Below are 72,089 nucleotides of genomic sequence, written 5' to 3' on the forward strand. Positions count from 1 at the left end.
AATTGCATCGCAATCTGGGTACCAGGTTTCTGGCTACAAACAACAAAAAAAGCTCTTAGCTCAGCTACAGCAGGCAGCAAAACCTTTGCTCTAGCTTTAGCCATGATGTCTGTGATGGCCTACTCTAACAGCTGCTTTTAATTTAGTTTAAAAGAAGCTATTTGGCAACGATATAAGTTTGCACCTTCAAAGCAGACAGATTTAAAAAGCCGATGTCCTGTAATATATAACCATTTTGGAGTCTCACTGTTTTAATGCAGTGATGACAACAGGATTCACAGCTTTTTAAAACAGTAGGCATCTGTACATAGAAGAACAAAATAGAGTGTTTTCATTTGGTTTAATTACCATTTTATAGTAAGCAACCCTCTTTCTCTACGGTTAAAGGCATTGGGTTCATTACTGCAAATTTAATGCAGCAAGAATTTACAATTGCTCGACTTGACTGATCTCATCTATAACCAGAAAAGGGCAGCTGAATAAGAAGCAAAGCATGAGTTAAACCAAAGAAAACATTATCTTGTACTGGATTACCTTCTCATGTTGGGCGTGGAAGTGGTTGCAGAAGCAAAAAAAAGAGAGAGAAAGGGTATGGGAAAGCAAGGACCCGGGCACACACTGCATATTTGGCAGTCACTTAACACTAAGCCACTCAAAAAAGAGTGATGCTACCAGGCAGACATCCAGTGCCTTTTTTCTTCTTTTACTAAATAGCTTGATAGAGATTTGTGCATCTCCTGTGCATACCCTCCACCAGATGCAGGCACACTATTTGCACACGGGCATGGGCAGAGTGTTGGTACTACAGCCTCGTGTGCACGAAAACTGAGAATGTGTGCACACACATCTGACAGTAGGAATTCACCAAGTGGAAGACTTGCATACTTATTTCGGCACAAAGAGTTTCAACCCACTTTACCAGTAGCTGTGGCAGGACACACCCACTCTTAGAAGCTGAAGATATTTAACACAGTAAAATCTAAAGATACAAGTTTTAGTCAAATAAAGGTGCAGACAAGCAACAGAAGGCACCTACATATGCAGCACTCCTCTATCTACAAATATAATTCACGCTTCTCATCCTTCATACACTAATATGGGTCAGAGACCACATGGCAGCATATTTTATTAAAAGTAATGTGCAAATAAGATGCATGATACCTGCAAACAGCATGGAGTTTCCATTTGTAAAAAGGTACAAGTAACAGTACAAAATTAGCATGATTACTACCCATTTCAATAAAATGAAGTCTGACATAGAAATACATATGCTGTATTATTTACACCATTAATTTACAAAAGATATTATTTGCATAAAACAAAGCTATAAAATAATTAGAAATATAGTATTTTTATAAGGAAGTGTTCCCTGTATAAAAACGTAGAGCATTTTACCAATTATGCTTTATTTGAATAAAAATGCGTTTATTTGTTCTGAATTCATAGCATCACGTGGTTTCTTTCTTCCCTTCTTCCTTATTCCCTTTTTAAATAAAATTCCACACTGAGGTAGTAGTATGTCAAAGTATTTCTTTGGTTCCAGAAATCAATGGCAGGTTCAAAAGGAGCTATGTATCCATATCACAGGATTGGAAAGCTGAAGTCCTAAAGTTTTCAAAGGACTGTTTGTAAGTATAAATGCTATCTTCTCCTCTAGAAATTGTCCTTTCCTTTCCATCTTCGTCTGCCTCTGCATCGAAGTCCAGTGAGGCATGAGGATTATTATGGGAGATTTTTGGCTGGCAATTTGCTAGCTGTCTACAACTTGAAAGAGAGTCCAGCTGAGGCCTCCATAAAGGCTTTCCAAATGTTCCTGAAAGACAGTAAATGAGTAAGTAAGTACAGAAATACTGATGCTAACAGTTTTGTGTCTCACTAAAGGCTGCACATTAGAATGCAAGCCAAGGATCGACACAAACACAAGTTCACCGAAGTAAGGTTTTACTTCACTGTTATTTTACCCCTTGAAAGAAAACATCCGTGTGATCACAAGCATAAGGCAAGATTCCGCCGAGACATTAAAAACATTTCCAAAGTAAATGTATAGCCACACACAACTTCATTACTTTTGTTTTCATGGCTACTCCCATGCCCATTTTTCTTTGGGTAGGGTGGTGAGTGGGGAGGTGGGCACACAGGCCAAACTGCAAACATATCACAAGACAACTTTCTAATGCAAAAGTTGGAACAGTCTCCCTGTTTCATTCTTGAGTGAACGAATGGCATCTGATATCTGTCATGCAGTTCAGCAAAAATGAAAAAACAAACCCAAAAAACCCCCCCAAAAACCCCCAGCATGTATAGGGTTATATAACATTCTCCCACTGTGCAATCTGAATGCTAAAACAATCTTTTTCTGGCTAGCATCTCCCATTAATAATAAAGGTCCTGCCAGCCAAATTCTCCATTCACACCTGTTCATCTCCTTGCCCACAACTGGCTAGGACAGACGTAGCCCAAAGAGAATTTGGCATTTCAGTTGAACCTTTATTAATAATTATCTCGATTCACTAGTCAGAAAGTAATTAGCATGCCTGTCACTCTTCACCATTGAGAAGGTGTTCACATCAACACCTCTGCAAGAAGGGCCTTCTCTTTTTTTCACTGAAGAAAGATACAGCCGTTGAAAAATCGTAATGTCTTGTAACTGACACTCAAAAGACTTACTTTCTGAAGACATTATGTCACAAGGTGATTTTGAAGAACTCTGGTTTTATTAATAATTTAACACTACAATCATTACTAAATTTTGCACCCAAAAAGCTATACTTCTAGTTTTGCCTAGTTGCTAGAAGCAACCTCTCTAATCTGAGAGGTTACTAAAAATGGATTTGAACAAGGTCTGTATTTGCATCAATGATTTACAGAGCAATTTTGCTCCTAACACAACATGAAAGGATGTGCCTCACAGCACCAAAGCTACAAATGAACTCTGTCTTAAAAAAAAAAAATCCAAGCTGTGAACTTTCTGTCTCATGCATCAACAGTGATGCTAATGCCAGCTGTCTTCTTCACTGTGATTGTAGAAGCAAAAGATAGGCTGAATGTGAAGACAATGCTGAAGAAATGAATCCACAACTTAAGACAAGAAATCTATCAAGACTTCTTCCACAGCCACCACCTCCAAAACCTAACCGTAGTCTCTTTACTCAAAGAGTGCTAACGATTATGAAGCGTCCAAAGCAATGATGATGCAACTTGGGTGGGGTAGTAGCTCAGAGAACTGACAAAAAAGTAGCTCTGCATAGACTTTTAGGGCAGAAAGGGGAATATAAGCAACCTCAAGGTTGCATTAACTCCTGGGTATACCCACATACAGTAGAACTACTTTCTGCAGGAGACATGTGGCAAAGCCCTATCTGCACAGTCCCACCACAGCAATAGTGGCAGGCAGCCAGGAAGCCATGTGTAGTCCCAGGGCCTCTGCCAGATGTCATGGCATCTGCAATGTTTTACAATCTAAACATCTGGCTTTCGAAGGGGGAAAACTTCAGAGCTTGTACCTCCCTCCCCACCCCCTGAGAACAAAGAGCCCAGTGATACACATTCCCCCAGGTCCCCTTGCAGAGCCAGCAGACCCAGGCCTTGATCAACCATGCTGACACACCAGCTGGGAGACAATCCACAGTACCAGGGCTGCACTTGGTGCTCAGATAGCACCGGGGTGAAAGCAGTACGTTGGTTTGTATGTGTTTTAAACCAACCAACCAAACCAACCCCCAAAATTTAGGGAGCTTCAAAGGTAAAGCAACACCTTCCTCTCTCCCCCACCTTTCCCTGCAATCTGGATTAAAATTGGAACCCTGAATTAAGCTTCAGGAACTCTTCTGTCATTGACACCATGAGATGAGAAGAGAAGAGAAGAGAAAGGAGGGGTAGAGAGGGCATTTTTCCACAGTGCCTTACTTTGAAGGGTAAATAGTTCTGGCTCACTGTGTTTTACAATATATCCTCATACACTGGAGTTCATGCCTCCCCACCTGCCCTGAGCCCTCCTGCGACCTTGCACACCTTTTGCCTGTCAGGCAAAAATTCTGGTATGCCTGAAGTTTGTTAGGGCACATTTAACTAAGTATTCTAACATTTATGGAAGTCTGCCAGCTATATTAAGTTAAAAGATAAGAATCACAACACTGATGAGATTTTTATGTAAGCATGAGCTACTGAGATCTCCGAGTGATCTAAATATGCTCATTACTTTTCTGTTCCTGTACTTCAAACATTTGGGGCATTGTATCTAATGCTCCTTAGAAGTCAGGTTTCCTGAGAAGCAGAAGAGGGCTCACAGTTACTCCCGGAGGTGAAGCACCTCATTGGACTACCACATTTGATCTGAGGGCTCCTTTGATGTATGTCAGTCCTGATTCTGACCAAGCCCCAAGCTGCTCCCTTTATAACACAGGATAGGGCTCAACCCCTGGCTAACTCCCGGTAGGACCCAGAAGGCACCCTGAGTTCTGGGGATCCAACTGTCCTCATGCACTGCAGTGGAGAGAGAGCGAGCCTACATGTACGGTTCAGTTGTGACAGCCTTAAAAAGTAGATACTGCAGTGTTGCAAGTTACCCAGGAAGGAAGAGCGGGGAAGAAAAGACGACAGCAAGAACACAAGCAAAATGTCAAGGACAACTCTCAAACTGCCTTTCCTCAACTACTTCCCGTCTCTCCTCATCTCCTTTCTCAAGTATTTGTATTCCACATGCTGTATTATCTCAGTAAATTCATGGACACCCGCAAAAAGAAGCCCATGAAAAACTGCGCAAAATTATTTCTTTCACAATACTGTCTATATGAGCACCTAAACACTACTACAAAAATATCTATTGTAGGAGTGGGAAAGAAAAAGGTGAGAAATCAGTTTTGCTTAGTGTTGCAAGTAGGAAACAAGACAGCAAGGATACCAGCAGCTTGAATAAAAAAAATTAGGTAGAACATACCCATGAAAGTGCTGTTACTGATAATAGATGAAGGTTCCAAACTTCTGTTTAAATCAAATGTGTCTGAGTTCAAACTTTTGCTTTTTAGTCCAGTTCCTTCATTTTGAGTACAAATGGAGTTAATCAATTTGCTACTTGCAGCCTGCACCCCAATAATGCCAACACACTGGTCAAAGGGATCTTCCAGTGGAGGTGAGTATTGGTAACATTCCTTTTTCTTTAAATATCCAGACTCATAAGGGTCCAGGGATGTTGTTCTTTGGTCAGGGCTGCAACCTAAAGAAAATGAAAAATTGTTTTTATACAGATTCATAATAGCACAAGATTTTTAGGACTAAAATTCCCTGCCCCCCCAACTTACTTGCACTGTATGCTTCAAAGGCCTCAGAGCCATATGTGTTTCCTTTTAAATACAAAGTCCCTGAAGTCCCCAAATAGTGGCATAGAAACGGATCTGCAACACCCTCCAAGTCTGTTTCACTGCCGTTATCTAGATGGCAAATGCCTTAAAAATAAAATCAACTTGTTAGCATATGTTCTTTTTTTAAGCTTCAGCTTATAGTTTCTTCATTAAGTTTTGTTCTTTTAAGAACCCCATCTGTTCAACTACATTTCGTAGTGTATTTATTGCTTAAGTTTAACCTAACCTTTTGATGAGAACTCTAATTCTAGCAAGTGTTCAATTAATTAGCTTGACAGAGAATGGGTCACACTTTGCATCTTTATACAATCCCTGGATAACAGAACAAACCCAGTCACAGGGTTCAGAACCAGGGACTTCCTTAAAGCAATGGAAGCCAGGCTCGTGCTGTCACGCAGCCACATTTCGGAGCACAGAGTGCTAATGAGAAAGTCCTGGGTAGAAGAATCTGAGGGAGTCACTGGCTGCTCAAATGGCTATACCGACTTTCAGCTCAATGGTTCCTGAAAGCTGTGGACATGGTCTATGGTTCTTGCTCCACAAAGAGGCTGCTCCCCTCACTACCTTACAACTGCACAACTATGTCACCACTGCTCCAACCACAGCTGCCCCAGCTCCTGACTGTTTCTCAACCCCCAACCCCTTCCCAGCTAGGTGCTTCTTCCTCCCTAACGCAGGTACGTTCCGTATTCTCAGGGGCCACATGTGTAAATATTAAGTGCTGCAGCTTTTCACTTGCAGTCACCTTAAATCCTTTATTGACTATAATGACTTTCCTAACACCAAAGTTTAATCAGTTATATTATACTAAAGTTACACTGGTATTACCACCCATCCCTAGACTCCACTAAAAGCATCCTTTTCAAGCTATAACAGAGGTAGACGTGCTGTTGTAATTCCTTTTGGACACTCCTGTTTTGGAAGCGTGATCATCAGTTTAGATTAACCCTTGAAACTAGATAAAAACTTCATGATTTAAGCAAAGTCATAACACCATTTGGATGAACAGAACCATGTCTCTTTACTGTTATTTCTATTACTTAGAAAGACAATAGCCAAACTGCAGCTACTCAAGCAACATAAATCTGCTTAACATTTTACACCTACCACTACTGTCCCTCTGCTGCAAGAAATACCCTCCCATGGAAGACATGAGGAACTGATGATGACTGCCATTTTCAGACGAACCATATCCATCCTGCCTTTCAGCCAGTGTCCCCTGGGATGACAGGTAACTTGGAATGTCTGCAGGCAAATTTGTTTCATCTGTAGGGAAGCAAAACACACACACAAAAGCCATCAGCACACTTCAGAGTTTGTAGAAGCATTTTTAAACTTGTCAGCAAAGTGCTGAAGGTAACAAGCAATTCACTCTTCTGACTGGGTCAAAGCACACAAATATTCCTACAATAAACTCACTGCAAAGTAACCACAAGCATTTTTTTCCCTCTCCAACGCAAACCGTCAGTTTACACACCTGTGTTTGTGATGCTGCAATCTTCATTTCTCCTTCTGGTGTGGTAGATGATGACCACCCATACCAAGGAAGTGCCCACCACACAGCAAACCACAGCTATGATCACAATGCCAACTGTGGCCCATCCATCATCATCAAGTGAAGGGGCAATGTTTTGAGGAGAATCACAGGTGGGAGTAGGAATTACATTAAGGCGGATGTTGCCTCGTTCTGTTCCAAGTGTATTAGACATTTCACAAGTGTATTTCCCAGCATCTTCTACATCTGTATCCACAATAATTAGTAACTGATTGCCTGCAGCAAAGAAATGTCTTTCTGTTACCACGAGAGGGCTGTCATCCTTAGTCCAGTTCAGTCGGGGTGGAGGGCTACCACCAGCAATACACTGCAAGACTGCAGTTTCACCTTTTGTTACAGTTCGATCCAGCAAAGGCCGCAAAAACGATGGCGTTTCTGAAAAGCAAGCATAAGCCTTATATTCTAAACGACCTTGCAAGAACGGGAACGTGTCCCTTTCCTTCACAGCTCAAGAGGAAAAGCTAAATTAAATGCATCAGTAAGGCCTAATGAAGCTTACTCTCATTCTCAGAAAAAACACATTCAAGGAATATGAATTTATAGCCTACAGGTTACTTGTCAATTGATCAGACCTAGACACCTGATTACCTTAGAAGGTTAAAATGCCAGATCATACATGCTCAAGATTGCAGAGAACTAGATTAAAAATGGTTAACAAGACATCAGGAAATTCAAAGTTAAACAAAATGTCCTGTCTCTAAATAAAAATAACAGCCCCCTTTTTCCCCCCCTGCCTATCAGACACTGTGTACACACTGAGAAACATAACTAACTTTTACTATTTTGCATAATAATGATTAAGTGCTGGAGTACATATTTCTAATCTCTAACTATGTGTCAACACAAATTATTTCAAAGTATTTTTTTTTCTATACAGCACTTTAATAACAATGCTATTTTTACATCAGCTGATGATTTTAAAAGTGCTCAGCAATACTTCTGTTCAAGGACATTATGCCATCAAGGCCTGCCAATGTCTTACCTAGTACCGTTAATGTTGCGTTAGCTGAAATGCTTCCAGCTGTGTTTTGAGCTGTACAGCTATAAACGCCTGTGTCCTCAATCTTTACATCAACAATGAAGAACACGTCATCTTCAGGCATGACATGCATGCGCCGTTTGCGCGCTGCAGGAAAATCTGTTCCACCATCTTTCTGCCAAGCAATCTGTGGGACAGGATGCCCAACTGCAGCACACTCCAAACGTGCCATTGCCCCAGCACGAATGGTTAAGTCCATGGGGATCTTTGTAAACGAAGGCAGCACTAAAGAAAAGTTAGTGACACCAAAATGAGTAAATGAAACACACTTTTCCTTTTTTGCACAGCATGTTCGTAACAACCTTCTTGGGCCTAAAAATGCGGGAGAGGCATACAACCTAAATTTATCAGTAGCCAGGAAAAAGAATGGGAAGGAACTGTGAAGTATGTGAGACCACCTAGATCAAAATCTCATTTCTGCTAACAGCCTCCTACATGACCTTTCCGTAGTACCTTGAAACAGAGTATACTTACCTCCTGTGAAGAAAAGATTAATTTTTCCCATCTTATTACATAGATTTTGCCAAATTTACTATGAATTTGGCCTGTTATTTGTTTTTTCCTATACTATGGTTCAGTACAATGGGCCAAATGTAAAACTGAATGGTGATCTTGGAACTAGACACACTTTAAGAAATACTCTCAGATTATTAAGGGATCTTCTAAAAGACACAGATGATGAGAATGGAAAAAACTGTGTTTACACATCTTGATTAAAATCATTCTACTTCAAGTCCACAAGCAAAAACTAACATACTTACTGTTTACTGTAAGCTTGGCTTTGACAGAGTAGGATGAACCAAAATGATTTGAAATAACACACTGGTATTTCCCTTCATTACTGAATTCAATATTGCGCAGTCGAAGGATGGTAGTGTACTCCATCACTTCACCACCCTGTGCCCGGAGGTGTGCATAATTCTCCATTTCAGCATCTTGCAGTAGTTCATTGTCTTTCTTCCATGCAAAAGTCATTGGGGAATCACTGCTGCTGGCTGCTGAACATACAAAACTCAGATTGGAGCCTTTGATTGCTGACTGAGTTTCTGGCTGGACAGTGATCTGTGGTTTAGGAAAATCATCTGCACAGAAGGGAGAAAAAGAAAAACTAACACAGAGGAAGAGAAAAAAAAATATATATGTGTGACCTGAGGACTCTTTTTAGAAAGAGTTTTTAAGCCTTGTTTTACAGGTTTGAGAGAAGAGTCAGGTAAGTATTTATAAAATGGATACACAATGCTTTCATTTGAAATTTCACCAGCCTTAGGGCATTTAAAGATGCCACATTATGAGTTTATTGTGCCGAGTCATATCTTATTGAAGAGAAAGCACATTTAAAAGCAGACTGTGTGTACAGTTTGTTCAACAGCAGCACTAAAGAGGAGAAAACTACCCCCTGACATCCATAAGAACTATTCTGAATGTCAGTCATGAAGCCTACCCTTCGTCTTTGCAACACCTCAGGCTGCTCTGAGTTTTTCTGTATTGAAAGCATAGTTCTTCTGCCACCAGAAACTGCAAGTTAAAGTCAAGGGTTTTCCCCAAACTCACAAAAAACAATCATGTACAAAAGTCATTGATCCAGTGATTTGCGGCTGTGTGGTCAACCTTACAAACACAGCAGTGCTGAAAATCCCTTAAGCAGGGCAGCACCCAAGAATTTCAAGTGATTAGTTTCTGGAGGTCCCTTTACTATTGGCAAGTTACCTTCAAAGTGCCATTTTGTGAGTTTACAGAATTAGCTGCCTTCTGAACTATTTATTCTGTCAACTGCATGTACATTGCGTGTACAAAAGGAGCGAGCAATTAAACGCTTGGTCTCCCAAAAGCAAAAGCCTTGGCGTATTCCCAACTTTCAAGATGTCTCCAACCTCCTGACAAAGACACAAGCCCAAATTTCATAGGCGTTGCAGGAAAAGCCCTGGGGCCCAACTACTCCTTACTGCAGACCCTGCCTGCACTGCAGAGAATCAGGTTTTACCCAGGCCCTTTGCTTCCTTACGTCTCATCTGTTTGGGTACAACATACTAGGGTCAAAGCATAGTTCCCCTGAAGAACCTCCACGCTGCATGTTACAACAGAAAATGAGATGTGCGGATAGCCTTGAGCTGCCTGCAGAACACCTGCAAGTCTGGAGCTGTGCTCCAGCAGCAGGGCAGCATGGATCCCCCGATCTGGGACCCTAAACATGGGCCTTAAGAACCTCCCAGGCCATTTGGTTTTCAGGCTTCATACCCATGCCTTAAGTCCCCCATGACAAACTATACCATTTGCAAATTGAGTTGATAGTTATCCCTGTGCAAAGTCAGTGAAAGTAAGTAAAACATTGTAAATTCTTAAATTAGCCTTGTGAAAGGACAGGAGAACATACTTCATTCTGGTTTAGTTGTACTATCAATGGAATAATAGAATATTTAAAAATCTTAATTATTTGTCAGGAAGGGGGGATGAAAAGGTCACTCGAATAAGCAGATACTACAGAATACAGAAGAACACACTAGGATAAGGCTGGCAGTGTGTTTTGTCAGAACAGAGTAATTTGAGAGTGTATTTAAATACAGGTATCACAGAAACCCCCCCACACTTATTACAGATACATATAGACGCATATACACACTGCCACACATACTTTCTCTGAGAAATATATTTCTCAATTTTATAGAAGCCACTTGACTACTGTGTAACAGAAAAAAAAGCTATTCATCACCTAGATGGTACTCTTTTAGCATCATTATGTTGACTTGATGTCATTAATACAGGTCAAAAAAGCATAGACTCTTATTTTTCTTCTACAGTTACCTTTAGTACAGAGATGTTTCATGATTTGTTTCAGCTCGAAAGACATGATCTTAAAAAGCGCAAATTACACAGATTTTGTGGTTTTTTTAGTTTCACACATGCTTTCCTTCAACAAAATTAGGATGACTCCCTCCTATCACCTAGGTGTTTTCAAAAATGTAACTTGGCATGATTTGGAGGATTTATACATGCATATAAATTATACATAATAGATTATATATTTTAGTTGTAGGCAGGTTTTAACACAGTCCTCTTGAAAATTCTATAGAAGCAAAGGTGGCCATTGTAAAGTTATACGGCAAGGTGTGTACACCGAAATGTCTAGTGATGGCACACTTTCCACTTGTTGATTGTATTAAGGGATTCTAGTTAATCGTCCATGACAACTACTTTATGTATTAAATGTAACAACTTACTCTTAGTACATCCCTTTTTGCTAATACATCTTAAAGGTTTTGAAATTAGTTTATTAAAAATGGGATTCAGCAGCTAAAAGAAAGATTGCGATCCCACGTGATTTAACAAGTAAGAGATACACATTTAAATCCCGCCATTTAATTTCTTGCCACAATAAGTTTCTCAAAAATAAGGATGTCTACTTCAAATATACGCCATTAACTACTAAGTAACCTGTAATTTCCTGTACTATGTAAATTTCTCCTTTCCAGTAGTAATTAGATTATGCACCATCTAGTCATTATTTAACATTAGTATATTAAACATTTGACTGCTAATAGGAAGGAAGAAAACAACATTTTTGTACACTACTTTATATTCTGTGCCTGCTTTCCCACTGAAAAAAGGGTATGAGTTGTAACAGTAAAAATTAAGCTGTCATATTTGCTATGAGAGGAAAGTTAGAGAAGACAAATATGGTTATGTTTTGTCACTAAAGAATAAAAAGTTTGAATTTTCTTTAGTAAGAAAAATAACATGTATACAACAAAAATATATGAAACCCAGTTAGCTTTTAATTTCTTGATATTTTCAAAGTTCTCAATGTATCAGAGTACTTAAACACACATCTTTACTCTGAATGCTTAGATGCACTTTGCTTTAAATAGAGAACACAACAAATAGGTGATAATGAATGTTACTAAACAAACACAGAGAAATTTCACTTTTAAGGGGGATGCTATCACCTCAAATCCTCAAGTCTTAAAGCAAAAATATTTTACTTGCATTTAGTATCTGGTGTACTGAAATACAAAATATGAGTAGCCTAACTGTGGTAATCAGATGTTTTAAAATACAGTTTACCTACAGGCAATAACTTACATGGTTCAAATAATTTTTGAAGTAGACAACACAGACACATAGAAAAGGTCAGAGCTGAGGCCAGTATGGCTATTTTACCCTCAAATTTTCTCAGCTCTGGAATAACCCCAAGACTGATGAAGTATGAAAATAATTTACAAATAATCAAAACCAAAAATTGCATCTTAAGTTTGCCAAAATACATCTCACTTAAAATGATAGATATCTAAAGAATACCCATCTTTAAATCTAGAGGCATATACGTTTACCACCACAAACTATTGAGCCTTCCCTTGCACGCTATGCTATGTACTACGTAAGCAAGCTGTACATGAAATACAAGTCAGAAAACTGTCACTCCCCAACGTATACAAACCCACAAGCTTTGAGCATCTACATTACAGTTTGGGAACAGAGTAGCAAATGGTAACAAATATTAAATCCTCTCCGTTTTATTAGAGAAATCAAAACATATCAAAGAACCACGACAAAAATCAATGCATTCAGCAAGATTTGTTCTATGGAATGAGGAACAGAGACTATACTCACCACAGACAAACCCATCTAGGCTGACAGCAAAAATACTTCTCCCTTTTAGCAGCTGAGGATGGGCACAACTGGCATTTACAAAGCTCTGAAAGTTGTTCTCTGACATCCACTGTGGTAGCCATTTTAACTGGCAGTCACACAACAGACTTGACGTGTTTAAGTGCCTAGAGAAAAAGCAATTGCATTTAAAGTCTGTTGACTTAGTTTTTTTCTGTTTGTAATACACATCTATATGAGCGCACATCCACAAGAAAACTAAATTTTTAGGCTAAATATATATATCATGAGAGAAAGACAGCAGTATTATTTAGCTCAGAGCTGGTGACACCATTCTCCTGATTCCTCCACTCTACAAAGCAGACATGTTATTCTGAGCTCCTAGCTTCTGCTACAAATATGAGTCCAGGCAGTCAGGCATGTTTGTAGTGTCTTGGGTACAAAACTACAGTCAGCAGCAGGACGTACAGAACGGGCATATAGGAAAACAGTCCAGAAGGGAGGCGCTCTGCAAGCTAACATCAAAAAATTCTGAGACAATTTTATTCCCTCATTTCCATTTCAGTCAGAATTTATCTTGAGAAAGATATTTAAAAAGGAGAGTAGGGAGACAAAGAATAGTCAAGTGTTGAAAATAACAACTCCAGAACTGTTATCAGCTTACCTAACCTATGCGAATAGCTACATTCACAGAGGGAAAAAAGAGTAAGGAAGCAAAGGGATATTCTGTGAAGCATCTAGAATCAGGAGTTGGAAGTAAGAAAAGTTCTCAGTTTTGGCTGAAAACTCAGATCACCCTTAAAAAAAAAATTAAAAAACACAGTCAGTAATAGAATTCCTCTCTTCACATCCTACCTGTTCTTGGAGGAAAAGCAAAACTAATTTATGGATCCAGGGAGAGAAAGAGCTTTAACGATAAATGAAGGCATACCAATTCTTGTTTTTTTCTTGAAGAAAAGGAAGAATGACTCTGTGCTCTTTTTTCACACTAACACTGCATGGATAAAACCTAGCGATGCCAGCTCACCAGCTGACACCGAGATGAAACAGGTCATCCTTCACTAAAGTTCTAGGGGGCATTCTTGTTCATCTTAGGAGGCAGAGAAACCACAGCATTTTTTTGCTATCCTGATGCAGTAGGTATCTGTCATATTATTTTCAGATTTACTCTCTAGGAGCCTCAGAATAAAATTATGAGATGGGAACTTATACTAAATAACCTTACTTCTGGGAAAGTACTTTCTACCATCTGTCTACATCTTCCTCAGACACAATGGATGTCTACCAAGTGTTTCAAAGAAAAGTACAGGAAAAAAAAAACAACCAACAAATCTTGAATAGTTATTTCATTGAAGAGTTCAGTCTGGTATCTTGTAGCATCTTACACCTCCTGGAGCTGTGTTAGCCTGTCATTCTGTCACATTTGATCACTCTTCAAATCATCTGCATCAATTGTCAGCACTGTGCTCCCACCACTTCTCTTGTTCCAAATCTAGAAATTGCCCTGCAGCTGGTCGAGTTGAGTTCAGCAAACTAATAAAGCAACACAACCAGATCCAACTCAAGGAAGAGGAAAGGCAGAAAACCCTTGGCTATGGGTAGAAGTATGGCTGCTGCTTTCTAGAGCAGCTCTAGCTACACTAGGATATGTGCAACATCAAACTGAACATTGTCTAGATATAATAAAGAAATATTTTACAGTGTGAACAATCATACACTGGAACAACCTCCCCAGAGATCTGGTGGAGACCCCAGCACTGGAGGTTTTCAAGACACGACTAGACAGTGTGCTAGATAATCTCATCTAGGCTCCCTTTTCCACAAAAGGTTGGACCAGACGACCTTCTGAGGTCCCTTCCAACCTGGGCTGATTTATGATTCTATGAAATACACAAGGTTCCTCATTACTTTCTCTATGGCACCCAACATGGAGTAATACCATAAGATGAAGTAGAGAGCAAGCTGCTAGGCTGATACTTGATAGGAGTCTGAACAACACAAATTAAAAGCTCCAGAGAAACTCCAGGAATTTTCTACTCATGAGAGCAGCATCTGTTTTTTATTCTTCAGTTTGCTGACAGATTATCCACAGAGCAGCTCAAGACAACAGATCTGACTAGAGAAGGCTGATATGAATAGAAGGGACATAATATACACCCAAGAGGAAGAATTAGCTGTGCTCAAAACACAAGGAACAGTGACAGCGTTCTTCTGCATTGATCAACAGAAAAAGAGGGTAAGTGGACAAACACTCCCCCCCAAACTCACTAGAAGAATACATTCTTCCCAGTGACCGCTTCATGACTTCTCTGAAGACCTGCCCCTTTGCTACAACAGGGCAGAAGGACCCAATTACAAGCACTGACAACGAGGTCTTTACAAGAGAATTACAGCACTGCATTTCACTGGTCCAGTAAGCTTTAGCTCAGTGATAGCGCTGCTGATCTTACAGCACATTACATCAAAGTCTCCCTTACTTAATACCTATTAGGGATCAGCCAATTTAAAATAAGGACTCTAGACAACAAATGTAGCAGAAAATGAATGTCTCCTATCCTACAGTATCTCACTTAAATACAGTCATAACACCACAAATAAAAAAGACAGAACACTGACATACCCTTTTTACATGACTTCAGAGAGATTACAGTAGGAGTTTATCACTGCATCAGGCAACATCTTACAAGGCTTTATTTATATATTTCTATGGATACATATATTTAATAGAGGTGATGTCTTTAGATAGAAACTTACAATTCTTTGAGTTTCTTCATTTGTGAAAATGCATTTCCTTGAACTGACATAATTGCATTGTTACTTAGATCTCTAGGGAAAAAGAAGAAAAACAACATTAGAGAAGGAAAGAGTAATTTATTAAACTGAATGTATTTAAGACTCAAGGAATAGTTTGCTACCTTAGTGATATAAAAGGATCCCCTAGCTCAAAAACTAAAGAGACAGGATTACGGAGTTTTATAGCATGCTTAATAAGTAACACTTTCTGCATTAATTCCAAAATTCAGATTCAGCATAACTCCAAAAGAAAAGATCCTTTTAAAGATCACAGTAGCAACCAGGGTAAGTGTGTTTCATTCAAAGTCCTAAGTAAAGCCTGTTAGTCTACTTGTATTTCCATTAATATCAAAATTCATTTTTTCCAATGCTGGGTTAAATGTGAATTTCTACTACTCACAGGTGTTCAAGTGCATCCAAACCAGAAAATGCTTTCTTTGTAATGGATCTAATCCTGTTTCCTTGGAGTATCCTGAAAAACATAAGTACATGATGCAAAAAAGATGCAATGAAATGGAAGCATTTTTTGAGCTGAACAATTGCATTTTTAGCAATTATTTCTAAACTGTGATTAATATTCACCATTCAACCTTAACTAATGCAGAATGCAGCCAAATGTCTCACCTCTAAAAGACACCTGTATATTCTCCTTGAGTAAACATCTAGATTTTACAATGATTTTAGAAGATGTTTAACGTGTACAGTTCAGTGATATGGATTATTCTAAATGTATACACATAAGCATCTTTTTATTTCATAGACATGCATTTGAAAGTGTCAATGTAATGAAGCCACTTCCACTGGATGCTGTGTTACTTTATCAAAGACTATTCCAGCCACTATGCCTTTGTTGCATAATGCACTTGTTACTTCCTATTATGGAAACCCTCATTCTCTGAGAAATGTTTCCATAAATAGTAGTAATATTTAAAATATTTCATATTAGTTTGACTTGAAAAATCCGGAATTTCTTTTATAAAAAGGGAACATTTTATAGAGAACAAAATGGTAAGGGAGGGAAAAAAAAAATCATCTCAGTTATGGAAAATATAACATCATTAAGTGTTGGTCTTGTCACTTGAAGCACACATAATGTAAGCTAATTTTTTTAAGGAATAATGAGATACAAATATTGCTGCAATACTCACAGATTCCTAAGTTTATCTAGGCCAGAGAAGGCACCATTCATGTCTTCAATAGTCCATGATATTTCATTGTTTTTCAGATCCCTGTTTAAGGGGGAGGGGGAAATAAAACCACAAGAGCTATTAAAAGGAACAAGGTACATACTTCTTCAAGAGCATGTATTATTTAAAACAATTTCTGAAATAGCTTTCTGGTAGGTTGTTTTTTGTTTATTCGGGGTTGTTTTTTTTTGTTTGGTTCATCTTTTTAAGAGAAGCTTTTCCTGATTAGCTATTTAATTTCAATTTTTACTGAGAAACTTTGAAGACTATCAGTACTGTTTCCAGTGATAATTAAAAAGATCACAAACCCAACGATTTTAAGAATCATCAGAAAAGAAACCCACATTCCCCTGCAAGGGCATTCAGATACAGAACTATCATAAGAGAAGGAGCATCACAGGAAGGGAAAGGATCAATTGTTATCCCTTTGAAACAAAATACACTCATGCCTTTTTAAGTTCATAGTATTAACACACAGAGATTTATTAATAAGTTAATCACTTTTACATCCTACAACATCCACAACACTATCTTAATTATCTGTGAAGCATAAAGAGATTAGGGATTTGTGAAAAGAATGGTGTGCCAGCAAAAGATCAACAGGGTAGGACTAGAGGAGAAAAGAAAAAAAATCTAGGAGGAAAAGCCTAACACTTAATTCCTAGAGACCTCGCAAGCCTCTGACTTCCTCTCTTTATGATCTGTATCTCTCTGTATACTTAAAAAACATAGCGTACACCCATCTGAACTGCATCTTTGATAGATGCCCAAAGTATATGTGAGCAAACCCCAAAAGTAAAACATCAGTACCCTTTCCAAAGTCTAGAGGGAAAGGCAACCATTTAATTCATCTGGCTAACAGATGGGTCAATGGTATGCAACTGGAAGATTTTACTGAAGCTGAATATATTTAGATTAGTTTACTTCTTTCTTCCCCTGCCATTAAAAAATGATATTTCAAGAAATGCTCAGATGCTTAAAGCAATTGCTCAGTCACGACAAGCATCAGCATCCATAGTAACACACAGTTTTTGAGCTTTGTCTCCTTATTTCTGCCATGAGGGAAAAAGTTGATTCAGTTAAGATGATCAACTATGATCCAGACCCCTAAAGCTGTGGGTAGCAGTGCTGCTTGCTGCCTTTGAATGGAGACATGCCTTTCCCATAATGCTGCTACTGGAAGTTCATATCATAATTACTACCACCCATTACACACAACCTTAAGGAAAGAGGATGTCCTCCTTCTCCCAACTATTCTGAAAAAAAAAATTTCTACTCGAAGAAAAACATATGCTGATGTAGAAAAGTTAACAAAAGGCTCTTGGATATTTCCAATGGAAAAAAAAACCAACAACAATAAAGAAAATAAATCTATCAACAACGAGGGTTTTTCTTAAGGTTTTTAACCTTAAAAAATGAGTTTGTCAAACTTACAAAGTCTGTAGACTGGAAAGTCCCCGGAAGGCACAATCGGCAATGTAATTCACTTTGTTGTTTCCAATGTACAGTCCAACCAGCACGCTTAAACCAACGAAGCTTGAATCATCTAACCTTGTTAAGTGATTGAACGTCAAATCTCTGCATAATCAAGGAAAAAATGTACTTGAATGTTTGTGCTGCAGTACTTGTTACCCAGTTCAACCCAGGTGAATTTTCAGGGGGAAGAAATTTTTTTCCCTTATAACTATCACAAAACCTACTGCGCCATTTTTGATCACACAGCTTGTGTATCATTTCTGGTAATTCACAGATTACTGTAACGTGCATTTCTTTCATTTGAAATTGACTGTGTTACAGTTTTAGTACAACTGCCACAGTGAAATGAAGAAATCACGGTTGTCTTCAACTTCTTCAATAAAATACAACTGTCTCACATACGAAAAAGTTGTTGTCACCTTGGAAACTTTGTTATGAAAAATTCACAGATCAGTCGTAAGAAGCTCATGCTTTGGCATGTACCCAGCTTTCAAAACTGTGATAGAATAAAAGCTACTCACAGTTCACTGAGCTTTTGGCAAAATTCCCAGGCATCAGGACTGATCCTGCTGATGGCATTTTGGCTGAGATGGAGTTGCTGCAGCATCAGCAAGCCATAAAGCCATCCTTTGGTTACCTCTGTTAAGTTGTTATGGTCCAGCTGCCTACAAACACACACAAACACATACAAACAGATAAAAGACATAAGGTTCAGAAACTCAGGGGCATGTGTGCTTTGCCACAGGTCCACATTTGACTTCATGATACTGGAAGCCTCCATTTACACTTAAGAGTTGTATGCATACACTCAGAATGTTTTTCAAAACACATCAGAACAACTTAGTTAATAAAAAAAACTTTAAATTTTACCAAGCAATTCCATTAATTTTGTGCAATTCTCCTTAACATGTTATCAGCAGAATCTATCAGCAGAAAGTTGATACTTACAAGACTTCTATGTTGGTTAATCCCCAGAAAGCACCATCCATGAGCCTAGTAACCCCGTTTCTCTGCAGTTTTAATGATTTCAAAGCTGGAAGTCCTTGGAAAGTAAGCCCATCTATTTTTTTAATTTTGTTGCGATTCAGTTCCCTGCATCAATAAAATTTACAGTTACAGCAGAGTAAGTTTACCTCCATGCCAACAAACTGTCTTCCTTCTCTGGGAACAAACCTTATTTAAATGCTTTTGTTGCATATAAAACAACAGAGACAAGACGTAATAAAAATCAAAGATTTTACTGCAATACATTATGTTTAACCACGCTAATACTGTTCTGCCTTTCTCACACTGTGGACAAGTACGTGGTTCCTTGATTTTCAGATCTTGCAGACCTACAATGTCATGGTTAGTCCTGTTTGCAAATTCAAAAATGAAAGCAAGTTCCTAGTGTTTATCCAGCAGCAGAGATGCTAAGCTTAACTTGTAATTGCACTTAATAATAAGTCAGAAAGAAAAAGTTAAAATTTTTAGTTGTGGTAACTAGGCAAAATTAAATATCCTGGGTGATACCTCTTTCTTAATCTGGCATCAAGCATTCATTACCCATTCCTCCCTCATTCACCACAACCAGTTACAAATCAGTCCCTTCCTCTTTCTCAGGTGGCATCACCCTTCTGCCACTACACTACTGCCCCTCTGCATATCCCGGAAGGGAGTTTATGAGGCATAAGTAGCTGGAGGGCAAGCTGCAGTAACAGTAGTACTCAGTATTTTCTATTTTCCTGCTCTCCACAACACTTTCTGGGGTTTGGTCCTTTTTAACTCCAAACCCAACACCAACCCCAAGCAGCTTTCTGACTTTCTAAGCTACATGAAAAAAGGGAAGTCTAGCCTCACACAGGCACAAAGAACAATGTTAACTACTTTTATAACAGTGAATTTTAAAGCAGCTATCTTTTGCTAAATTAACAGTTATATTTATTAGCAACAATTAATATGTAGTATAAAGAGACAAGATTAGACAATATTAAGGAAAGGCCCTCATACAACGAGTGATCATCTGCCCTTTCAAGAAGATCTCAGATCTATCCACCTGCATCCTACCAAACCAAGAATCCAAAACTCACCTCTTCATAGGAAGTCTGATGTGAACCCTACCTGATAACAGATACCCACCCAACAGAGAACCCTACTCCTCTTCCTGTGTTTAAATGTGCATAAGCAGCAAAGAACATTCAGTAAGAACAGCCTTCAGTTTTTCGCCACTCCTCTGAACACCTCTTTCAGGTGATAACACAAATTTTTTATTTTCATCGCAGATTAGCTACCTAATATAACTAGGTCAACCTACCAATTAAATTGTGAACAAGTAGAACTTTTTTAGGCAAGAGTATCACCGACTTCCAAAATTTCAGTTGAATCTAAGGATCAGAAAGTCTACTAAGGTTGTTAACAAATCCTGAGCTTTGCAGGACTGTTCTCACACTCTTCTACTGAGGCTTGAGTCAAACTTTTCTTTAATTTTTGTAACAGAAAAGACACAGTCACTGTCTCCAGATGTGTCAAGCATCCTAACACTTTACTGTTCTTATGACCTTTCACTTCCAAGGTTAACCTAAGAGAGTTAACTCTTGGCTAGCTATTACGGAAAATGGTTATTCAGGATTTGACAAACTGCAGTCCTAGCTCATCCTTTTCCTGCATTCTACATTTTTTTGTTTTAAAAAGGTATTTCCTCTTCCATATTAAAGAACTTTATTATTTATTAGTTAAAACATTTCTAGACAGCGTCGTATCAGTGAAGCTGATGGTGGTCTATTTACTCATGCATATTTCTTATTGTCATACCTTCTGAAATCAAATTAATTCCCTTCATTTCATCAAGAAAGCACAAAATAAATAAAAGACTGCTGTAGTGAACTATGTAAGTTTACTTCACTTAATATTATTCCAATGCTTTCTTACAGAAATACTGCTAGTACTCCTTCTCCAGCCTTTTCTTTTTTTTCTTTTAATAAAGAAACACAATTTTAAACACAACGACTATTCACATTTCACCAATATAAGACTAGTTTTGTTCAGTACAAAGCTGCAGTTAGTAAGGGTTGTAGTAATATGTTTTCTGTGTCTGTCTGTCTCTGCCTCTGGTTAAATTAAAGGCTAAAGTTCAAGCACTGCCAGTGCTTTGGAAAACCTGAAAACAATTAGTCAATTGTAGGTTGCACTTACAGGTGCTGCAGATGGGAGAGTTTAAACATCTTTTGAGGGATTGCTGAAATTTTGTTCCTGTTCAGTTTCAATATTTGAAGTGTGGTCGACAAATTGTCAAAGGTACCAGGCTCCATGGAGGTTATTCGGTTACTGTTAATGTACCTGTTGAAACAATGTCTAGAAGGTTAAATTTACAGTTATTTAATAAATTCTTAATACCAAGTAGTGAAACACAAAGCTCTTGCACTGCCTACCCCTTGATAAATGGAATTTCATTTATCATATTAATTAGAGTTCTTGACAGCTCAGTCTATGGTCAAATGGTATTTCACCACCAACATTTTGATCTACGCTGCAGGAGGGTATTATTGGCAGAACATAGCATGCTGCAACCCCATTACTTTATTCTCACTCAGTATAGCTCTGGCATTGCAGTACTACTGCATAAGGATTAAGATAGATTCAGAAAAGTCCACCAAATTCCATGTAATTTGAGACTAGCCCAACTATGAGGAACTGAAGTTCATTTTGTTACATAATTATTTATCTCAAGAGAGACATCTATTTATTTCATCTCAAGATAGTGACCTTCACTTTTTATGAACTAAAACATCTCATGGCAAAAACTCATGTATTCAAGTTAGCAGCTTATGTTAAAATCAACAGGTGAAAGTACAAATAAGTACTTAATGCTTGTCTAAGTGAAGGAAGATTTAGTACCTTAACAAACAGCTGCCAACCTAAGTTTTCCAACAAGTTTTTTGAAAGTAACCTGAAAGAAAAAAGAAAAGTAATACTAAGTTTTACTTACAGATACTTGAGCTGTAATGATGGAAATGATGATATTTTTAGCTCTGATATGTTGTTGTTACTCAAGTCCAAAGTTTCTAGACTCTGAAACGGCTTCAGATGTTCAGACAAGATGTTGGCAATCTTGTTACTGGTCCTGAAATTTAAGGACAGTAGTCAAAAGACTGTCATTTCCAGAGTAAACACTTGTTAACTACATATGACTCTGACGAAAGTTACTTCTTAATTCCCCCACTTGAAAATAATTTCTAGTTAAAGAAAACCAATAAAGAAACCATGTTCCCTAGACATAACATTCATTTCTAGCCATCCCAAATCTGAAATTGGAATGCCCTTAATAAATGTGTTCATCAACATTTCGTAAAACATACTCCCATCAAATAAGATGAAAAAAATTGCATTATAATCCAATTACTGCAATTCATGGCTTTTAGAACAAGATGTAAAACTCTATGATCATCTATTTCTGAACGGTAGAAAAATCTAGTAGCTGCATTGAACATTATGTGACAGTATTGTAATGAAACCAGATTAGAGTTGTTTTCTGTTTTTACCAAATTAACATCATAGTAGCTAGACATTTTGTTTTGGGTTTTTTTGACAACTCCTACAGCATGAAAATCAGACTGAATTCCCATAAAACCAGAGCTAGATTAGAAGAGATGGATGACAGCACGCCCCCTCAGAAAGACATTCTATAATTTTGCAGTTAGATCTAGTATTTAATCTATAGGGTTTTTTCTAGTGAGTTTGCAAAGAATAAAATTTGTGCTTATTACAGAGGTTCTGGATTTCATGTCTGGTCAAACTTCAGCTAAGCATCACACCCAGTTCTACAACAAAAATTCTGCAATTGTTTAAAGACATGAGTATCCTAGTCTATTATAAGCAACACCCCTTCTTTCACCTCCAGTGAAATGTACTTCTTCCAGCGATCATATTTCGTGTTCATACCCAGCAACCTACCAGTTTTTCCATCCCAACTGCACAGCACACAGAATCATACACGCACATCAGCAACATTAATAGGGTTATTGGTTTGGGGCTAACGGTACACAGGGGAAAACAGATCACGACCAATTAAAGGAACGTAACCCGAATTGTTACCTTGGGAAGTTCAAGTCAGTTCTGGCTGTGGTACATTCTGTACCTAGCATGATGAATGATCAAAATTCAGGAGCTCTCCCAAGCTCCTAGACATTGCAGGCAAAGGCAATTTCAGTAAAACTATCAACAAGAAGGTTGATTCTGGAAGGTGTTTGCCTTTGTTGGAAATACTTGCTCTGGATCAAATAGTAAGCCACACTTTTAGGATAACATGGACAACCCTCACATATTCAAGGAGTGTGGGGGGATTACTGCTCAAAACAAAAAACTCCTGCCTCAAAAACTAAACCAGAAGTTAGATTACTGGGCCTTCTGACCACATGTGGGAATGGGTAAGTGATCTTGCAGCCCCTCCAATGCTGTGCTTGTATCGTGTTTCATTCCCCGGGCTGTCTGGTAGAGGTACACTGCATTTTTTTAACTCTTAGCTGAAAGTATTTACAATAAATGGAAACAAATTACTTTAATCAAAAACAACAACAAACACCACCGCCATGTGTCAGTTCCACTGGCCAAACAACACTGCGAGTTAGATAACAGGTCATAGAGCCTTGCCTTTATGCATTAGTTTGTTTATAAGGTAATTACTAACAAGGTATTAAAACTGCCAATTACTTGAGTGACGAATAAAATTTTCCTTGCAGTAAGAGTGTGCTCCAGCAGAAGCCAGCAATTTCCTGAACTGCACGCCTCCTAAATTGCAGTGTGAAAGTGTTCAGTTATAGAGACGGCTTGCACAGTGCTGCCTTTGTGTCAGCACTGCTCCGTAAAACAGAAATTCCTCACAACTGGCAGGATAATAGCCCCTGTATTATAAAGTTTAGTTGGACCTAATGGAACCGAGTAAAACTCTTATACAGCCTTCAGATTAGCCCTTAAACTAACTGGCAAATTACCCGACACAGACCAGATTACAAGAAAAACAAACAAACAAAAAATCCAGCTTGTTTGTTCCAGGGAATGTTTTCCTTTTTGGAGATGATAAGGTCATATTGTGGGGAGAAAGTAACTTCTTTTGTTCACTGAAACAGAGCTATACATGAAAGTCCTAGTCTATCTTACAATAAAAATCACACCAGCCCTCAATGCACCTTCCTGCTTATTCATATTTGTAGAAGCTACTCACATGCAAAATATCTAAATGGTTCAGCCCTTATTGCCCCACCCTCCTAGTCCAGTTTTCTCTTATTTAAGTGCCATAATTCACACCTGGAAGGAGATTATCCAGTGCTGAACATTTCCAAATAGTTCTAATTTAAAGCCCAACTCTAGTTAAAATGAGAAAGTTCAATTCAAATTTGATCTTTCTTCACAATCCTCACTTAAGGAAATAAATAAAAATAATGTATCAGCTTCCTCATAACTGCCAAATCACCATCAAAATTATCAAGAAGAATGTGTTTGAAAATGCAAGCCTATCTAATTGTCAAGGCAGAACCAAACAGTATCCTCTGGGTCAGCACAATGACATACAAGTTTGTTCACGGTGGGGGAAAAAACAAAACAAAACAAAACCCCCACCTTCCCAGCAAAGTGCTGTTATTACTGTGCTCAGATGAAAGGAGCTGCACACACTGCATTGGTTTCATTTCACAGACCCTCAAGGGGAGGTCAGAGCAACCAGAGATCCCTTGCAACAAAAGAACCAGCACATTAAGTTCTCACAGAAGGAGACCTGCGGCAATCTCATTACAATTTCTTCATGTGTAAGGAACAGCAACACACTGCAGCTTCCTCACAACTTCTCCTGTTACAGCTAAAGCAGCAGGAGCACCGAGGAACACAGATAAAAGTACACCAAAAGTACCTGCATGAATTTAAACATGCCTTTTGCAATTTGAATGCCTATACCCTGACTTGCAGAAAAAAACCCCAAGAACCAAAGAGTGCATGCAGACTGATTTAATTATTTTTACATAAGCCTGTTTAAATACCAGCTTATGATAGAATATCAGTTTTCCATTACAGGTATGAGAAACCTTAGCTTTCCATCTCAGCATTCATGACTAACCACACCACTAGGCCAAAACATCTGTAACAGCCCTATCAATCACGATCTCAAGATTCATTCTATATAAACAACAGCTACAACATATCTGACATACTGACTTGTACTTTCCTTGGCTCTGGGGAAATGTAAAGCAGGACAGCAACTTCCGTATCAATTTTGTTAAGGATCTAGCTAACACCATTTAGACATAATAGTTCTTATGTGCTGAAAAAAACAAATTTTGAAGATCTGAGATAGTATGACTAAGTATCTCTTGATAAAGACTGTCAATATGTAATGTTTTCTACCTAAGAGAAATACCTATGCAAGCTTCATTACTCTGATCCTGTAACACGGAAGCCCCAACCCAGAAACAGATTAAGACCTAAAGTCCTATCTTTTGTTTCTATTCAAAATCTCAGGACTAAAAAAATACTCTCGCACTTCCTTCTCCAGCATAACTCTCTGCCAGGTAGATCTTGAACTGCTGTGTTTTGAGAAATCTCTTAGTCTTGTCTTACACCATGATCCTGACAAGGAGCATGTGTAGGAGTCTGGAAGTGGAGCAATCTGGTAAAAACCAAGCTGCTCAGAAAAACAATTTTGAAGAGCTGTGTCTGTGCAGCCTGTTCTCCAAAGCTGTTCGATGTAAAATAACTGTTTTAACATCTGCGTGATTCTGGACTAAGACAGTATCTCCTGTCCCTCAGTTAAGCCCTGAGAGGCAGAATATATTGAATTTGCCTCAAAGAGGCAAATGAAATCATAGTAGAGTCTCTTGCTAGAGACTAAGAGCATATGTAAAGAGAAAAAAGCACCCTGCTAGGTCTAGATACACCTTTCTGAGTAGTGCTGAAGCCAAGACACTGGGGTTCATAGACATTTGGTTTGACCCTCTTGTGTTTACAAGGCTTCCAAATTAGAGCTGGCTTGGAGGCAGCCATGTCAGAGCACAGGCGTGGTGCTCCTAACAGAGCACTTACCAGATGACTTTTTTCACATTTCCTCAAATCATTGTGGTTGCTTCACCTATTCTCCCTCCACTCACCTACTGATGTCATATGAGTCCTGCCATATCATCTATTGCTTCTTGCACTCACCCTCCTGCCTTCCCAAACTCCTTCGGACTTTTGGAGCTCTTGTAAGAAACAATGATGTCAAAACACTGAGTGGAAGAAAATTCAAGCAAAACCAAAAAAAAAAACTGTATTAAAGATGAAAGATCAAGACTCTAATAAAATTCCTCAGAAAGTGCTGGAAGACTCATGTTTTGTCACTTTTAGGATAAGGCTGGACAACTTTAAGAAGCACATACCAGAAGTGAGTCTCAGTAACTCCTACAAGAAGAAAGAGAAAAAAGATCTTTTTTTTTTCTTTCTATTTCTATTTATTTTACTACTAACATTAGCCAGACTGTAATGAACAATTACGTCATTTAAAATGTTGTAGTTATTGTTTCAAGCTCAACACTACCCTTACAAAAAATCCCGATATGAATGGGACTATGCACTTTCTCACTGTTGAGACATCCAACTGCACTGAAATAAGAACCTCAGTTTTTTTGAATCTTTGCAACTGTTAGATACAGAAATATTTCAAGTGAAACTGTTTCTCTCCAAGATGAAGATGCCAAAAATAGAGCCAGGATTCTGGCTCACTTCCAGTCCTACTGGTAGGTCTACAAGTCTGATGCCTCCTTCACACCCAGGCTTCTCATGTTCCTTGTGGCAAGCAATTGCTCTTTCTTTTGAAGGTCTCTTTCATTCCATGATCCATGTCTGTCATTGCTCTTTCAAGTCAGATGTCAGCAAGTCTCTGCTCTTATTTTTGTGCTTTTTGTGGTATACAGGCATAAAGTAGAAAATGAAAACTCAGTATCTGTAGGCTACTGATGCATTGTTCAAAACTTAAGACCAAAGGTTTATTGATTCCTAAACCAAACATAAACTGGGAAAAGGAGAAGAGAAAGAGGCAGAATGAAACAACTCTGAGATCAGAGATGTTTTCATCATCAAAAAGAAGACAGAGGCAAATCCAAACTTCCAAAACATGATACTACCATAGCAATTCTCTCCTGATTCCAGTCATAGTACCAATATGTAATTAATTAAACTTTCTTTCCAAACTCTCTTCTTGATACCCTGGAGTCTGTTTCCCATTACACTTTCTGGCCTTTCCAAAATAATCACGTTACTTACCACGTGATAGCCAAATGAATGTGTAAGTTCACTGCTTTAACGAAGGCAAACAAAAGCAATGCAGGCATAGCTATTCCAGCATGAGCTGACAACAGGAATAATAACCCGTTGCAGACTTGGTTCACTCTGTGACTGTTAATGCTAAAATATTGGACAATTATAAGTATGACCTAGATTAAACCCAGCATAATGCCCTCCAATATTATAAATCATATTTCTTATCTGAAGGATGGACTCGTTAAGTAGAAATAGCTATCCTTTATTATTACACAGCCAACCCTCCCTTTTGGAGGGTGCAGACCTGTGCAGTGCAGTGCACACTTCAGACTGCACACACCTCTACATCTACTCCTAATCTCAACTCTTAGTACAAGTCAAGCAATGTTCTCCTGTCCACTTCTATTTCACTCAAGGCACTGAGTCATTATATTTCACTGCCTCTATTGCAATAAACACCTACCACTTCTCTAAGATATAACCCCAATACTTATGCCTGACCTCTTAACTTCATTCTGACTTGCCTCATTCTCTGTACTGTATACCCTACAACTTGGCACTTCCTCCTTGGTAAAATTTCCTACCATTCTTCCCTTTTGTCACACAGGAACAGTGTTCTCCATTTTTCTGATCCATTACTATTTTTTTTAATTCATCTTTTTCTTTAACACTGTTGATCAGAAAATCAGGACATATTTTTCCACTGCAAATAGCGCATAAGATTTGCATTCTTTTCCATTCTCATTGCAAAAGCATTCGTCTAGGCTCTCACTACTTTATATTTTTGCTACAACCAGCTCTGGGTTTCTACATACTTCTTCTCTTTCCCATCATTCAGCCTAAATTGTTGCCATAAAAATCTAGTTTCCATGTCTGCAACTCTGACTAAGACAGGTTCCTTTTCAAATTCTTTCATTTACTTCCTCTTAGTCTCCACACCAAATGTCAAAGACTGCAAGAACTAATTCCAGTAAGTTGCTTCGCTTTAGTTTTTTGCTTGCAACTTCAGCCCAAGTCACACATGGTTTACCACCACTCTCATTTTTGGGACTTTCTCCAAGTAGCCTTATGCCTGAAGCCCAGTCTGGCATTCCTCTATCCTTTCTTTCAATCCTTCTTCAAAACAAACTCTTCCAGGCAGCATCCAAATCTTAATCCTTCCCATAATAAAGTGGTAGCTGAAGAGATGACAAGGATGTAAAATATTTGACCAACATTTCCTTAATATTGGGAGCCAGACTTCAGTTTAGTATGCTAGCTTTATAAACACACAATACCACTTTCTCTGGCAAGCATAGAAGGGAAAGGCATCCACTCCTACTGAATGTAAGCTTTCATTTTCAGGAGTTGCGTCTAAACTTCTTTCTTGTTACTGTAGCTTTCTAAATGTGAACTGAGACAGCGTTCTCCTGGATTTTACAAACAGCTTCCGCTCACAGCCTACTGTGAGATGACAAACAGGTAGATTTCTCACACCTACCCCTACTGCAAACAATCCTGCAAACAAGGATTAAGAAAAAAAACTTCTATCTTTACAGAAAGCCCTTCTCATGAGTCTTCCTCATTAAGATACTGCCACACAGTGCAAACTGTAACTCTTATTTCCACACTGCTAGCTGGGGCAAATGCATAATCTGTTTTTCATGCTTGCTTCAATTAATTAAATTTTAATTCTCAAGATGACTATCTGAAGCATAATCTGGGATGCCCATTATGACAAAACACACTTAAATATACTTTTCCACATTTTAAAAAGAAATGGACATGCTACTACAAGAGAATGCCTTCTCAATAGTGTAAGGGATTAATCACCACTTTTCTTCAGTAACTGTATTTATGCATAAAGTTAGATAGGCATTTAAGCTGTATGTCGATTAATCAAAGCCAGGATGTGACAGTGCACATTTAAATTTTGGAAGAGTATCTTTCTGGCAACAGAGGTTGTTTTTATCAGAAGTTCCACGTACTAAAGGTTTGTCTCGCATCGGAGTTAGCTCTGTCTCCACTGCCTGATAGCACAGTGCTTGACCAACCTCAAGAAACACTTTGTAACCAGGCCTTCCATCAATGAGACTTTATTCAGATTAGAACAAAGCATGCTGTCCACTGAAGAAATTTTACTGATGACTGAAAACAGGATTAATGAGCAACTAAGCAAGGTAACAGGAAGGAGCTAATATAGTAAGACACAAAGCTAAACCGGAGCTCTTCTAATAATTTTAAAATTTCAGAACTTATCTATGAAGCCTAGTATACACTAAAACTTGCAGATCTTCTCCAATAAATTAGTGCTTATTTCTCTACTTGACACAAAACTGATCCACCTATCTAGAAACAACGAAAAATAATCTGTTTATTCTCCCAGAACTGCAGAATCTTCCAACATAAAATTACCACAAATGTTTAAAGCAATTCTACATTCATTTAACTGTTTTTACAAGCACTTCAGGAATGTAAATTAGGAAACATGTAACATATTTTAGTTCTAGGAATAGATGAATACAGTATTACTGTGTATGGTATCTGTATGTTATAGATTTCTGGCAATCAGTTGTTAAATCCAGTATCCTCCCAAAAAGTTTAAGTTATGTTGTCAAGCACAATAGGTGTGTGACCTGGCTTCCTGGCTAGAGCCACTGTGCTGACTGGAGAGCTGGCAGTTTCCAGCAAATGGCTGAACTTGCCTCTTTATGCCTTGATAAACTGCTCTCTTCCCGCCTTTTCTCACAGAAGACAGGAAAAAGGGTTGAGTGGCTGAGCAAAAAGAACAACCTGCAACATCAATTTCAAATAATTTACTTAGATGGTCAAATAAGCTGAGAGAGACAATCATAAAATCTTTGGGTTGGAAGAGACTTTTAAAGGTCATCTAGTCCAACCCCCCTGCAATGAGCAGGGACTTCTTCAACTACAGCAGGTTGCTCAGAGCCCCGTCCAATGTGACCTGGAATGTTTCCAGGGACGAGGCATCTACCACCTCTCCGGGCAACCTGTGCCAGTGTTTCACTACCGTCACTGTGAAAAATTTCTTCCTTATATCTAGTCTGAATCTACCCTCTTTTAGTTGAAAATCATTACCCCTTGTCCTGTCGGAACAGGCCCTGCTAAAAAGTCTGTCCCCATCTTTCCTATAAGCCCCCTCCTTTAGGTACTGGAAGGCTGCAAGAAGGTCTCCCCGAAGCCTTCTCTTCTCCAGGCTGAACAACCCCAACTCTCTCAGCCTGTCCTCATAGGAGAGGTGTTCCATCCCTCTGATCATTTTGGTGGCCCCTGTCTGGACCTGCTCCAGCTGAGTCTTTCCTGTGCTGAGGGCTCCAGAGCTGGATGCAGGACGCCAGGTGGGGTCTCAGCTGTGACCTGCTGGCCACACTTCTTCAGATGCAGCCCAGGACATGGTTAGTCTTCTGGGCTGTGAGCACACATTGCTGGCTCATGTCCAGCTTTTCATCCCCCAGTACCCACACGTCCTTCTCGGTAAGGCTGCTCTCAATCCCTTCATCCCCCAGCCTGTATTGATACCAGGGGTTGCCCCAACCCAGGTGCAGGACCCTGCACTTGGCCTTGTTGAACCTCATGAGGTTCACACAGGCCCATTCCTCGAGCAAGTAACATCACCATAAGACAGGCATGCCCAAGTACATTGGCTAGATGTTTCAAAAGGAACCTAACTTTAGACATCTAAAAATTAGTTTCAAATAGATATCTAGATGGGCTTCAGTAGGAAAATCATCTGAACTATCTCAGGGAAGACAAATCGCTTCAAAAAGAGCCTTTTCTTGTGCGTTCATCCTGAAGAGGATCTACAGTTAGCAACTCATGCTTACAATGTCAAACTTTCAAGAATTTAGGGTAGGGAAGATGAATCCTACTCTTTGCTCTGTCTGGAACATATTGTAACCGTTAGTGTCAGCAAGCTATCACAATTTCACGACCTAAGGCCTCCTGACCAGATTTAGCACAAAGTACCACCTATTTAATTCACAGCGGTTTGCAGATTCCCAGGAGGCTCAGAAGGTTTCCTATGCTACATATGACAGGATACATACTCATCACATGAACAAAATCATAGATGCATCTCCAGCCATGTAATGAGAGTGCACCTGCATGTACTTGTATACAACTTCACACAGACATAAGGTCTTCCCTGGGTGGTAGGGGGTGTGTGCCTGCCTGATACTTTTCTCTCCCATGGTGTTCAAACTCTCAACTGGCATCCATAAAAACTAAATGTTGGCACCATTGTTTCACGTTATAGACAGACCATGACCATGAGATTGGGAACATCTACTGCTCTGAGTATGTTTACCCTGCATAATTCAACAGTATGTAAATATCTAAGCTAAATAAATATCAATTAGATAGCTAGAAATGAGGTAGCTCCAGAAATGGAAACTACACTAACATGATAATCCACCCATGCTTGTTTATACTGCTCAAAGAACTCAGACATACAGTGCTGTATGGAGATACCTGCACTATTACTCTCTTTAGACACACCAGCAGTGTAATTTCCTTTGCAGGGCAAGAAAATTCTTGCAGAACAGGTGAAATTCTAAAGCTCCACAGCTGAGACACAAGTACTAAGAAGTGAAAAAAAATTCTTGCAAGAAGAGAGTTTCTTCAACAATGAAGATTTTGGCAAGAATGGAGGGCACCACTTACAAAGCATTCCTTGAAGACTCCTTGGAAAAAACAACTGGCTTTTCAAGTGACAGTAATGAACCAACGTATATGTGTCTCATAAGACATGTAATCAAATCAAGTTTCAGAAGACTAGCACCCTCTTTTCTGCTATTATTTGAAAGTCAGAACAAAGACTCAACAAGGAAACAGTGGTTTGTTTTGGAAAGGTTCCACAAGCTCCTTTCATATAAGTTTAAAATCCTGAAGAAAGTCATCAGATGTTTCGATTACAGTTATTCTTTGAAGAGTGGTTCTAAAAATTATGTTCTAATTGTTCCATATGTGTTCTGTTCGCATGACTTAGATATATTAACTCAGTTTAATTCAAGCCCTCCAAATAACATCCAGCACAGAAAAAATAAGTGAAAATATTTTTTTACTTCTAAACAAAAGTATCATTAGATTGAATATTTGTCCATCTACGATACCATTATATTATATATATATTTATGCCAGACAATTGCTGTATGTTTTTACAGTCTTCTTTATTTATATTCTTTTCCGTAAAATGAGATTTAACATCTCCACATAAATAACTTCCAACCTGTAAGAAAAGGAAGCTCAGGGGAGACCATATTGCTCTCTGCAAGTACCTGAAAGGAGGTTGTAGCGAGGTGAGTGTTAGTCTCTTCTCCCAAGTAAGAAGTGACAGGACAACAGAAAACAGCCTCAAGTTGCCCCAGGGGAGGTTTAGATTGGATATTAGGAAAAATTTCCTCATTGAAGGGGTTACCAAGCACTGGAACAGGCTGCCCAAGGAAGTGGTGGAGTCACCATCCCTGGAGGCATCTAAAAGACATGTAGATGTGGTGCTTAGGGACATGGTTTAAGTGGTGGACTCGGCAGCATTTAAGTTAACGGTTGGACTTCATGATCTTAAAGGTCTTTTCCAACCTAAATGAATCTATTCTATGTTTTAAAGAGAAACCTTTGTAAAAGAAACATGAAGCTTTATTTTTTTAACAATGCAATACCACTCTCTAATTCTATGTTCTATATCTATTTTGATACAGAACAATGTCTCAACTATTATACAATGACATTCATAAGTTAATGTAAAACCTTTAAATTACTCAATGAATTATTTCTACCATATTAATCTCAAGGAATCGCTGCTGTGGTCATAGAATAGATATTAAATCTCATCTGGAACACACATTCAGTCATCTCCCATCACCACACAGAAGTAATGGAAATTAGAATGAGAACAAGCTAGCACCCAACCAGACCAACTTAAACCAGACTGGTAGTATGATAACAGCTTTTAGAAATATTCTTTTTTTTTTTTTCCCTCCTGTTAAGTGTCAGCATATATACTGCAGAGCACAGATCTAACAAAGGTTTTTCCACGTTTGACCACCTGAGTAAATGAACCAAGCTAGTGACCTAAGGATATGGAACAATGAATCCAGCAGGGACTGATTTTCATTTATTCTCCCAAAGGAGTACAAAAATCTTTGCACAGCTGCAGAAGGATGATTTTATTTTCATCTAAACTATTTAAGTTTCCCTGAGAAGAACTAGAGGAGATGCTAAAACAAATTTTCAACTTTGTATTCATCAGAAGTAAGGCAGGAGGATATAAACCACTTTATTATGTTAGTATTTCCAACCCTGTGGTAAAAAAAAAACCTTAGCAAGGTGGTAAAAAAAAAAATCCTTTAGATCAATTAGATGCTTAAACTACAGAATGCTACGCCAGTGTAAAAACAATGTCAGCACTAATGCAAAATAGAAGATGTGCTTAAATTCAACAGTTATTTGTCAGACAGCATCTGCTTTTTCTTTCATTCTTTTCTGATTCTGATCTGTAAGAAACCACATCAGTATCAAATGTCACTTAGTTCTTATTCAAACAGAGCAGTCCAGACACAGCGGCTGCACCAGCTGACTTAGCTGACCTGGGCCTAGAGTAAAAACAAACCCCTATAAATCACCAGATGTAAGCAATTGAACAGTGATCAATTTAATTAACTGAACAGCTTTCCAAAGTTTACTGTATTGTTTTAACCCTTCAGGCTTCTTCAAGAAAGGTAACTTGCAATTTGTATTCAAGGGCAGGATTTGGCCAGAGGGCTACACATTACTAGCTTTAGACACTTTAGATTCCCATTGATAAAACCCAAATCCCACACATGAAAAGTGTGTCTTTTCTTTTTTCCAATTAATACTATGATAGCAACTATTTTTGTTAACAGTTCCTTCAACAATTTAAAGAAATTAGATCACAGAAAAAAAAAAAATCAAACTGATTTCAGGTGAAAACCTCAGGAATAAAATTTCCCTTAAAATCAACTGTTTTGGTTATCTGCCTTTTACAACTTTATACTCACATTACCAATGACCCACCAACTAACCCACTAATTTCTTTCAAACAAAACAATGAACACAGACATAATCGTGTCACAATCGTGTGTATTAACTGCATCCGTAAAAAAATCATGCCACACATTAAAATAGGCTCAAAAAGATGTTTTAAAGATACTGGCAAAACATGTTCTAACCCAGATACTTGTCCTGAAGCTGCGTCTCAAGGGTATTTCCCCATGTTGCCCACTGAAATTAATGGAATTCTGCCATGATTTAACACAAGTGGGATTTCAGCCAAGATGCATAATGATAGAGTATAATTCTTGTTTTAAAGTCTGCATTGTACAAGTTTGTATAACGTTTACTAATGTTTGTACAGTGCCTAGCACAACAGGGCTGAGGCTTCTGGGCACTACCACAACATAAATTAATTCTAATGCAGTCTTTGTATCTGAGGGAAGCATAAAAAGTACAAGGATTAAGCTCAATTATACACATTTTAAACAACCTGCTAAATAATACGGCATAATCAACTTCCTAACCACAAGCTGCTCTATTTCCAATTATTTCACTTTAATCTCTGTAATGCACATATTTCCATGAACCCTGTAGAGTTAGTTCTACTGACTAGGGACAAGAGTAAGATTTACTTACAAAGACAGAAGAGTTATATTTGCAGAGACTGGTCCCAAATTTGGAATGATCTCCAGTTCATTGTTGTTCAACTTCCTATTAATATTAGAAAAGGGAGAGTCAGCCTTTATGTTAATCAGAAGTACATACATTGGACTTGCTAAACTGATAAACAATGTCACTCCAAAAATTCAAAACTAATTCCAGTTTCACTTAATATAAAACATCAGAACAGCAAACATCTTAGTTGTTCAACCAATTATTGCTAGAGAAATAACTATACAGTTAGCATACACAAACACTGGTTGCGTTTTTTTGTGAATTAAGACAAATTAACTTACACTTCCTGAAGACTATGAAGGTTATCCAAGAGACTGGTCTTGATTGAAGATAATTTGTTGTGACTTAAGTCCCTATGAGGTTACAAAAATAAACAGCCTGTCAGATTTGCTATAAAATATCAGGCAAAGCAATATAATTTCAATCAAAATAGTGTTATCATTTGCTTTTAAGTATGTAAAAAAAATTTCTTTTATATTAGGAAAATTAGAATAGAAACTCATTTGAGTATACCAGATACAAATAAATGTACCTTGATCACTGCCACAGAGTCAAAGAATTTCCTATACCTCTGAACAATTCAGAACTATTCATTATGATGTGTGTAAGACCCATGAAAAACCTCTTAAGATTTTGACTCTCATACACCACCAACAACCCCTCTCCCCCATCCCTTCACAACAGAAGATCTGGCTAAAGCAAACTCTTGGTTACAAGGAAAATTCATAAACCAATACTTCTCTAAAGCAACGCACAGATTGTAAGCACACAATGAGAACTGCCTATAAGTCTCAATCCTATTTCCACGCTCTCATACAATTCAGGACTCCATTCTTACATAACCAAATTCAATGGGGATCTTAAAAAAATCAGTATCAGAAGCAAACAGACATAGAAAGGCCTAATTCTATTCTGAGTTTTAAGATGTCTCTATTAATTCAGACACAGTCACATTAATTCCACACTTAATCGCGTTTCAAGAAGTAGCTCAAGCACTTAGCTTGTGCCGCGCTACACAGCTTGTGACACTATACTGAAGATCCCAAAAACATATTGCTGCAATTCATAAGAAATCTTGTTAGCGTCTTTGCAGTGTTTGCTACAAAGCAAGCCAGGGTACTAAGAATGCAACGCATTTTCTTGATCACTGTCAAGACATTATTTTCCCTACAGACACCATGCATCTTCACCATATATCCTCTCAATCATTTGACAATACCATAAAATAGAGTCCTAAGAAACTTTTGCTGTACCCTCGGAAGTACTGGAAACATCACAGAAGTAAAGGAATGGCTATACAATAGAAGACAGAGCTAATTACAGCTAATTACAGAAACTCAAACTTGCACATCTACACAGATCTGCCAAGTGGTACAGATTCACAGCTGGTCTTGCTAGCCCTGTTGAAGACCTCCCCCTTCTCAGTCACTGATCCACCTTCCTGCTCCCATACTACAGTGTGTCCCTACCTCACCTGCACCAATTCAGCCATTTGCAAAGAGCTCACTGGATGTTACAACACCGAGTTTATCCAAGCCAACAAACAAAAACTGCACTATTTTTAAGGAGTTCTTAAACTCCCTCCAGGGAGAGCTTGCAATACAGACGTATAAAGAATTGCATCAGCACACTTCAGCAGCGAGCTGCTGCAGCATCAGGCAAAGGCAAAGAAATTTCTCACACTTCATGACACTTTTCCCCGTGCTAGTTAAGCACTGAAGAGTCATCCAACATGTCTGGGGTCCTCATGAAGCCACGCGGGCATGAAGTGTTATTTCACGCTGAATCTATGAGGAAGCTCTGGGATGCCTTACCTTTCCTACATAACATGACTCAGTACAGTCACCTGCACTGAGCATGCCAAACACAGGCCTGTCTACGCTCCACCTACAGTTCTGGAAGTGAAGAAACCTGATCATCAGCATATCCTTGCTGCACACAGATCAGAACTGGCTTAAATCAAGCCAGGTTCAGGGTCTGTGCTAGGTGTTCTGCTCTGTGACTAAAGCCTGAACAACTGCAGATCCAGAGAACTGGGTTCTTCTGCACCCACTATTGCATACCCTTGGACACAGGTGTAATGCTGCAACCCAGCCAGGCAGAAACCTAGGTTTCTCCAACAGCAGACAGGGGTGGTAAAACCATGTTTTAGACTCCCCCAACTATTCGGTGCTTTACGCAGTATTTGTTCAGTATTGCCAGGACAATTCCATCATCCCTTTCCTCCCCTGGACTCAGCAGTTAGAACAATAATAATAAAAATCAAACATTAAAAATCATCCCCAGCACGTACGGGCGTGACGAGGGGTACCACCAGCACTCGGTTATGAGGTGTGCTCTGCGCCAGCCAACTGGATCAGGCCCAGCAGGCTGCGGAGCTGCGGCACCGGCGCCTGGCTCGCCGCCACGGGCAGGGAGGAGATACGCGCTCCGTTTCCCAAGCAGGGCTGCACAGCAGCGTGCACAGGGCAGACCCACAGGTGCGAAAGGCATTTTCCAGCACAAAAAAAGGGGAATGAGGGCTGGGGGGAGACACCTAGAGAAGGGGAACACTCTCTACCACCTTCAGGTGGCCATGGCAGGGATGTTTTCTGAGACTCAGCTCTGGACTCAAGCACCTAATATATATCTGCACCTTCATCCAGGTGTCTAAACCCCTACAGGTCTTCCTCTTAAAGATGGCAAACCAATACGGTGTTAACATTTTTAAAAAACCCACAAATGTTAGTTTCATCATTATGATTTTGAGTTCTCCTGAAAATGAGGTTAACCACACTTGAGTTAGAGGACTGCATCTTTCACTGCTTAAAAATCTAGTGCAAACATTCATCTGGCCATAGACTGGAGAAAAATCCCTTTGTTTAACATCTGAAGACATCAGTTGCATAGATTTGAAAATCTCATACCGCATTCCTAAATGTAAATACTGAAAAACATATGCTGTTACAAAGATCTAGACGAGACTCTAACTTGATCCTTTAAAGCAGACAGAGCAGAGACAATTTTTACCCTTAAACTTAATTCAGTATTTGGCTTTAGTCTGTAGGGATTATAAGAACTATGCAAATAAACAGCCAAAATTCAGTGAAGTTATGGCTGTTAGTGCCCAGTATGTTACTGGTCTTCATGCTTCAGACAAGACTTAGGAATCAGTAATTATTTCAACAAAGAGCTTTCAACATTAGTGCTAAAAACCTGCATTTCTTCATTTCATCTAAAAAACCTGCAAAAGCTTTATTTAAAACATGTTCGCCTAAAGGACCTACCAGACAGTAACAGACGTGAGTAGATTTGTTCTGCTGGAGTTATAACATGTTAAAAAAAAAAAAATTCTGGCAGAGTCCTTAAACTATAAAAATCCTGCAATTACAACCACTGCTGTGCATGATCACCACACTGGAGCCAGACACTTTCACTCATAGCTCAAGCTCACATCCATCTGGAGTCTATCAAGGCAACCGTGAGCGTAACAACTTACACTAGGTTTCAAACTAATTTTTTGTGTTTGTTTTTTAACACTAAAGATACCCTCAGATTTTCCATGTAGCACCAACTTTAAAAAATACATACATACATATTCTTCATTCCTAGTTTACTTATAGCAGGTTGTCAAAGACAAGTTGCAAAAAAACCCAAAGCAAAACAACAACAAAAAAACCTCCAGAAAATACTGACACAGCAGTATACATGCTTGTCTACCAATTGCTGGATAAAATATGAATTTTATTAAACATTATTTCAGTACTACTGGGATGAGAAACTTCAGAAAAAGCCTTGCAAGTTACACTTTTAAATTAAATCAGAGTAGTTGGAAGTGAACCAAGAGTCAAAATATTTGTCTTTTACTAATATTCTAGAGTGAAGTTTAAACCTATAGAAGTTTTTGAAACTTATTAACACTGGATCTGAGGCATTTTTAAAATATAAAAACCTATCATCCCTGTCACAAAGCTACAAGTACATTTCAGTCCAATGCATTTCTCAACATATCTTAAAACAAGTACGAAGAAAAGGTTTGAAAATGAATCTGTACTTTTCCTTCACAGAAATGGAACTGACAACATTAAAAGACTAGGATTACTACTATGCATTTTGCATTTCTGAATTTTCCTTGTCTGTTGAAACCACACTACAAATGGGGAGAAAATGTCCTCTGTGATTATTTTAGCTACTAGAATTTCAAAAGCCATGAAAGATATAACAGTGAATGCACTCAGAAACTTCAGAAATCAGATCTGTATTAAGAAATTCCTTATAACAATAAAAAGTGTATATACCCGTTCTTCACCTCAGATTTCTAATAAAAGTGATTGAGCATTTAGGTAGAATTGCGTGCACTTGAAAAAGCATGCCATAGTTTTTGAGGCCCTTTAAGAACCTGTTTTATGGAACCATTTTCTATATTCCATTACGTTCGTATGACCGTCTTTCGTAACTCACAAGCCTCTGCATTAGAAAGTTGAAACATAACTCTGAACATCAATGTTTGTGTGATAAAAAATTGAAAGGAAAGGCCTAATGTATGAAGAGAGAGGGCAAGTGTTTCTTCACACATTTTATAAATATAACTTTTAGACTCTAAGTTAATTTACAACACTTAGTCACAATTATCATCATCTTCCTTAGAGAACTCAGAAACCTGAGCCCCAAGTCAAATTTTAAAATGCAAATCCAGCAACAGCTTCTTAATCAGTCCCACTGGGGCCTATAGAGCTGCTAATTCAGCAGAAATCAAGAGCGCTGAAAAACAAAAAGCCAGGCTGTAGCTGTTTTAAGACACTGATCCAAAGTGACTCATAAATCAGCTTGCTATGTTCAAGTTTAAGTCTGGAAAATATTGAAAAACAGCTGTGAAAACCATACGGCCCTTTTTTCTGGCAATTCTGGTGGAGAACTAGAGGATTTATAAAATGTAAATACTAAAGATGTAATACAAACACAAGTGAAAACCATCTTTCAGACTTTCCCTCCTACCCCACCGACAGTTTTAGCGTTCCTCGGTGTACCTGGCGAGGGGTACAGCAAGTACCACCGGGAGCTTGCACGCACGGAGGACACTGGCCAACGCTCACCGCTCTCCTTTCCCTCCCTCCGCCTCCAGCTCTGCTACATCAGCTCTAACAAAGCCACATTCTTGAAATCTCGGGACACACATCCTGGGAGTAAATGGAAATCTAACTTCAAAACTATTTGTATGCAAAGCCATTACAAATGTTTATCAGTTTTCAGCAGACTGTTACCCTCCATGAAGGCTAGGTTACAGAAGATGGTATTTTTGGCTAAAATCATAGTAAAGCTGGCAATTATAGCCTGTTTACACCCCATCTTGTGAAGCCACTTTGGTACACAGCAAAGTGTGGTAGCCTCACACTTGCCACCAAAAAGAAAGGGACATAACTAGTACTCCGGCTCTCTTTTTTTTTTTTTTTTTTTTTTAGTTCCCTCCTTGTTCACTCTGAGGTCATGCAGCCTTTCCACATTAGACACTTTCATTTTATTCACTGGGGGATCTGAACACAAAAGGCATGAAAGAGTGAAACAGAGCTTCAAACCCAACTTTATCCAACTCGTTCTCCATCTGGGCAAGTAGACAGATTGGCAGAGATGAAGGTGTAAAGCCCAACATCGGCCTAGACATTCTCAGGCAGAAGAGCTTTCACTCTCCTGATTGGGAGATCTCGCCTGTGTATGTTGAGAACATGGTGTAATAGTTGTTGTTTTCTACAGAGGATTGGAAAGCCTGCAATTAAACTACTAGCCTTTGGCTATATCCACTATGGACTTCCATGGAAAACACAGTAAACATATACCAATAAAATTCATAAACAGTCTTTTACAATTTGTAAGTGCACAGTTTGTTGCAACAATAATCCAGGCTAGTCAAATCTTTTTTGCGTATGTAAAACTGAAACGCATTATAACCTTACAGATTGCGCAATTCCAGCTCCAAGTACTGGAGTAGCTGAAGGTAACAGACAAGGCAGCTTCTTCTCTTATTAAGAGGGGAAGGAAGAAAGAGCAGGGTACTTCTAAGGCATTTGACACAAACAAAAGAAATATTTACACAAAAGTGGCCAGACCACATGGTTTGGTGACACCTACAAAGATGTACTCCTGTGAGTTTAAGAGCGAGCGACACAGCTGTCCAATGAGTAATCACAGCAGGGTTTCTTACAACAGACCAAAGCTTATTTATACAAGTGGAACTTATTTTCTCACACTTTTAAAGGAATGTGAACTTACATAAGGACAATTTACACTACCAAGGGAATTTTAATTAGAAAAACCTCCCTTGTGCTAACAAAAAAAGCCCTGCAATGTGTTTTATTGTCTCTCAGTAATGTAAGTGGAAAAGACAAATTTGAATTACTGCTAATGCAAAATGCTTTTAAAAGCAACTCTGAAAATTAAAGTTCTGTGATTTTTCCCTTTCTTTGTTTAGCATGCTGTCACACCTGATTTTTAACTTAACAGCGGCAAAGTAAGCTAAGAAACTGAACTATGAAGCTTAGCTTAGTATCAAAAAAGCCTTATGCTTTGTCAGAAAACTTAGCTGACAAAGTACTGAAATAGTTCAAAAGAACAGGACGGATGAAATTTAATAGGAAGTAAAACCAATTGTTGAATGTAAAGCAGATCCGGTATTTGATTCGTATGCTTCAATCACATAAGGCAAAAGAAAAAGAAAAAAAAAAGTTTCTTTCCCCTCACACTTTCCTATACCACTCCTGGCAACATTCAACTCCCAGAGCCATTCCTATGTTCAGTTCCATATGGTGTCAATACGGCCATCCACATTTCATGAGTAAAGCAGCATGACCTCCAGACGAGGCAATTGAACAGAATTAGCCACAACTAATTGAAAGTCTTCCTGTTTACTTTAAAGTCCTTATCTCAATCTGCTTTGGAAATGTAATAGAAAATTAATACGACTAATACAGAAGATCGCAGAGTGACAAGAGATTAAAAACAAATGTGAAAAGTCCCTTAGCTATTTTCAGACTTTTAGAAGGCTGCCATAATTTATGCTTTGTCCATAAAAGTTTGTCACTGAAAGTAAATTTTCTACAGATGGCATTTCAGCACGCGTTACTGCGGATCCAGTGAATCTGTGCTCCCGGACCGAGCGGGGCAAGCTCCTGCGTTAGTAAAATCATTAAAGCCAAAACTACCGGGGAATGAAGATGAAGAAGGGCACAGATAAAACCGAGACCTGTTTTCCCGACATACAAATCAACAGCAACTTGATTACTACTGCACGTTTCCCAAGAAAGCCATCAGAACTTTTTTCCGCCCCCTCCCAGGACACTGAGCAGCGCTCCCGGGCCCGATTTCAGCCCGGGCGCTTACCGCCAGCCCCGCCCGAGAGACGCTGGCCCGCCGCGGCCGCCCCCGCTGACAGCCCGGCCGCCGGCCCCAGGCGCTGCCCACTCCCGCCCCACGCCTGCCCTGCGCACCTCGCTGCCGGCACCTCCCGCTTCGCTGCCGCCACGAAACCCGCGCTTCCCTCCCCAAAGCCCGCCCGCGGATAGGACCGCGGCCTCTGCCGGGTACCTCGGTCCCCAGGGGCAGAAGATGGCGGACGGGTGCGGGCCAGCACCCCCCAGCCCCCCGCCGTGCCCGCCGCCCCGATACTCACAGCTGCACCGCCCCCCGCGGCAGCCGCTCGGGCAGCCGGCTCAGCTCCAGGCGGCTGCAGGCGACGAGGTGCCCGGCGCAGCGGCAGGGCGCGGGGCAGCGGGCGGCGGCGGCGCGGCCCCCCAGCCGCGCCAGCGGCGACAACAGCAGGGGCAGCAGCAGCGCCAGGAGGGCGGCGGGCGCCGCGCGGGGCCGGCGGGGCATGGCGGGCTCGGAGCCGCTGCCCGCGCTCCCGTCCTTGGCGCTCCCTCACTGACAGAGCCGGGCGCGGCGCGACCTCCCGCCTCTCAGCGCGGGTGGCGGCTCCCGCTCATGCCCCGGAGCCGTCGCCAAGGGGGGAAGGCGGGGGCCGGGTGGGGGGGGGGGGTGTGGTGTAGAAAAAAAGGGGGAAAACGTGGGGGCCCGCAGCGCCGCCGGCCGCCAGCCACTCCGCAAACTTTCCGCCGCCTCAGCCCGCCTCCGCCCGGCCGGGGGAGCCCCGAGCGCGGCCCGCCCCGCCGCAGCCCCCTCCCCCTGCCATGTGACAGCCGCAACCCCCGCCCGCCCCGCCGCTGCCCGGGGGCGGCCGGCCTGGCCCCGCGGCGCTGGGGCTGGGGCCGTGGGACGGCGGGCCCGGGCGCGGGTGGGCTGGCGGGCTGGCGTCGCGCCTTGCTGCTGTCAGGCCGCTTCGGCGGCACCGCGGGCCCGCTGCCCGCCCCGGGGAGCGGCCGACGGCTGGCCTCGCAGCACGGCGGGCGCACGTGTGGGCCCTCGCTGCCTTCCCCGGCTTTTCCGGGGGCGGGCGGGCGCGGGCAGCCGGCCCTGGGTGCCCTGAGCGGTGCGCGCTGCGGGCGGGCCGAGGCGCGAAGGAGAGGGCTCCGGGCCCTGCCCGCGCGGGGTTTCCCTTCGCCGTCGCGCCGGTTAGCGCGAGTCGGGGCAATGCAGAAGCTGCTCCAGAGGCCCCAGCAGGTTCCCAGCCAAGCCTGGGGTCACTGGCATGTAAAAGGTGAGGTGAGGTTAACTCCTGCCTTCCGGGTCCTGCGCGGCTCGTCCAGACACCGTAATTAAGCCCATTATGTTCCCCACAGGATCCCAGCTCCAGAGGTTCAGGGAAGTGGGCAGGGCGTACAGATTCCACATCTCTGAGGTAATCTATGTAATTTAAGTAAATACCTATTGTTCAAGTTCCATATGTAAGCCCGGACCCTGCAATGGATTCAATTACTGTAGGCTGCAACTGCTCACAGACACTGTGCTTTCTTTCCCACCTTTTTGTCTATACGTTTCACCTGAAAGATTGTAGACATCTTAGGCACTAGGAACGTGGAGCCCCAGAAGCCTGACAGCTCTGGTATCAAGATTTGCAAGGCTGAAACTTTGTCCCTGTTTTTATTGTTCCCATGTGTATCTCGGGACACAGGTTAAATTAAAGAAGCGAAATTACATTTTAGTTAGGAATCAGGAATTTGCAAGCCAAGCAGGCGAGTCCTGAGTAACTACAAACATTCACGTGCCACCGTCAACATGAGTGTTTTGGGTGCGAGGGTGTGCAGAGCTCTGCGGTGTTTTGTCAGCTTGTGCTCTGTGGACCACTGGTGCTCCTTAAGGAAATTACTGCAGGAAAACAAACACACACTGCAGGAACACACATTTTTTTCTACACATAAAAGCAACAAGCAAAGGAACAAAACACAGGATAAAAATTAATTAGTATATATTTACAAGTTACTCTCATTTATTTGTAAGTGAAAACTGTCCTGGCAGCATTGGCTGTCATAGTTGCTCAGTTTCTTTGCAGCCTTCTTTTTACTTTCAAAACCTTTAGGGTGACATTAGATCCACAAAGCCTGTGAAACACTGAGCTGTTCTAAACAGCCACTAGGACAGTGCCAAATCCAGATTTTCAAAGCTATCCATCAGTAGCCTGTACCTGTTCCCACTGACATTAGTGGGAAAGCTTCCTTCTGTTTCAAAAGTGCCAGCATTTCTTCTAGCTGTCCAGTTGCTTCACACCATTATACTAAGACACAGAGACACTTGAACAGGTTGCGTTCATAGTTAGGTAAAATATGCTATACTTGCTACTTTTGCAAAGTAATCAAAAATTCAAGAGGAAGACTTTCATGTTTATGTTGCTCCAGAGAATTATTGAGCACCTTACTAAAATTAAAATGGATTTAAAGTAACTAAGCCTTGTAACCCAGCGTGCACAGCAAAGGGCCCTTCATTTGGGAAAAGTGAGCTTAGCTTATTTTAAGCATTGGCAAGGGCAGTGGTTAACTAGTAGGTGGCAACAAAGTCATTAAGCTGTCAGTTTTAACGGCCAAGGGAAAGAAAAAAATAGAAACAAAGCATTTTGAACTTATTTTATCATAACAGTCAGTAATATACACAGTGCATATGTGAACTATGGATCAAGAGAGAATCTGAGAAAAAAAAGCAGAAAAAAGATGAAAATATTGCAAAGGGCAAGAACTTAAGTTTTTGTAATTTTGAAAACCACTCATGCAGTCATGGAATACTGTGCCCTTAGAAAAACCTAATGCATATTTAGTGCTAATAATATATGAAGCTGTTTTAAATTAAGCAAGGTAAATCAATTCAGAAAATTAATCCATTTGTCTTTGCAGCTTCTTTTCTCAAAATACTCAATAAAACATTTTAAAACTGATTGTATTACGACTTCTATGGTGCTTATATGCTGTACTTCAGAGCCCATGACGGAAAGTCTTTCTTCACACAGGGAGATTTGCTCTCTTCAGAAGCCTTGGGGACCAATTTGCACCTGATACAAATGCTGGAAGCGCTGGCAGCCCCCAAACCCAGGGGCCTCTTCATCGTTAGTTTTAGGTTGAGAGTGCACCAGGACTGTACATAAGCATTTGCTGTCTCCTTCACAGGTTTGGCTGGACTATATCTGCCCTAAGTAAGCTTATGTCGGAATGAGAGGTCTTGCATTCCTCAACTCTGTTATCCATATGTAGCAAGGGATTTCTGCTGACTCTTGTTTGGCATCAGCATTAGTGTAAATGCATATTCAACAGGATTAAGGGACTGATTTGATTGAAACCCCATCAAAAATAATATCCCCCCCCAGCTTTAGTTCAGAGTTGCAATAATTCCCTCGTCCCGTTTTCCATCTAGGAAGGAAAACAAGGAAGAGGACTTATTCATGGTGGTTACACAAAGACAAGCCCTTTCCATGGCAGCCTGAATATAGGTCAGCCTGAGGGGATGATGTTGAGGAGGGGGAAAGCACACTGCAGAGAAAAATTCTTGTAAAACTAGACCCTCAAGCTCTCTCTTTGGCTAATGAGATTAGTTTCCTCCACGGACTACTGAGCATAGTAGTCTGGGTGAGTTGGGAGTGGAGGAATAGTGAACTGTAGGCCCTTCATTGGGATGTTATGGGTTGACTGTAATGGTGTCTTTTTCAGTCCCTGATTATTTTAAATCAGATAAACATGGGTTTACAGATTCAAGTCCAAACATATGTTGTTTAAAATATGCATTCACTTCAGGCAAAAGACACACCCAGAAGCTGTCTAGGTATGATTTTTTTACATATCATTAATGCATTGAAATCAGGCACTGCTTTCAAGTAACCAACCTCCAGAAAAGGTCAACCTTAAATCAGGCTGGTTTTAGCACATTATTGAAAGTAATTTACCTATTGCTGAGTTAAGCAAAACCAAATTAAGATACTATACATTTTCTGTTACAAGTTAAAATTGGAACATCTTTTATAACATTAGTAACTTTAACAGTTTGATTTATCTAATTTAATTTTTTAAGTCAGTTTTCAAAGGAGTCTGAAGCCACTACAGGAGACAATCACATATAGTGGTATGTAGTTATGTATAATTAAATCTGCCGGATTTATGTCAGAAGGTCAAATGGAGTGAACAGTCACATCTACTAAATGGTTATGTCCATTAAGGCCACCCTGGGAATTAAGAGTCTCCCCAGGTACTCCTGGATCACCAGGTAATCCAAATCTGTGTCTAGTATTCGTTTCATTTTTTCTACTTTTTATGGGTAAATAAAGTGATTTTAGGTAGTGTTCAGCAGCAAAAAGCAGAAACAAAGCAAAACAACATTGCTTATGCTCTGACAGATCTCAGTTCTGATAGAGTGAGATAGAACTCAATGGCCCATCTATCCACTTTCCTATCAGTAATTGGCCCTGTAGGAGTATTGGCAGAATTAATGTCCTGTCTATTTATTCCTAAACTTTCCCAGTTCCATTTTATTTCTAGTCAAAGAAGATGTTTAGGACTAGCTGGAAGAAGGAAATGTGTTCATCCTCTCAAGATCATCATTCCCTATTGTAGGTTCCCGAGTTTAATCCATTAAAAAAAAAAAAACAAGGCTAACAAAACTTTTTCTAAAACCACAGCTGGGGAGAGAGGTGAACCAGTGAGATGCATCCTGCTTAAAAAACAAAAGTGGAGGAGGACATGCATTTTGTGGAGGCTGCTCGCATTAGGCAATAGAAGGTTTTGCCTCAGGCACTTCTGTGGAAGTTACTGGAGAGTCCCATGAAAACTCCCTTATTGGATGCAGAAGACCCTTTTCACTTCTTCACTTTGTGTGTGTAAACAAGAATCTAATTCAATATCATGGAATATTTTTCATGGAAATGACTCTAAGTGCAAAGGTTTCCCACCCGTCTTTTCTTCTGCCCATTGGGTAAAGCAATTGATACTACTTTTAGTTTATAATAGCACTAAGACTTTGTGACTATTTATGTCAATTCCTGTGATTAACCATTGCAATTTCACTTGCATTTGAGGAAAACAATAAAATGTTCTTAAATAATGTCCTAGTAATTGTGAATCTACTACTAGTGTGTCATAAGTCCATGGTGAATATCCCAAGGTGCATACAGGAATTTATTTTTGGTAGTAATTATTCTTGACTTTATGTGATCCAACACTGAAACCATGAAAACCAAATTATGTGTAATTTGAATACACTGATTACAACCAGAAAAACCATATGAACGCTCTCTGAAAACTTTGCCTAGGGCAGAAAATGTTCAGCTTTTATAGAATTCATCCAAACAGTGAGTGTTTGCCTCCATTACAAATAAACTTAGACATCCTAAGGCAATCCACATTAGTGACGATTGTTAATGTCTTCAAGTCGTGTCCTGCATGGGGCTAAGTGGGAAGTTAAGTGCATGATTGGAAGGACAATTAAACAATCAACATCTACAATGATGTAACTTCAAAGAGGAAAAAAGAAGAGTTAGTTTTATGTCATTAAGGAACACTCAAGTTGAAGTGTCAATTTGAATAAAAATAAGTAGATGTAATTTCAAGATGTTTCTACTGTAATAAAACACCTGCCAGGTCTGTTCTACTTGTTGTTTTAGGTTTTTTTGTTTGGGTTTTTTTGTTTGTTTTTTGTTGGTTTTTTTTTAAATAATCTTTTAAAATAAGTAAACGTTTTGTGGTAAAAAAGATTAAGAAATGGCCAAAAAGGGAATCCAGAAGAGGTGCTCTGTCGAATATTCCAGCGCTGGCTCTCCCAAACAGTAATGTCTTCAGCTCTTCCCTCCTCACCTTCCTTGAGGTGAGGGGTTACTGCACCTGAAGCACGAACACATGTTCCCTTCTCCAACCGGGATGGAAAATTCTGCCAGAGGAGAGGCATGGGTGCTTGAAGGCTGTTTATCTGCTTAAATCATCATGGGCAGATTTGGTAAGATTTTTCACAGTATTTTGGGGCCCCAGATGTTAAGTAGCCCTCACGTTTAAGTGTATAATTCCCATTGAAATCAATGGCTAAAAGAATCTCACCGTGAGAAATCAATGGGAGTTAGGGCCTAAATGTTTGAAGAACTTAGGTCTGACTGTGTGTCCGGGGGGGAACAAGCTGCAGCTGGGACTCATCTTGTGTAATTTTAGCGATTTGTAAGTTTGGTGTCTGTTCTAAAACAGTTGTCTTGGCTTCTTCTGTAGTCAGCGGAGAAGGACACATCCAGAGAGTGATTACTACCTTTCTAAAATTAGCAATCAAGGCATTTGCAATGATCAGCCTCTGGAGGATATTCTCCTTCTCCATTGACTAGAAAGACTAGTTTAAACTAGACTGTGATTTTTTAGATGATTCCTGCTCTGTGCCTTCAAACATACACATTAAATAGCTAAATAGACTAATATGTAAGCATATTTCTCAAACTTTTTCTATTACAGGTACCTTAAATGTCATTGTAACAGTAATAAGCAAAATTTCTCACAATTATGAATTGGTGTAGTTTTTCATTTTATTATACCCTTGTAATAGTTTGCTTGGTTGTCAGCTGATGTAACAAGTTGTATTAAGGATTTATTAACAGATTAAATCTTACAAGATTTAGTAAAACGAAGGCGAAGTGCTATGCTTAAGTGAAGTATCAGGTACAAATACAAAATGAGGACCCTGTCGAAAAGGATCTAGTAGCGCATCACAAACTAAACAAGTACGTGTCAACAATGAAACGTCAAAGAAGGCATTTTGGGGTCTATCAGTTGGAGTTTTCTATGTGAGAAAAAGCAATAATGTTCCGGTCAGGGCTGAGATGAAGTATTGTGTCCCGTTTGGGGGTCAGATATAAAAGGAGCGGAGAGGACAGGCTACAGAAAGCTGGTAACAGGCTCAGGAGGCCACGGCTTACAGCTCTCACGAAACGAATACCTGGTGTCGCAGCGCAGCAAGCAGCACTGCAGCTTTTGCACAAAGCTATCCCACTGCCGTCGTTGGGAAACCAGCGAGCCACAGCATGCTGGCTGTAGTGTCGCCTGGACTTGCTCCCCCCGTTCTGCTGCCTGCTGCTTTCCCAATTATGCTATAAAACACACTAAGCAAGCGCTGCCCCGGTAAGAAGTTGGCCAAACGCACATTGCACCACTTCCACAGCTGCTCAAGTGGTTACTTGCAGTAGCCAGGGTTGCCAACAGTCAGGCTTTCTGCGCTGGAGCATCAAAGAGCAGGCTGGACCGGGCGGCAGCGAACGCAGCCCGCTGGGCGGGGTGGTGGCCCAGCGGGAGCTGCAGCGAGCACCAGCACTGCGCAGCAGCTGCCCAGAGTGGTGAGCAAAGGTCCGCGACACGCTCCTCGTATTGATCTTAATACGGAATTGGGAGAAGCTTCAAGGGATACCGGGTGTGAACCCTGTGCATGGCTCTGACGCTTCTTGGGAATCTTACACAAGCAAAACTTTCCATGGCCTCTTTTTCTGTGGCCCACATTCGGGCGGCGTGGTTTGGGAAGCCTCTGAAATGCAGATGTCAGCTTCCAGATAGTTCTGTCGGCTGCCAGCTAGCACTGGGAGACTGAGGTTCGTCCATTTCCTAATGGCCGTGACACTGCTCCTCTTGGCCTTCAGTGACTTTCTCAGGGGGGTTTTCTGCTAGGGTTAGCCGAGACAACCATCAGCACACATTTCCATGAACGTTGTCGGTTGTGAAGTTTTCCCGTTGTTGTTTTCCCTCCCAGGTGTGCAGCCTAGTCATCTCTCAGCCATTGCTCCCTCTCACAGGCCTCCCTACGCTCTCTGGTCTATCAGAGGAAACATTTAGTAGCACAGAGAGTTGCACGTGTTGAATCTTGAAATACTTTTCTGATTGTGTGCTGTCATCTCCAGACAAGAAACTTCTGGTTCAGGGACTCTCCTTGCAGTTGTGTTCCCTGTTGCTGTTGCAGCTTGTGGAGAGGAAATAAAATAGGATAAAAGGGTGCTTTAGCAGTGCTGCATGGCAAATACTGACCTTAGCAGTAGAAAAAGCAACCTTCTAGCGTGAAACCAACAACAGTTTCAATGTCCTTGGTGGATAAGAAGACACAGTGCCACGATGTGGGTTATTGGATGCCTTGGCCCACATGTACGGTGTCAAAATCAAAGCCGTACTACCACATGATCAGGCCGGACACTAGTCTGGCAGCAGGGATTAAGAAGCCATGGCTTTCATCGAGTTGTAGACATTCAAGAATTGAGTTACCCTTTGAGTGATTTATAAGCAGAAGAGTCTCCATAAGGTTGGCTAAGCTACTTCTATAGTATGAATTTCCCAATTTTGTTGGGAGTGGGTGGGCGGAAGCTAGAAACTAAAGTAAACAGGAAGAGGTTTGCTGATCAATTGAAGCTTTGTGAAAATTACAACTTATTTCAATCATAATGAAAAAAAAAATCCACCACTAATACACCGTGTTATCTGCACTAATATTTTTAATTCTAATTTTTTGTTAGAAAAAAACTGCTAATGATAGGCACAAAATTACTTTCCTAGAATTCTGATAAAAATCATAAAATCATACACACACTCACCGAGTACCACATGTGAGTAATATTTCAGTTATCCCACTGATGTCACTGAAATGGAATTAAAAGTGCTGAAATTTTCAGTGATGGATATTTCACCACAGCTGTGAGCAATGTGTTCCTCGGAGACTGTAATTCTCCTGGGGCAATGTTAAAACCCTTGGACTTGCATCTTGTTAGAAATAATACAATTTAAAAATAGTATCAAAAGAGATCTAGCCAAGAAGCCTAGCCTTGTGTATGTTTCAGTTCGTATATAAATTAATCTCTTAAATTATAAATAAATGTGCTTTTTACACATATGTATGGCTGTGTGTCATAAAAAATAAACCGTAAAGTATGTTGAAATAAAATCAACAAGAAAAGGGCATTCAGAGTTAAAACTAAACCATAATCTCTTACATGGCTGTTGAATGTATGTCGTTGTCTAAAAAATGGCGACAGTTAAATATGAAGTGGTAGGATTATATTTTTATTTTTAAGTATAGCTGCCTGACTTCTTTTGCATTTTAAGTCTCTTAGACTTACTCTAATGCTTTCCAATATTTCATTCTCTAATTTATTTTCTTAACCAGATGTTTTTAAATTAAGTATATATTTAATTATAAAATGTTAGAGCAGCTCACACAAATGAGTAATTCTACCAAAGAAGCTACTACTGATTGCTTTGCAAGTGCAAACGACCCTTTGTTGTTGGCACTATTTAGTGGCATATGCTGATCTCCAGAGCTGTGAAAAGACTATTGTAAAAAGCCCTGACTGAGGAGAGCAGTCGAGCATGTATTTAAGAAGAAGGTTTGGACACAAAAGGGAAGCCTGGTGCGGTGGATGGTGAGAACCCTTCCTGACCAGGACCCCTTCATGAATTGCAAGCGTTGGGTTAACTGAGAATAGCCCAAAGCTGCCTCTAGCAAATCTACTCCTTCAGCAAATCAGATATGCCTGAATGGCCTTTAGCCTGTGGCCTGAGTACCTTTCCATACCCATGGACAACTTTTCAAGTGGGGAGGATGAGGGAGAGCAATGAGAACAGGGTATCCCTGTGAACAGCTCCTCGTACCATTTTCTCAAGTAGTGGTGGCTTCAGATTTTCCCATCCAGCACGCTGCTTGCTCAGACCTGCCCCTACCACCTCTTCCACGTTGTGAGCACAGCTGCTTGTGGTGCCTCACAGGAAGCCAGATCATGACTTTTTGTTGGAGTTATTCTTAACCTGGCTTTGTTCATTCATTTGGTTTTTCATTTGGCCCCATAAATGATGCCAGGTGCCATGATAGGGACTAGGGAACAAGTGGCAAGGTGTGAGGGGTCCTGGGCGCACCTTAAGCTGTTGTTACCAATGAAAACAACATATATAAAAAAATCGTGGCTTGAAGAATCTCGTTTAATGTGGTGCTAAATCCAGGTTTTGGGCACTCAGTCTGAGATTAGAAAGAGCCCAGTCCCTTGAAATTACAAAACCTCACTGTGCCTCTTCAAATGAATTCAGTTTTTTTTCAACAGGTACCTTTGTCTTTGAAACTGCACTGGCTCAAATATTGCCTCTCTCCACTGGTTTTGCTTTATGCTGGATCAGATCTCATCTACCTGTAGCTCAAACAAAACTAGGATAGATACTAAAGACAGCATTAAACATCATACCGTCCAGTTTATCAGAATGTAATTGTGTATTCACACCTGATCTGGCTCTACCTCCATTTACTCCAGTAATGCGCAGGTCTGGTATTAATGATCATGGAACCTGCAGTACAAGAAAAACAAGCTCATTTTCATAAGCCTGACAGACATTCATATTGCCAGTAAAAAATGTACAGGGGCTTAAAAATTGAAAAATAGTTGAAAGCAAACTAGACAGCATGCATCAATGCTCGTACTTTATGTTCTTCCATTTCTTGTGCTGTAGAAGCTTGTCTAAAGCCACAACGTTTGCATGCGTGCTATAGTTCTTTAATGCGTTTTTTTATCCTGCTTTCTGAATTTGAATTATATGCAGTTAATGCTCAGGCCCCCATTTTTTTATTGTACATGTAAACTCATATACACTCACGCACACACACATATATAAACAGGTGAATATATTTTATATATTCTTTAACTTTTTGCGCACATGACATTTAACTTCATGTACCGCATGCGTTTTTGTCAGGAGGAGTAGAGTAGGTTCCCAGCACAGCTAATGCAGCCTTCAGCTGAGGCTATGGCAGCCTCAGGCTCAACAGCCTGGCAGGAAAACCTGCAAGTCCTGCTGCACCCCACAGATTTCTGTGACTTGCAGTGCTGGTGGAAACATCCTCTCCGCCGAGGCGTTAGAAGTTCCCAAATAAGGAACCTTTGCCTCACCCTTTCAAACTCACCAAATTGTTATACAACTGCAATTTTGTGTCTCTTTGATGCTAAATTTGGAATATGTGTTATTGCCACACATTCAGTAAATAAGCATCAAGTAAGGGGAATAACACTGGAGCTAATGGGAGTTTTATTGCGTGGCTTTAAAGAGGCTGCCATTTCTGCCCGTGAAGGAAAAGGCTGGGCATTTATCCCCATCAGAAAGATGCTGTTCTGTCCCATGGTTAATAGTACAGTGCTATCTCATGGTGTCTAACAGTGACCTTAAACACAGTCCTACAGCTGCCAGGGGTTGGGTGAATTATTCTGGGAATGTATTTCACAGAATCACAGAATCATTAAGGTTGGAAAAGCCCTTTAAGATCATCAAGTCCAACCATCAACCCAACACCACCATGCCCAATAAACCATGTCTCAAAGTGCCACGTCCACATGTTTTTTGAACACTTCCAGTGATGGTGACTCCACCGCCTCCCTGGGCAGCCTGTTCCAATGATTGACCACTCAGTAAAGAAATTTTTCCTAATATCCAATCTAAACCTCTCCTGGTGCAACTTGAGGCCATTTCTTCTCATTCTATGGCTGGTTACATGGGAGAAGAGACCAACACCCTCCTCACCACAACCCCCTTTCAGGTAGTTGTAGAGAGCGATAAGGTCTCCCCTCAGCCTCTTCTCCAGACTGAACAACCCCAGTTCCCTCAGCCGCTCCTCATAAGACTTGTTCTCCAGCCCCCTCACCAGCTTCGTTGCCCTTCTCTGGACACACTCGAGCACCTCAACATCCTTCTTGTAGTGAGGGGCGAGATTTGTCTGTTCTAGGAACTGGAGTACTTGATACACTGCATCATGAAATCTCATTTATTTATTTGTTTATTCATTTATTTATCTGTCACATCAGCTGGAAACTTCAGGAAAGACCAACAAAGGATCTGGATAGACACTGGACAGGAATGTCCTGTAAGTTGTCAAGGCTTGTATCTGTTTTCATTTGTGGTCTCAAGGAATGGGCAAAAAGTGTTTTTTGTATATTTGTAATTGACAAAGAATATAAACACAATAAAAGACAGCAAATAATAAATGCAAACTGGAGATATTAGAAATAGAGACAAGAGGTAATTTAGGCCTCTGTTCTGCAAAGTTATACATGTTCTTAATTTCGAAAGTGTGAGTGGTCTTTTAATTCCAGCAGACTACTCCCATATCTGAAGTCACACAACAACATAAGCTTTGTGGGTATGTTTTCTGAAAGAGATTAATCATATAAAAAGTTAAATCAATATATATAGGGAATTGCACTCTGAAACTTACATTGCAATAAAGGAGAATACTTAGAAGGCAAGAAATACACGGAAGTAGGTGTGCAAGTGAAAGATCAGGGAAGTGTACTTCTGAGCTTACCACTCAGCACAGACAAAAGACTCAATCAGTCTTCACCCAACGGGACATATGACATTTTCCTTTCATTAACTTCATATAAAGATGTGGGTGTGACAAGCCACTTAAAAGTTAAGAAGCTTTTGCAAATAATTACGTTTACTTGCAAGAAAGAGGCAGAGTATTCCTATGTTACATTGACTAATAATTATAACTGGGCTTTGAAAAAGGTATTTATCTGCTATTTATTTGCTTTTTGAGGTTGTCTTCCTCAGAGAGATCAGAAGAAGCTTTCAGGAGCCATTTCCAATGCATAGTACTAATCAGAGCTCGGAAAAGCACGCCTGCGAGCAAGTTGCTTTTGGGAAGTGTGGGGCGATTGGAGATGCTGGGGGCCCTCCGTCGCCCGCCGTTTCGGGGCGTCGTGGAGCGAGTGGGCTTATGTGGATCCGAGGGCAAATACAAAGCCGCTCTCGCGATCCCTGTCCCCGGCTGCGCTCTCATTGAAGTCCATGGGATGTTTCTTGCCTGCTTTGGAGAGAATAAGAAAAACCCCTAAATAAAGCGTTCAGCCAGACAGTACAGGTGGACAATAGATGTGTTACTAAGTGCTTTTTCCTTTCTGAAAATAATTATATTTGTACAATTACACACACATCAGGTGTGAATCACTTTTGATTTTTCAAATACCATTGTCATACACCAGCAAGCAAAGACATTCCTTTTACTTAGAAGGACTTACTCAAGGATCTTCGCTGTTTAAAAGCTGCTTAATCAGCATATTAAAGGGCTCTAATCCTTCTAGAAAGTCCCTTGGTAATTACTTTTTCAGATCATCAGTGGAAGCTTCAAGTCTGTTTATTCCTCTGAGGTTGGCACACCAAAAAGCTTTTAGTATGGCGAAATGTTTGCACCTTTTCGTGTCAGCTAAAAGAGGTAATAAAGATGTGTTTCAACTAAACAAACTGTTGTGAAGTCTCAAGATGTTTATTGCCTAAGAAAGAAAAAAAAAATCTTTCAACACTTCTCTTTAGGTGTTATTTCAATTTTAAATTCATTCAGGATGACTCCAAAATATTGAAAGGAAATAAAATGAGGAAAAATTTTGAAGTCAATGGGATGATTGTCACTGTTAGGATTTTTAAAATTGTAAACTTGTAAAAAACTTCTTTTTTCCTTAATCAATAGAGCAAAACGGAATAAAAACAACTGTGTTTACACACTGAAAGGAGGTATGATAAAACCCCCTGAGGACTGCAAGGGCTTGACCGTGGTAGGTTTAAAGGGAACCCCAAGTAAGGGTTCTTGAGGGAGAAGATTATTCTTATGAAAAATAATCCTATCTCTAGTTGTGCTGCTGAGAATTGCCAAGGAATGTATTAATCAAATTTTTTACTTTTTACCATTCTGCCATTAAAAAGGGAGGACCTTGCTTAGGGGAACAAGGTTTTGCATTTAAATAATGAGAAAAGAGCACACAAACTTTTGGTAATAGAATCTTTTATACAAAAAACCACCAATTCAAATGCAACAAGGGGTACCAATAAGGAACTTGCAGTGCTTCAGTTCAAACTAAAGGTAGTTTATTTCCTGGTTTCGTGACCAGGTATCTTATTGATCTGACAGAGGATGATGCCTGGGAAACAAACGGAAAACAGATCATAAACCCCTGAGTCTGGAGGATGGACTGTGAATAGGCAGATACTCATTTGCTCTGTGCAGGCTTTGTGAATGCTCAGACTTTTGAAAGGATGGAACTGATGGCAGGACTGAGGCCCACGTGCTTTAAAACCAGTGATTTCATAGAAAAATTGTCAAAGCTGAACAAAATCGATGTAATTCCTCCATCAAACATTTTTGTCACCTTCTTAATGAAGTAAGTGAGGAAAGTAACTTCCTTTGCTGTTTCTGAGTTGAAATTCAATAACTGAAGCACTAGGACATATATTTTTCAATGTAAACAAGACCTATTCCCCATTGCCTGCAGAATAAATGTGGTAGTTTTCAAGCCAAGGCAAGTCAAAGTTATAAAACAGCTTAAAAAAGGGCTTTGTAATGGATGCAAACCTAATTACAGGTAGTCTATTCCCTCTCCAAAATAAACACACAATAAAATAATAAGTAATAAATATGTAGTAATTACCTCATACCTGTGTATAATAAACCAGGTATTTCAGTGCAGTGACTGATGGGAATCAGTCTGGGAATCACATATCCTGTGGAGGTGTAAGTTCATTTCTGGAATAATTCTGTCAAAATTCAATAATAACAGAAGGTTGTGCTTTGTTTCTGTTCAGACAGAGGTAGATATTTTGTGATTTCTTTGATTCACAGGAATGAGGAAAGCTGGGTTTAGAGCCTGTTCTTCACTGTGCTCAGTGTAGTCCCCACAGCACGGCCAGACAGGCTGGCTGCCACATGCCAAGACCCCTGGCAGCTCTGGGTTGGAGCCAGGTAGAGCGGAAACGAAGTTATCTGCCTCAGGCTTTGACGCAGGCATTAACTCCTCCTTGGATTTCCAGCTGGAAATATGTGGGGTCAGCAGGGGAAGCTCCTGTGGCTAAGATGGGCTCCCTCTCCTTCTGCTTTCCATCTCTAAAACTTTGTGTTATGCAAGGGCAGAAGCTTCCACAGAGTGAAGAGACATAAGGTCACAGAGAGACTACAGATATCTGTAGACAGATCCAATAGGTCTCAGTTCTCTCACTTACATAAGCAGAAAAGACTGTCTTAGCCTCAGGCAAAATGGATGTTACAAGTTGATCAAAATTTTATATACAGAAAAGTAAAATCTGTATTTGCAAAATAATTTTGAAAGGGAACTACAGACGTCCTCCTCTTCCCTTCCTTCCTCCCTCACTCTTTCCCTCTCTTTCTCCAAAAAACCAAAAAACAAAAAACAAGCACATACTTAAAAGCGATCTATAGAACAAAGTGACTCTCAGAAGAAAAGGCAAAGAGAGTTTATCTCTGCTTTAAGATAAGCAAGGACACTGTTCCACATATATTTTCTCGATTATGAACCTGGTCAATTCAGCTCCCGTTCAGTCACAGAAGAATGGCCTCCACACAGAGTTCTAGTTATAAGTCAAAACTCAGTTTCCAGCTCTGCCATTGACTTCAAATACAACTTTGAATAAGTGACTTAGTCCCACAGAGGCAGTCAGGTACCATAAATTAAAATTAAGTTGCTAATCCCAAGACTACCATTACCAAAATCCTGCCCAGGTTTTGATTTCTGGCGTTCCCTAGTGCACACTTGCACGCTGCCCGGAGCTGCATGCTAAGAACAGTTACTTATTTTGCAAGCAGCTAATTCACCAAGCACGTATTCAGAGATTCTTAAAGAATATAGTTACTTGTAGACAAACATCTGCAGCCAACATTTGAAGAGCTTGTGATAACTTTCTTAAGCATTTCCCTGTATCTGTCAGCACTCCCTTCATTGATTTCCCCATTTGTTTGCTGTGAATCTGCTTCAATGTAATGTAAATCCTAATACGTATATAAATATTTTACTCTGTTTTAGTAAGGGATGTTCTCACACTCTTTGTTTTCACCTCTGGATGAAGAAGGAAAAGTGCTAGCTGCCTCCAACATGACCATCAGAACTATCTGGAGAATTTCATGGACAGACCCAGAGAAAATCCTTTCTTAGCACTAACATGGAGTATGAGGTCTGGATTGGAGATGTTTCCAAGATGCGGTTCTTGGAGAATGCACATCTTAATACTGATCCCTTTTCAGAAAAAATATAAAGTCCTCATTGCATACTGTTTATAACTTACCCCCAGTGAGTTAGTACAAGCTCAGCATATACTTCTTGAACTGTTTTGCCATGAGGGAACCTCTCTCCACAGCTTAAGAAGCAACTAGTGAACAGTTCCAGGCCGTATTGCTCCATTTGAGTTGTTCCTACACGTTCCCTTAGTATCTACTCTGTGTTGTCTGTGAAAGCCTTTCTTGACTTGCTGGGGCCAGACATTAGCAGTGTGCAGATGTTCTTGGAAGCCATCTTTCCCTTCACGCCATCATGGCTTCACTAGTCTTTTCGATGTGCTTGCTTAGGTTCTATTTAACTTAGCCACCAGCTTGCTCCTGATGTTGTCTGCTATTATATGATGTTGTTTGCAAGTCTTGAAGAAAAATCAGAGGTGTTGGGTGTCACTGATCATTGACATTCTTATTAAGTTCAGATCCTGGTCTTGGCCTAACTACATATGAGAAGACCAATCACTGATAACACTTCATTGCTGGTCTTGCCTACTGCAGGGCAATCTGCCATATGTCTTGCATGTTCTCTGTTGAAGTGCAGCTCTGGCTCTTGCAGTCTCCCATTCCTTGAAGGCTGTACCCAGTTCTGCTGACCTGAGTACATTGGCCTTGGGTCTTTGGATCATTATCGTCCACTAAAATGTACTGCATTTTTGTTCTGTTCATTCTTCTTCAAGAGTGTGAAACAAAAACATTGTTCTTTGATGCATCCTTTTCTGAGGTCCCTCCTTGTATGGTTGATAACTACTGTGACACTCTAAGATGTCTTGCAACTCTGTCTTCATTTGCTTTTCAAGGCAACTATTAGATGATAATTTTTGCTTAGGTTCCCAATTGACACTGACTGATTTGTGTTCTACCGTGGGACATGGAGGACTGTTGTCTCAACAAGTCAGGTTTGCTACGCACCTTTCAAAGATGAAAAAGAGAGTCTCTGCCTGAATTTGTGTGTAAGCAAAGAATCAGTACATACCAGTAGAAATGATGATAGGGAAGTGCAAAGAAACAATAAGAAACTGTTGGTCAGCATGGGGTTAGTGGTCTCAACAGAATCAGGGCAACCAGTTGACAGGCTTCATAAGCATCACAGGTATTTTTGACTGTGACCTTAGTTTTGCCCTCCAATCAGCCCACTTCCTAGGAAATGGAGTACTAATCTGTTGCTATTGTGTAATTTCTGTAACTTTTAATAATGAAAAGATCTATTACAGATCTTCTGGTTCTGTTGATTGCTGGACTATGAATATTTTTTCATAGATCTACGTATGCTTGGTTTAGCATTTCTGCTTGTGAAGTAGCTGTTCTCCCAGGTCATCTCAGACATACCTCTTTCTCCACATGTGATGAATACATTTGTGCTGACTTCCAATTCCTGTGGAACAACTGCTTTATTCCTACCTTTTTAAACAAATCTCCTTTTTGTAGCTTTGTCTGCAATAAGGACTAACTTCCTGAGGCGTTTGCTCCTTGAGACTTGGCTAGCTCTGGAGTATGAACTTTTCTACTGTCTGCCGTTCTCAACACTCTCAAAAGAGAAAAAAAAGTATTGCATTTTGCATATATTTACGGTTTTATAGAGCTGGAAGAATACTTGTCTCCAGAAGGCATGCTTTGATGTGTATCTCTGTCATGAGTAATGCTGTTAGTGAGTTGTTCTGTATCGTTGCAGCATAACGCTAGCGTCTCAATAACATGAATTGTGCTCAGTCTTGCAGCATGCAGTGTTTTCTTTGTGATGGTTACTGGTGATGAGACCACACATCCCACTAACTCACCTCTTTCCAGAGAACCAACAGGTTCTCTGGAGCCCCGTGGCCTCGGGTTTTCATGCGGTGCTAGTGCAGCTTTGGGCAGTGCAGTTCTAGCTATCCTCTAGGGTTTGTGTACATCGGCACTAAGACTTCGCCTATGTTCTGTTCCTGTGTCTTTGTCTGCTTTTACACTGCATAATTAATTGCCTGAAGGATGCATTGATTTCTCATAGGTAATTGCAGTACCTGAAAAGATACATGACCACAGTCTGTTTCCATCTTTTCTTCTGGGCACTGCACTCATGGCTTTCTGTGTCTGACTGTCTAACTGGAATCTGATTTCTGAACAGGAAACATCATTTTCCCCGAGTTTGCTTTCAGCCTGTTTTTTCTATCTTAGCACCGGTGTAGGCATCTGCTATGATCATGGGCTGCTTCTCTTCAGACCTCTCTCTTCGAGTAATGAGAATGTTCCCAGCTGCTGTCTCGATTCCTGGGAGTCCCCTTGGTGCCTGCTTCAGTCTACAGTGAGCACCTTCTGGAGTTGGGATGATGCCCATTGGCATTCATACCAAGTGCTACCTGCCAAAAAGTGTGGGAAAGGTTGTCAGGTGGTGGGGTGGCTCATCTGGCCTGACAAACAAGAGCCCATTCTTGATGAGAGCTGTTTGGGAATTTTCCAGTGAAACTTACTTTACTGGAAAATATAGAAACCGGTATGTATCAACCAGGTGGCAAGTCTGGTCAAAACCAAACACAAAAGACACACCACAGAATAGTCTGGCTGTTAACGCAGCGACGTAGAAGAATATTATTCATACCCACACTTTGCACGGCTAGTTCTTTGCGCAACCTCATGGATGTCTTAACCACAGGATCACTGAGTATTCAGTCACACCTCTCAGCCCCTCATGGTGCAGCTGCTCAAATCTGTATAAGCAGTTCAGGAACTTAAATCCAGAGCTTTTATGCCATACTTACCTCTTGCAGCTACTGGCTGCTCTGCTGTCTTCTTTATGTTTGTTTTGATCAAAAGCTCCATGCTGAAAATCTCCCCTTTAAAAGCTTTTCACTAAAACTTAATTTTCTCTCTCAAGAAAGATCTGAAACTATGGTATTTTCTGAAAATCATCTAAGAATCCTAAAGATCTAAAAATCCTGGATTAAGTCTATCAGTGCCCTCATCACTGGATGCATTACTGCTTTCTGAATTCTTAATATGACTTTGAGATATAATGGAGTTCTATTTTTCACACTTTTAATACAGGTAATTTTTTTTCTGTCTTTGTTTTGCTTTCCACAATATGGAATGGTACCGTCCTAGCCAAGACATTTGCAGTCAGACTGTCCCTGTCTTGTGTTCCTTTATCCTTGCTTCTTCACTAGGAATAACTTCAAACTGGAAATTGAGGAAAGAAATTTTTCTCCTTGATGGAAACAATTTGTGCTGTTTTCACAGATACATCAAGAAATCATCTCATTCAATAACAGTAATATTTGTTAATGTCATCACTTACAGACTGATCCATAATACTCTATTTTTATATATATGATGTATTTATTGGAGATTCGTTCTCTATCATCTTCTAGAATATGAACTACTGCTGACAGAAGCTCAAGAGAAGCAAATACAGTGAAAGTTTTGAGTCATGCAGAAAAATATTTTCTAATTCCAGAGGAAAGAGAGAGAAGTGCCTTTGCTGTAGTATATGAAACTGTAACATACAGCGGTAACAATTCCATTTTCCATGCAGGATATATTTCCAGGACTTTGCTCTCTCTGGGGGTAGCTGCAAATCTCAGATGGAACAAGCAATTTTAAATTTTTTATATTTTTCTGGTTTTGTTTTTTCATTTAATGTAAAATGACTTATTCCAGAAAAGAAAATATTGTCTCTTTTTCTCTGTGGAAAATATAACACTTCACATTTTCTTTAAGTTTGGAAACACTGAGCTGTTATTTGAACTTGTTTAATAAAGGGGAATTTCTAATACTGGCAGAGAATAACTCTGTGGAAATACCTTTCTCTCTGTAGTAATCTTTAAGGATTTAAATTGCCCAAGATACTCAATACTTTTGAAGTACCATTAGCATTTTCACTTTCCAGATTTCCATTTGTGCGTACATGAGAAAACGAAGAAGTGCCTTTTACTAGTTTGTTCCTTTGCAGAATTTCAGTGCCCCTTTGCTTCAGCTCTGTTCTTTTAGCACTATTTGCCCATGTAACTTAAAACCAAAATGAAAGAAAGATATTTGCTTAACAGCTAGCGGCTCCAGCTAAAAAAATCTGCCGTGTCCCATTGCTCTCACACACTGGGCGAGGCAGCCTGGGTTTGACTGCAAAGCTTATAAAGCACTGGGTATTTCTTGTTTAAAGAGTTACTTTTTTGAGTCATCTGCTGTGATTTTGATAATGTGTTTGATGCTTTAGCCTACGTTTTCCTAAAGATATGAAATGTAGAGGACTGAGCAGTCCTGCATTTTTGTCTGTCAGATCATCCCCTATCATTTTTGAACCTACTATCAGTTTTAACTGAGACAGAGGACCAGCAGGTTATATGCCACTGAATTTCCAGAAAATAGACAGAGGAAGAGGGGAGGGACCATTCTGTATATAACAAAAAAAAAGTCAAGGGAGTAGTTTATATTTGGTGATATGGGAGAACTCACACAGGGCAATGCTGTTAGACACTGTTAGACAGCATCCTCACCTTCTGAGATGGAAAACGTGGCATTTGCCTTTGTCAATTTAGAAAGTTACAACATGTTCATTGTGTCAAACTCTCACTACCGTCAACAGGGAAAAAATAAGCACTCATGGAGCTAGACTGCATTGATTTTGTGGACTAGATCTCCACTAATCATAAGGTGTGCACTTTTGTCCCCACTTTCCCTGCTTTAGTTCACAATGCAGATGTATTCCAGGAATGCTCTCAGAAGGCTCCAGTTGTTTAATGGGCATTCAGTCCACAGGACCAGACTAGAAGTAGCCCAAAATAAACACCTCTGAAATATGTACAGCACCATCTTGCAGCTACTGGTTCACACTACTTACCCGTGTAGCATGAATGTAGAACACAGGTTTTTCTTTAATAAATGGTTGCAAAAGCATCCTTTTTGTGCTCTCTTTGTGGCTGGATCATGTCAATTTATGAACAATGTGTAATAGTGTTCTGCTGTGTCCATTCTACCCAGCATCAGGCAAACCAATTGCAGTTAAACTCTTAGTATTGGGTAACTTTCCCATTTTCTATTGCTGTGCTGCAATTGCTATAGCAACAGAGGGTATGTTAAAGTAGTGCAATTAAAAAGATTTTAAGCACTTTCTTTTGTTTAAATGAATTTTATGGTAACAATTTTGAGGTCCATTTATTATAACACTTCCACTATTGCTACTGTAACAGAATAAAAAATTACTGTAGCGTCAACAGTCTTTGGTTATGGTGTGGAAGAGACTTTTCCACTGTAAAAAGTCTGAGATTTGTTATCTTTTTCATTCAAAAAGACACCTCGGGAGGGTTGCAGAGCTGATTTTTGACTGTTTGAATTATCTAGCTTGGGCATGATTCAAAGATGCACACTGAAAGTAGAAGACTAAATTTGTTACAGTTAATGTAACATCTTAAAAGAGTTATTCAAATCACTTATACTAGCCTCTATTTTCATACAAGGAAGATATGATGGAGAAAGACCAGCTGGCTTGTAAAGCCCATTCCCTTGTATGCAGCTGAACACAGATTTACTCAGTCCCTAGTTTCTGAGTCCTCAATAAATTTTCATAGAGTCAAATATTTAGGCTGTTGAGATATTGGTGACTTGAACTTTTTCTTCTTTCTATGAAAGAGATACAGATGCATGGTTGTCTATATATATATCCACAAGTCCTGTACAATCCAGGCATGGGTCACCAAAGCTTTTCTTGTTAGTTACCGCCACTGGCAGCATGATATCAGGGTATATCACACGTGTGTGTGTGTGTATATATATATATATATATATATATACAGTGGCAGCTCTGCGTGCTGTGCCTGCATGTGTACCAACTTCAACATGTGTGACTCATGGATCATGTCCATACTGCAGCTTGATTTACGCTTTACAGTGGGAAAACCCCTACTTTTAGGTTCTCTGGTGCAAAGTTGTAATGACTCCACACATTTCAGAAGAGGAAGAGAGTTGCAAATGCAATTTAGAGCAAAATCTGGTTCTTTGTCCTTCAAGTAATAACAGAATGGCTCGTGATTATAAACTGTTGTTTGGAAAAGTCTGTTGTGTTAAGGATTAAGTTACATCCAGTGTGAATAATGTTCGGCATATACCAAATACCCCCATGGAATAGTTCAGGAAAACTAGTCAGCAATTCAAGCAACGCATTATTTTGATATAAAAGATCCATTGGTAGGAATGACAAAGAGGTAAATAGCTACACTATTATTTTTTTTCATCATAGAGCTTTTATGTTTCTCCTGATTAAAATGGGGAGGGGTAAATCACTGGCCTTGAAAAGTAATTAGAATGCAGAATGAAAAAGATTTTAGGGAGAATATTATGAAAAGGAATTATTTCTATTATCTGTTCTGAAATCTCCATCTATTTCTCTATTATTTTCCAGTTTTCATTACTACTTTTTCCTGGAATAACTTCACTTGACTGTATACATCCGATGAGCCTATATTGCTCTCACTGATACAATAAAAGGTCAGCAATATTGGAGACCAAATTCATCATTTAGACTGTTCACTTGCCCAGTCCATTTATGTGGCAATCTCACCACATGCACATTGTGTGGTTACAGGTAAACAAGCAAGCTCTTCTCTAGGTCAAAACATATGTGCAATTAAGCTTACATTTCAAAATAAATTATGTGTTAATCTTTTATAGCTTTTTAATTTAATGTGGGTGCAGTCACTTAATAGCTTCAATAGTAAAAAAGTGACAAATATACATGGCAAAGCTAGTTAACATGAAGTCATGAAGACTTACGGAAACTGACAGTGGAAATATGGAATATATCATAACTGAAATTGTTCTTGTGTAACTCACATCATTTTCTCTGAAAATGAAAACCTTAAAAAAAACCAAAACGTAGTGGTTCCTCTTGCATGAATAAAATGGACTTAATCTTCATCTCTGAACATGCTCTGTTTGGTACAACCCTAAAAAATGGTGTGTGAAGCTATTCCTCTCTTCTCCATCTCGGGAGGCAGTACAGTTGTGATGAGAGAATCAGCTCTGTCATTGAAACTCTTTCTGGACTTTCTGCATTGTGAACTGGATTAAAAGACTTAAGCCACTGAAAAAAAGTGTTGAAAAGGTAAAATAAAAAAGCACCTCTCCTCATATTCTGTATTGTTTTTTCATCTTAATTTCTAGTCTGTAATCTACCATATTTCTCCTGCCCTTGTCTCTCCTAAAATCCATCTTCCCGTGTCACCATGACCCGATCTCCCTGCATGTCGTTGCCATGTTTCTTTACTTATCAAGAAGTTTCTTTACTTACTATCAAGAAAATAACATTGTGGTTAACTTCTGAAGGATAGAACCTCTTAAGACATCCTTCTGTATGCATTTTGTGCTGGATGCTGCTTGTGGGCTCCCCTGCATTCCTTTTGATTTCAGCTACTGCACTGTTTTCTTTCAGAAAATTGAAAGATAATGTCTGATTCCAGCCCTCTTCACTTGGGGAAAAATTTTAGTACGTGGAATTTTCTAGTTATCCCATACCCAATGTCAGAGAAACACTTAAGTCACAAACTCTTCAAGACCCAAATATCCAATTCACAGGCAGTTAATGACACACAAAATGAGAGTGAAAGGGGCTGGATTTATCTTTTTGATTAGTGTGCACTGACATAAGAAACTGGATTGAATGATCATTCACTTTTTTGGGTGGATTTTCACAACATCTAGCACCTCTCATTTCAATGTGTACAGAAGTACCTGGATTTTTAAAAATTTCCCACATGCCAAAGAACTTACAATAATGAGAGCGGGTAGGCACTGACTTATCTTGACAACTTTTTGTCTTCCTTTCAGAGCCTTAAGATTTTGCAAATCTGAATTCAGATCTTCCAATACAGCATATTTGTCCGTATGCATATCGGGTTATATCCTTGAAAACTAGCAAAAATGTTTTAAATATTGTTTGCAGTATTTTGAAGGGAAATAGAATGTGTAAAGCAATGTTTCGATGCTCAGTGTTTTCAACGTTAGGAATTATTTCCAGGGCCAAAAAGGCACTCTTAGAGGTGCAATCCCAGATTCATACCAGACCCTAGGCTCCATGTCAAATATCCTGAGTACTTGGACAATATTGAAAAGACTCTTGTTCTTTGTAGTAATATACATTTACATTTCTTTCCTATGCAATGCAGCAATGATATTTAAAGGAAGAACAACAAGTGATTCACTAATATTCAAAATGAACATGAAATATGAACTGGCAAAGTCTGTTAAACAGATGATAGAGCAACCATATATTTTACTTAAAATACTGTCACTGTATGTACTAGACTCCTGTGTTTAATCCATGGAACCATTAATTACAGTGCTAAACTTCTCCTGACAGGCAAAGTATAACAAGTCTTCAAATAATAAAACACACCTAATTTCATCTCAACTCCTTTTCTATAAACAAATGCATGAGTGTGTCTCCAGAAGTACACAGTCTCATCTACGTGGAAACCTAAATATTTAAAATTAGAGTCTCTATTGCGGGGGAGGGTAACTATGGAGGGACTTGATCTACAGCTGCTGTTTAATACCAGCCAACTTAAATCTTGTGCCAAAAATGTCTAGCGTTTGTTTTCTTTTGTGAAGAAGCAGATGATTGTCCAGATGATATCCAGATGATTAAAAGGAAGCTGAATCTGTATCCTATCAAAGCCTCTCTGAAGCTCATCCATAATTTCTCCTTTCTCCCACTATATATACTTCTTTCATGTGCAAAAAGTTACAAAAGTTTTAGACAAACCAGAGACTAGTCATTAAACAAAAAAGAATACAGTAGTGTACCAAAAGCAAATTTCTACAGTACATTGTTAGGTGATCACTATCCAACACGGTAAATATCTTCCTTGCAATGACAATTATCCTATGTTCTATCCTACTTCATAAATGACCCCAGAATCAGCGGCTGATGTAAATATCTTTATGGTCTAGGCCAACATTTGTAAAATTTTACCATTAAACAAATAATAGTGTATTTGTAGTAAATTTGTTTGCCAGAGGAATCTTTTTTATGAGGCCTATTTTCAAAGACAAAAGCCATCAAATCTTTCAATGTCAAAGACACGAAATTTCTGCAGCTGAGAACAGATTTTTTGAAAAATTGTTTTAAAGTTATTTTTAGGGACCGTGACACTAATTTGGCACCTTAGAATACCCCATGCATACCTTCTATACAGAATAAGCACGTCAGTTACATTTTTATTTTATAAGTTTTAACAAATTCTACTTCAGAGTTCTATGTAACTAACAGGAGACACTAATTTTGTCCAAGTTTTGTCTCCTTCAGTGTAAATAACTACACTATGCCTCCTTTATTGAAACAGGCAATTTTAGAGCATAGTTTATCTCACTTGTTTTAGACAGTTACTTTAGGATGGGATGAATCACTCTTTAGACGTCATTGATTATATAGACAAGATTTCATATTATTATAAAGGGACCTTAAGCATATAGATGTTCCATAGACACCTCGGTATGAACAAATGATAGATTTTATGCACACTACATCCTGTCTTCCACTACCTGACCTCACAGGAGAAGGAAGATAAAAAAATTTCCTCATAGAATTTTATAAGCATCTCTCACATGGATACAGGCTGAGAAGAGAAGGCTCAGGGAGGTCTCATCAATTTGTACAAATATCGGAAGGGAGGGTACAAAGAAGAGGGAGTCTGGCTCTTTTCAGTGGTGCCCAGTGACAGGACAAGAGGCCATGGGCACAAACTGAAACACAGGAGGTTCCCTCTGTACATTGGAAAACTTTTTTTTTTACAGTGAGAGTGACAGAGTACTGACAGAGGTTGCCCAGGGAGACTGTGGAGTCTCCATCGTTGGAGACATGGTCCTGTACAGCTGGCTCTAGGTGGCCGTGCTTGAGCAGGAGGGTTGGACCAGATGAGTTTCAGCGGTTCCTTCCAACCTCAACCGTTCTGTGATTCTATGATACTACATTTGCATTCTGATAATCATATTTAAATAAAGGTGTTGCTAATTTCAGGCTATTTAAATAACATGTAGGAATTTTTAGGGTGCAATTTTGCTTTACAGAAAATCCTGTTATCCCTCAACTTACACTCCTTCTGCTCTTCTTGCATAATCACCGGTGTTTTGGCTGACTTGAGTGAATTGTTTGTCTCTTAAATTAACTAGTTCAGATTTTTGGGTCAGGAGCATGTTAAACCTGTGGAAAAAAAAGTAAAAATAATATTAATCTTGTTTAGCTTCTTGACCTAAAGAAGACCATGGCCTGCCAGAGTGGAGACCTTCAGTTTTCCTTGAACTACTCTGTAACATTTTCACGTGCATCACTTCAGTGTCAGCGGTGTAAGGGAATTCACAGCCAATGGCAGAAAGTAGTGGTTTCCTTCCATTTGCTTTTGTCTGCAACGTCAAACTTCATCCTAAGAAAAGAAACAGCTTAAGGAGCAACTCTGTAAGTTTTCTGTGCATCCAACGAGGTTCTGTGTGGTCAGTTTTGCTGATGACAGCATATGGATCTAGCAAATGGGTATCAGCATTTTACTGTACCCACTGGTAAAAGACAATGAGGTACTTGTGATCGGTCCTGTCTCAACGTAACGCCTCAGTCTGGACCCATGCACTCCAAATCTCAGCCCAGGTTGGCTGGAATCTTCTTAGAAACCTCGTTTGGGTAACTTGTTTCATTACCCTTCTCTAAAAATGATGTGTGTGGTTTTGCATGATTTCAGCATGAAACCGAGTGAAACTCAAAGGCTGCGATTTCATTTTGCTTAGCACTCCCGGGTGCGTGGGGGTCCGAGAGCGGGCGCTGGGGCCGGCGGCGCGGGGAGCCGCGGGGAGCAGAGCAGGACTGAACAGAACGAGCAAATGAACCAAATAGGCAGCTCCGGTCTTGCAAAGGGGAACTGCAACTTCACAGGCAATTTAGCTAGTACAATTTATTCTAATTTATTACAGTAAACTACATATTAGCAAACATTAACAAATCAGGGGCAGATTTATGACAGGGAAGGCTACTGTGCTAATGAGTGGCCCCCTCATTAGCATTGCCTGGAGCAGCGTATGCTTTCTCTCAGCCTTTCCTTCCCACATTTTCCCATTACCATCACAGCAGAAACAAGCCTTTCATATCCTGTAATCTCTGACTGGGAGAAACCTTGTTTGGAAGCTACGGAAGGGAACTGGCAGACACCTTTTTATATGAACTACAACTCCAGTTGTTTTTATTTGGGCATTTTCTTGAAGAAGCACAGGAGGACTGGTACTGGACACCTCTCAAAATTCAGGTCCCAGGTGTGGTTACTGCTAGAGTGATGGTAGCTTTTAAGTGTTGCATTGCTGCTAACTGGCCATGACTATCAACCTCTCTACTGTTTCATTCCTCCGAATACAAAACAGGATTCCTATCACAGCAAAATATTTTTATTTTGTAAGATTTTTTTCATTATAATGTATTTTTTTCATTAGTATGTACTGAGTATTTGCATCTTCAGCATTATTGTATCTGGCTTAAAGAGGGAGGAAGGGTCTGTGGGTTTCACTGGAGAGTTACTGTAAGGAATTTGAGGTCTTGGACTGGCAGGTGCTGTCAGTACAGTGTAAAATATGATCAACATACCTTTAAATCAATGAAAGACCCAGAGTATCACAATTCAGAGAGCAAACAAACCTAATTATTTACTCTCCACTCGGCTGCAGCCTGTAAGTGCAGACTTAAAATTAATGTAGTATACTTTGGCCACCCAGCTAAAAACCACAAAAATCCATATAAAACACCTTCCAAATTCCTCAACCCCAGATTGTACTAGTTTAAGAAAACTCTTTCTGTGATATCTTTTCTTCCTTTAAATGCTTGATCTTTTATTAAGTACGTAGCAATTTGAAAGGATTGAAGTGATTTTTCAGTCACAGATTCATAATCCAGCTGTTGATAAAACTACTCATAAATGTCTCTCATGGTAGGCTCTGCATTCCCCCCACCCTCTTTCCGGAACAACTTTAAAGAAAACTTTCCATACTGAATATCAGAAAACTGTCTAAAGACAACACTGATTTTCCCCTAACCCATGAGAACACGATTAAGTCCTGGTTTATAGCAATCATTTAAATAATTGTTGGTCCTTTTGTCAGGCAGTCTGGATTTCACTCTACAGATGTGTGCAAGGTTCTTAATTTTTTTTCTTCCTGTTCAAGACAATTTACATTTGCTGTGTAACACTTCATTGAAGACAGGGAAAAGGAGAGCAATACAATCGCCCAGATTTTCCAAAGTGCTCTGGCCGCTTTGAATCACCCCATAAAACTTCCAGATCCCTCTTCCTTGGGGAAAAGTGCAGGTGGTGGTGGGTTGCAGGAGTTGCTCCTAAGCTAAGCTCCCCCCGGCCACCAGCAGAGAGGGTGCGGCGGGGTGGGAGGGGGTGTTGCTGGGGCGGTGGGTGTCCGGAGCCGTGCTTGGGGAGAGCAGCCAGGGCCTGCCAGAGTGGAGACCTTCAGTTTTCCTTGAACTACTCTGTAACATTTTCAAAACTGAGGAATTTCTGAGGATAACAGAGAGAGAAGAGGGGGAGAAAAAAAAGAAAAAAAAGGACTAGAAATGGAGTGAAACCCCTGAGCATCTGTCAGTCACTGGTGAACAGGGTGGGGGAAAGGAAAACGCAGGAACGCAAAGTTTTAAACAGTTGACATTTTGAAATGTCCAGTTTGGAAAACCTTGAATTATCTGAAAAATTTTTGAAACTAGAAACTTGTTTACTGTTCCTTGTATGCTCCACTGATCCTCTTGGGATGGATAAAGCTTTAGTGAGGGTAATTTTTTTCCCCACATACATAAATTAATATATTTTAAGACCAGAAGGGACTGTTCATCTGACCTCATACATAACAAAGGCAACTGATTTGCTGTATATTAATTCCTGCTTCAAGTCAGATAGCTCTGATTCATCTGCAGCATACCACAGAGAAATCTTCCCACTTCAAACTATTAGCCCCTTGTTTATGTGTCAATGAGCTCCATTATCCTTTTTGGTACCACCATCACTTTAAGAAGTCTATTCCACCAGGGACTCTGAGATCCAGCAGAAGTCCCCTCCTCTTGGGGGGTCCCCTTCCCCAGTCAGGAGAATGGTCTTTGGTCTGTGATTAAGTACATGACTTTACTTTTGTTCATGACAAAAGTCATACCATTACCTAAGCAACCAAAATAAAACAATGTCAGTGAACCACCCATTGTATTTTTTTTTCACCACTCTTCTCACATTTGTGCCAAAACCAAGCGGTGATGATATCCGTTTTATTTTTTTTCTTTAATTCATTAGTTAAAATGTAAATTAAAATTCAGGTCAAAAATTGTCCCTGTGGGACTTTACTCAACAATTACCCCATGTTTATAGTTGCATTTCAAGACCTGCTGGTTTCTAATCTATTTACTGTGTGCCCTGTTGAATTTACAGCGTTCTAGCCTATTGTTCTTGATATTCCGTGGTGTCTTGACAGAAGGTATTTGATTTATTTACATTGTTACCTTTATTAAATCCATAATTTCACTTGCTATTAAATAATTAATTGCTGTTGCAGACAAACTGCCTCTTGCCATTTTTTCTGTAGAGAGGAGGGAAAGCAGAGGTGACAGCCCGGAGCTGTGACAAGGCAGGAACCCGGGAAGGATACAAAGGAAAGGATCCGACTGAAGGCAGTATGGGCAATGGAGGGCTTTAACAGGAACACTTTAAACAGTCTGTGTTTACAAGTCTGTGCCC

The 72,089-nt window shown here is 39.8% G+C and overlaps 1 protein-coding gene across 1 annotated transcript; it reads right to left on the reverse strand.

Annotated features, from left to right (window-relative positions):
* Positions 1–1,490: 1,490 nt before the first annotated feature.
* LRIG3 (leucine rich repeats and immunoglobulin like domains 3) lies at positions 1,491–42,974 on the reverse strand. Its single transcript, XM_082014009.1, has 19 exons — positions 42,590–42,974; positions 35,232–35,303; positions 34,912–34,986; positions 21,974–22,108; positions 21,181–21,324; positions 18,958–19,101; positions 18,531–18,674; positions 17,968–18,111; positions 16,495–16,575; positions 15,747–15,818; positions 15,308–15,379; positions 12,557–12,720; positions 8,713–9,033; positions 7,895–8,176; positions 6,835–7,287; positions 6,465–6,623; positions 5,298–5,441; positions 4,937–5,212; positions 1,491–1,813 (listed from the first exon to the last, which is right to left on the reverse strand). Exons 1-19 carry the CDS (start codon positions 42,790–42,792, stop codon positions 1,569–1,571), a joined length of 3,330 nt encoding a protein of 1,109 aa, XP_081870135.1. The 5' UTR covers positions 42,793–42,974; the 3' UTR covers positions 1,491–1,568.
* Positions 42,975–72,089: the final 29,115 nt, after the last annotated feature.

This window comes from Phaethon aethereus (genome assembly GCF_964289735.1).
Source record: "Phaethon aethereus genome assembly, chromosome: 1".
NCBI classification, from domain to species: Eukaryota; Metazoa; Chordata; class Aves; order Phaethontiformes; family Phaethontidae; genus Phaethon; species Phaethon aethereus.

Coding starts and splice junctions, on each gene's coding strand:
- LRIG3 (XM_082014009.1), bottom strand. CDS start 42,792: ATGCCCCGCCGGCCCCGCGCGGCGCCCGCCGCCCTCCTGGCGCTGCTG. Junction 35,304..42,589: donor CCGCGGGGGGCGGTGCAGCT/GTGAGTATCGGG, acceptor GTAACCTCATAG/GGACTTAAGTCACAACAAAT. Junction 21,325..21,973: donor TCATTACAGCTCAAGTATCT/GTAAGTAAAACT, acceptor TTGTTTCAACAG/GTACATTAACAGTAACCGAA.